Below are 72,089 nucleotides of genomic sequence, written 5' to 3' on the forward strand. Positions count from 1 at the left end.
GGGGAAGCTCCACCCACCTTCATCACTTGAGTGCTGAGGAATAAAGGACAGATCACAGACTGACCTTCTCTCAAGCATGGGCCTCGTGTGCATTTATACTATATAGTAAGGACGTATCAATGGCGACGAGAAACTGGGATTTAAACCACGCGAGCATGGCCACCAGCAGAACAGGCGAGAGGTACTGTGTTAAGGAATGGTTGGGACAGAGATTCAACATTGTTAAAGCAGCACACAGTTCTCCAGGCAGACAAGGGCAGTCGGGCATGCTCCAACATGTAGTCGAACCCAGAGGGGGAGTTCGACAGAGACAATGGCAAGTTGAACGGCGATTCACGCCATTGCAAGGGACAATTCGGCCAGTAATGGGGCCATCAACACCTGTTAATGGCGCACTCAAGGACAGTCACAGGGGCAGTCAGGGACGATCGACTGGCAAGGGACCTTTTGTTTCCAACAGCAGCTCATTGTGGAGGCACACACTCAGCCGGAGTTTGCAGAGATGAGAAAAATACCTGCAGAATTTGCAGAAATGAACGACAGGGGAAATCACTGGAAGCTGAAGTTCAGCGAGTTCATGTGGAGCACGTATACAGTTCATACACCAGAATGCCACCGATAATTATGAAAGTGCTCCTTAATGGCATCCCAGTATCAAGGGAGCTAGATACGGGGGCCAGCCAGTCCCTGATGGGTAGCAAACCGTTCGAAATGTTGTGGGCGTCCAAGGCAAGGAGGCCAAAATTATCGCCGATTGACGCACAACTACGGACTTACACAAAGCAGATCATTCCGGTGCTAGGCAGCGCCACAGTAGTCGTGACCCACAAAGATTCGGAGAACAGACTGCCACTCTGGATTGTCCCAGGGAACGGTCCCACACTACTGGGGAGGAGTTGGCTTGCTGTCATGAACTGGAAATGGGGCGATGTCAATGCAATTTCCTCTGTGGAGCGAGTATCATGCTCACAGATCCTGGACAAATTTGACTCATTATTTCAACCCGGCATCAGCACTTTCATGGGGGCCAAGGTAGTGATTCACATAAACCCGGACGCCAGGCCAGTACACCACAAGGCCAGAGCAGTGCCGTACTTGATGCGGGAAAAGATAGAAGGTGAATTGGACTGTCTACTGAGGGAAGGCATCATCTCGCCAGTCGAATTCAGTGACTGGGCGAGCCCGATTGTGCCGGTGCTCAAGGCGGATGGGTCGGTCAGGATATGTGGTGATTACAAGGCCACCATCAATTGGGTGTCACTCCAAGACCAGTACCCGCTACCGAGAGCGGAGGATCTCTTTGCGACGCTATCCAGTGGCAAACTTTTTTCAAAGTTGGACCTGAACTCAGCTTACATGACCCAGGAGCTGGCAAGTGAGTCGAAGAAGCTGACCACCATCACGACACACAAGGGGTTGTTTGAGTACAACAGATGTCTGTTCGGGATTCGCTCGGCCGCCGAAATATGGAAAGCCTCCAAGTCGATTCCAGGGACGGTGGCTTTTCAGGACGACATCCTCATCACGGGTTATGATACTGAAGAACACCTCCACAACCTGGAGGAGATGCTACGCAGACTGGACCGGGTAGGGCTGCGACTGAAAAAGGCGAAGTGCATCTTCCTAGCTCCAGAGGTAGAATTCCTGGGGATGAGGGTAGCAGCAGACGGGATCAGCCCTACTGCGTCCAAGACGGAAGCGATCCAGAGAGCACCCAGACCCCGTAACACGAAGGAGTTGCGTTCGTTCCTGGGGCTCCTGAACTATTTTGGTAACTTTCTTCCCAAATTGAGCATGCTGTTAGAGCCGCTACACGTGCTCCTACGCAAAGGTCGCGAATGGGTCTGGGGGGACAGCCAAGAAAGGGCTTTTAATAGAGCACGCAATTTGTTATGTTCCAACACTCTGTTAACACTATACGACCCATGTAAGAAACTTGTGTTAACGTGCGATGCATAGTCCTATGGTGTCGGGTGTGTGTTGCAGCATGTCAATGTCAAGGGTCAGTTACAGCCGATAGCTTATGCCTCCAGGAGTCTGTCCCAGGCAGAAAGGGGTTTCGGGATGGTAGAAAAGGAGGCGGTTGCATGTGTATATGCGATAAAGAAAATGCACCAGTACCTGTTTGGCAGGAAATTTGAGCTGGAGACAGATCACAAACCCCTATCGTCCCTTTTGGCCGACAACAAGGCCATAAATGCAAAAGCATCGGCCCGCATACAGAGGTGGGCACTCACGTTAGCCGCCTATGACTATACAATTCGGTACAGACCGGGCACTGAAAACTGCGCCGATGCACTCAGCAGGCTCCCACTAGCCACCACTGAGGGGGCTACCGAGCATGCTGCTGAGATGGTCATGGCTGTTGAAGCTTTCGGAAGCGAAGGCTCACCTGTGACAGCCCGTCAGATTAAAGTCTGGACAAATAGAGACCCGCTATTGTCTCTAGTCAAGAAATGTGTCCTGAATGGGGACTGGGCAGCCACGTACAGGGCATGCCCTGAGGAATTTAAACCATTTCACAGGCGCAGGGATGAACTCTCGATTCAGGCCGATTGCCTACTGTGGGGAAACCGTGTAGTTATGCCCCAGATGGGCAGAGAGGTGTTCATCAGAGAACTCCACAATGAGCACCCGGGCATTGTCACGATGAAGGCAATTGCCAGGTCACACGTTTGGTGGCCAGGGATAGACGCAGATCTGGAACTTTGTGTTCGCAGGTGCAACACGTGTGCCCAGCTTGGCAATGCGCCCAGGGAAACCCCCCTTAGCCCCTGGCCATGGCCCGCCAAGCCTTGGTCACGCATCCATGTGGACTACGCAGGTCCTTTCATGGGAAAAATATTTTTGGTTGTAGTAGACGCTTACTCCAAATGGATCGAGTGTGACATTTTAAATTCAAGCACATCCTCTGTCACGGTAGAAAGTCTACGGACAATGTTCGCCGCCCACGGTCTACCGGACGTCTTGGTCAGCGACAATGGCCCGTGCTTCACAAGCACTGAATTCCAGGACTTCATGGCAGGCAATGGAATTAACCATGTCAGAACGGCACCGTTCAAGCCGGCCTCAAACGGCCAGGCAGAACGAGCAGTGCAGATAATCAAACAGGGGATGCTCAGAATCCAAGGGGGTTCCCTACAAAGGCGCTTATCACGCCACCTGTTGGCCTATAGATCCCAACCACACTCGCTCACAGGGGTTCCACCTGCAGAGCTGCTAATGAAAAGGATGCTCAAAACCCGGCTATCCCTTATACACCCCACCATGAAAGAAATTGTCGAGAGCAGGCGCCAGCCACAATATGACTACTATGACAGGAATGCGAGGGCGCGATGTATTGATGTAAATGATCCTGTTTTTGTCCTCAACTACGCTGCAGGGCCCAAATGGCTCGCAGGCACTGTGATTGCCAAAGAGGGAAATAGGATTCTGGTAGTTAAACTTACCAATGGACAAATCTGCCGCAAACACGTGGATCAAACAAAAAGGAGGTTCAGCAACCCCATAGAAGAAGCAGAGGAAGAACACTATGTAGAGTTCACTCCACCACAGGTGACCGCACACCGGAACCAAAGGGAGGAGAGCCCAATCACTGTGGGCAGTCTGGATAGGCCTGAGGCACCGCAAACAGCAGACACTCAGGCCAGCGCCCAACAACCGGAGCCCCAACTCAGGCGCTCTACAAGAGAACGTAAACCACCAGAGAGACTCAACCTGTGATCCCAATAAGACTTTGGGGGGGAGGTGATGTCATGTATTCAACCAGCATTGTAACCCATGTATAATCTGACCTAAGTTGTACACTGTGAGAACAATGACCACTAGGTGGGAGACACTCCTAACCTGGACCTTCAGGTATAAAAGGGGAAGCTCCACCCACCTTCATCACTTGAGTGCTAAGGAATAAAGGACAGGTCACAGATTGTCCTTCTCTCAAGCATGGGCCTCGTGTGCATTTATACTGTGTAGTAAGAACGTATCAGCCGTGATGGGTCCAGAATTATTTTTCTGGCAGATCACACAGCGGGTCTGCTACCAGCTGGGCATGTTTTTTAAATCCCCGACCCCATCAGCTTTTCTGGAACCGTGCCGTCATCTGTTGTGAGGCCAAGTGTCCCCACGAGTGGATCTGTTGGGCTGAAAAAGGCATAAGCGCTTGTGGTGCGACTGGCTTGTCGGTAACTCTTTGTCTCCAGACACCATTTTCGCATAGCTTAATTCCTGCCTCAATCCATGCCCATTTTTCCTCTCGGGAGCACTCGCCTTGCATTGTTTGAAGGTCCTGTGATAGAGTCCTGAGTGCTTTCAATCTGCACATCTGTGTTGGTTCTCCTGGGCGAACACCCTGTGAGGCGGCATCCTTCTCTAGAGGCACGTTTCCCCTTTAAAATATCATTCAATGGCTGAGCAAGCTGTGAAGGAGTCAATCCAATTTCTGTTAAAGTTACACAATCCCAAAAAAGACCTTAGTTCCTGAATAGTGGTGGGTTTTTTAGCAGCCCGAATGGCTGCAGTTCTATCCTGGGTAAGTTCTCTCTTTCCTTGTGAAATCTTTTGTCCCAGGTATACAACCTCTTCTTGGGATATTTGTGCTTTGTCGATGCTGGCTTTATGTCCTTTCAGGCGAAGGTGGTCCAGCAAAGCTCGTAAATCTTGTTCATGCTGTTCATCTGTGTTTGAAGCTAGAAGGATATCGTCTACATATTGGATGACTGTGGATGACAGGGGAGGTAATTCTCGCAAATGGCTTTGTAAAGCCATGTGGAATACCGTAGGGCTGTTGTGGAAACCCTGCGGTAACCGGGTCCAGGTATACGGTTGTCCTTGGACCGTGAAAGCAAACCACTGTCGAACCTCTGGTGCCAGAGGCACCGACCAAAATCCGTTGGCCATATCTATAACCGAGAAATATTTATGTTCCGGTTTGAGGGCATTAAAAATGGTGGAGGGATCTGCGACCAAAGGAGCTTTTTGATCAATACACTGGTTAGCTTTCCTATAATCGACAGTCAAACGCCAAGTCTCATTAGATTTCTGTACCGGCCACACGGGGCTATTGGAGGAGCTATGCGTTTTAATAAGCACCCCTTGTTTCTCCAATTGCTGAATAACCGGTAAGATTCCCGCGATGGCAGTTGGACTGATGGGATACTGTTTAGTGCATGGAGGCTTGGTCCCGGTAAATGACGCAGGCTCCATCTGGAGTAGGCCACAATCGTTCTTATCTTTAGCCCATATCGGGTGTTCCTTCAATTCTTCTTTCTTCAAAGTTCTAATTGACCATGTCACCCGACCATTCTCGAAATGCAACGATGAATCTATTTGGATTAGAACGTCCATTCCCAAAAGGGGTTGATCTACTGGGCCTATCCAGACCGGCGTGGTTAGTTCATGTGGACCCAGCCCTATAAGTACAGGTGTTGTCCTTTTAATTTCCATTTTATGGCCCCCAACTCCATAGGCTGTACGTGCCCTACCATCCAATGGCAAAAAGTCTCCATATTGTAGGGGTAAGCATGTTAATTCCGCCCCTGTGTCTAAAAGACAGTCCACATCCTTATCGCCCACCCTCACAGTTATATATAGCCCATCTCCCCTCTGTTGTATTAGTGCGAGGAATGGGACCAGGGTGGGCTCTAACCGTTTTTTGCTATCCCAAGTAACTCCTTCTGTTGTTGTATTGTCAGTCGTTTAAATGCTTCTATGAGGTCGTTATCTTGTGACAAGCCTGGTTTGTTGGCTGAATTGTATCCCTGGCTGCGTCCTCTTCCCCAGCCACGACCTTGCTGTTTTGCCCTGCACGTCTTGGCCCAGTGACCTTTCCCACAATAATGAAATTTTCCGGGTAATTTTCCTAATAACTGTTTTTCGGTATCCTGGGATTTCCATCCCATAGCCTGTACAGCTCGGACTTTTGCTCCCATATCCCGATCTAATTGGTTACGTCGATCCACCAATGCTGCAAAGGTAGTTCCTCTACCTTCCCAGTCCGGTAACACTACCTTAAGCTATTTGGACAGTTCTGGCTTTAGATCTGCCATGAAAGCTGCTTTCAGGGGTCCAAACACTTATTCATCCATTTCCTCATCCGTATTATTTATACCCGAATGTTCTAGCCATGTGCATCTAAACCGCTCGTCATACTCTAGGACCTCCTCTGTTCCTTTCTGTTGACAGGCTGCAATTTTTCCCCAGTTTGTCTTAGCTGGACTGAAGGCTTGCAGCCAGTGTTTAATCGCTTCCCATCCTGTGTTTAATTCTTGCTCATCCTGCCCCAAAGCTGTTTCTTCCTTGTGTTTTTGGCACCATTATGGTAAAAATTTGCACTCCGTCCCAGGGATGAAGTTGATATATATTTCTTAAGCGGTCTAATTGGTCCCACGTTTTCACTCCCCCTTTCTTTGGATTGGGCAATTCCTTGGACCATTTATCAATTTTCTCTGGGTCTGCCAGATCATAAACCAAGTATACACCCTTTTCCTCGTTTTTTTGGTTCCGCCCTCATCCGCAGTCTCTTCTGATTTGACTACAACTTGTCTTTTTTTTTAAAACGGGGCAAAGCGCACCTCTCATTCTTCATCCTCCGACACTGTATCGTCAGAGGATTCAGAATCCGTATCTATTCCTTGGTTGTGTCTTCGGGTTTGCGCTTTTAATTTATCCAAACATGGGTACCCTGGGAATTGACCGATACATTTTCCTTTTCCTATTACTGTTTCTTGACCTAATGATTTTTTCCATTCTTTAATTTCACCTTTAAGATCTTTAACTTCTGCTTCCGACTTTTCAAGTTCAGGTCTTTTCTATCGCAGCTGTGCACAAACAGCTTGCAATTGGTCCTTTGTACTGGTCAGTTCTCGATCATGTTGGGAACGCATTATAATTTCAATCTGCTTTCGGATCTGTCCCATAACGGCTAGGGACCATCTAGCTCGCTCTTTATTTTTCATATGGGTCGTTTTTCCCCAGACCCTTTTAATCTCGTCCAAGGACCATTGTCCTTTGGAGGTTCCGTACTTTTGTTCGATCTTAATACAGGTTTTAGATAAGTTGAATTGTTGCTCTATGTATTCTTTCAACTGTTCGAGGATTTCATCTATCGAAACCTCAGGTGGTGCCCACCCGCCTTTAACAGTTGTAGGCAATTCTTTGCTCTTATCTCCTGCAGCCATAATACTGATTTCTTTACTGGGGTCTCGAGTCATAGCCTTTCCAGCCGATCAGTGAGTCGGTGATTAATTAACTAACACACCGCCGAAGTTAGACATCTATGAGACCTCGAGCCGACTACCAACCGGAGGGTTCGCAAACCAGAGGCTTTTGGAATCACGTAGAAGGAGAGGTGAATTTAGACTTTTGACCGAGGACTTTTATAAAGAGGAGTCCTTACCTCAGTATGTAGGTCCGATGTCCAAAATTCAGTTTCTTCCCTCAGCGATCGTGTTCGTGATGCCAAAATTGTTAGATCTCTTAATTCCCAATGAAATACGAACTCCGGTTGTAGTTTTAATGTAACTTTATTCTGGCAGCAGCAACAAGCTTCTGGCTTTAAGCCAGGCCTGTGTCCTTCTGAGACCACATGGCCAAAATGGCTGTACTTATACCTGGCTCAGTTTACAGAAAAGAACACACCTTCTTTGACCTTATTGGCTCAATTGATAGTCTGTTAACCTTTTAATTGGCTCACTACCAAAGGTCCTAAAATGTCAAGCTGATTGATGACTTAATGCAATGTGGTCTGTATTTTCTCAAAACTGCAGCCAGGCTGCAGAGCTTGAATTCTCTATCAGAGGGAGATAAAGAGAAGGGGAAAAAAGCATGCTTTTTAGATTCCTACCAATAGCAAATAGAACAATGATACTCCTACATTTCCATGAGTGCCAACAGCCCTCTGGCACTTAGCCCAAATAGCCACTCTTCACATGTGATCTTCGCGTTGAATATGTTCAGCTGTTTTATGATGAGCGGGCAACATGGCTAAACTTGTTCCTGTTCTTGCCTGATGTTCATACACATAAAAGAAAGAAAGACTTGCATTTATATAGTGCCTTTCATGACCACTGGACGTCCCAAAGCACTTTACAGCCAATGAAGTAACTTTGGAGTGTAGTCACTGTTGTAATGTTCGACACGCGGCAGCCAATTTACGCACAGCAAGCTCCCACAAACAGCAATGTGATAATGACCAGACAATCTGTTTTTGTTATGCTGATTGAGGGATAAATATTGGCCAGGACACTGGGGATAACTCCCCTACTCTTTTTCAAAATAGTGCCATGGGATCTTTTGTGCCCACCAGAGAGGGCAGACGGGGTCTCGGTTTAGCGTCTCATTCGAAAGACGGCATCTCCAACAGTGCAGCACTCCCTCAGCACTGCACTGGAATGTCAGCCTAGATTTATATGCTCAAGTTCATTTAGCAGAGGTGCCTGCAAAGGAGTGGGTACTCTGGTTGATTTACCTCCTGCTGTGCTTAGGAACTCTGAGGCCAATTGTAACCCCTCTCTCCCTCTCCCATTATCACACTGGCTTAGATCACAAACAGAGTATTTTACGTCACTCAGCAACATGAATGATCATAACATGTGCAATCCAATCACCTACATTTTTCCATGGTGTGTGCAGTATTGCATCAGTCAGAGATAGCATCTCTTGGACAAAGAGCAAATATGCATAATTATGTGAAGTAACAATATAAAGGGTGGGGAGGTTACTATGGAAGCTGCCAAGTGTTAGGGAAAATGCCACACGATAGATTTTAAGATTGTTGAAACAGGGTTCTAAACATTAAAGCCAACACATTTTGAGGTAAGAAAGTTTGGGCAGATGTGCTTTTAAAGTCCTGTGAATGTCTGTAAAGGTTTGACCTTAATGTAGTTCATTGCATAAAAAGCCCAGGTATAGAAGGCCGAGGTATTGTAATCTGTTTGTGCTAGTGTGAAATGGTTAAATAGAGGTTGTGGACATGATTCTACATATAGTAAGTGTTATAAATGAATAAAGAGTCTGACTGGATAATGTGAGCGCAAAGTAAAGTGTGACCGGTCTTTTATTTCAGGTCTCCAGAGTGCCTCTCCACCCTGGACCAAGGTTTGGAGGGCCAAGACCATAAACTTAGTGGCGCCTCCCTGGGTGCATTGCTTAACTGCGAGCATGTGTTACATCTGTGCACGCAGGACTCTAAGTCTGCATCAATACCGGGCCACCACACTTGAGATCTGGCTATCGCTTTCATCATTACGCTGTCTGAATGGGTACTGTGGAGGTCACTGATGAAAGTGTCTCTACCCTTCTTGGGAACCACTACCCGATTGCCCCACAGAAGGCAGTCTGCCTGTATAGACATTTCATCTTTGCGCCGCTGGTACAGCTTTATCTCTTCCTGCATTTTCACTGGAACACTGGACCAGCTCCCGTGAAACACACAATTTTTTACTAGGGACAGTAAGGAGTCCTGGCTCGTCCAGGTTCTAATCTGTCGGGCTGTGATGGGTGATTGTTCACTCTCAAATACTTCCAAAACCATGACTAAATCTGCAGGCTGCACCATTTCCACAGTTTTCTAATGCCTGGCCTGTGGCGGATGGCATAGTTGTATGCGGACAACGTGAGCGCCCATCTCTGGATGCGGGCCGATGCATTCATATTTATCCCCTTACTCTTGGAAAACAGGGATATTAGTGGCTTATGGTCCCTTTCCAATTCAAATTTTAGCCTAAACAGATATTGATGCCTTTTCTTTATCCCATAGACACACGCTAACGCTTGTTTTTCAATCATGCTGTCAGCTCTCTCAGCCTTAGACAGACTTCTGGATGCATAAGCAACCAGTTGAAATTTCCCAGATTCATTAGTTTGTTGCAATACACACCCAACACCGTATGACGACGCATCACATGCTAGTACCAAATGCTTACATGGATCATACAGCACAAGCAATTTGTTTGAACATAACAATTTTCTAGCTTTTACAAAGGCATTTTCTTGCCTTTTGCCCCATACGCATTCATCTCCTTTACGCAGTAAGGTGTGCAGCGGTTCTAGCAGTGTGCTGAGACCCGGTAAGAAGTTACCAAAGTAGTTCAGGAGTCCTAGAAACGACCGCAGCTCCGTCACGTTCTATGGCCTTGGTGCATTCTCGATTGCCTCCGTCTTCGAATCGGTGGGCCTGATGCCGTACGCCGTGATTCTTCTCACCAGGAACTCCACTTCAGGCGCCAGGAAAACGCACTTCGAGCGTTTCAACCTGAGCCCCGCACGATTGAGTCGACTAAGAACCTCCTCCAGGTTCTGCAGATGCTCGACTATATCCCGACCTGTAACCAAGATGTCGTCCTGGAAGACCACCGTGCGCAGGACCGACTTCAGTAAGCTTTCCATGTTTCTCTGGAATATCGCTGCGGATGATCGAAATCCAAATGGGCATCTGTTATAAATGAAGAGATCTTTGTGCATGTTGATGCAGGTGAGGCCCTTCGATGATTCCTCCAGCTCCTGCATCATGTAGGCCGAGGTCAAGTCCAGCTTCGTGAACGTCTTTCCTCCCACCAGCGTAGCGAAAAGGTCGTCAGTCTTTGGTAGTGGCTATTGATCCTGCAGAGAGAAATGATTGATAGTTACTTTGTAATCACCACAGATTCCGTCAGTGCCATCTCCCTTGAGGACTGGAACAATCGGACTGGCCCACTTGTTGAATTCGATCGGTGAAATGATGCCCTGTTGTTGCAGCCGGTCCAGTTCGATCTCTACCCTTTCTCTCATCATGTACGGTACTGCTCTCACCTTGTGATGGATGGGTCACGCCCCTGGAACTTTTGCTCCTTGAAATTGCCGATGCATGGTTCAAACAGTGAAGGGAACTTGTTTAAGACCTGGGCACATGAAATGTCGTCATCGGATGAGAGCGCTTGGACGTCGTCCCAGCCAGCTCCTGCCGAGCAGCATGGGACCATCGCCCGGTGCCACCCAGAGTGGTAGCTTGTGCACTGCTCCATCGTAGGAGACCTTTACAGTAGCACTGTCAATTACGGGAATCAGTTCCTTTGTGTATGTTCTCAGTTTCGTGCGAATGGGAGTCAGGACTGGCCTTGAGGCCTTGCTGCACCACAATTTATCGAAAGTCTTTTTGCTCATAATGGACTGGCTCGCGCCCGCGTCCAGCTCCATTGACACCGAGAGTCCATTTAATTCAATCTTTAGCATTATCGGGGACACTTTGTGGTAAATATGCGCACCCCATATACCTCTGCCTCCTCGGTCTGAGGCTCTGGTTCGTTGTGATCTGCCGTGGATCTGTCCTCCTCTGCAACATGGTGCTTTGCAGGGTTAACAGGATTTGCAGCTCGACTGCACATACATTGGAGATGTCCCATTGTTCCACAGCCCTTGCAAATGTACCCCTTGAAGTGGCATGAATGGAAGCGATGATCACCCCCGCAGCGCCAACAAGATGTTAACGGCCTTGCATTCATCACCCTTGATGGTGGACTCTGATATCTGCGGACGTGCAGCTACAGGCAAGTGGGGCCTGCCCTGTACGTTGTGATTTGAAAACAACATCACTTTGTTCACAGTACTTGTACCAGCACTCGTGTGCTGAGAGATTTGCTTACATAGAAACATAGAAAATAGGTGCAGGAGTAGGCCATTCGGCCCTTCTAGCCTGCACCGCCATTCAATGAGTTCATGGCTGAACATGCAACTTCAGTACCCCATTCCTGCTTTCTCACCATACCCCTTGATTCCCCTAATAGTAAGGACTTCATCTAACTCCTTTTTGAATATATTTAGTGAATTGGCCTCAACAACTTTCTGTGGTAGAGAATTCCACAGGTTCACCACTCTCTGGGTGAAGAAATTCCTCCTCATCTCGGTCCTAAATGGCTTCCCCCTTATCCTTAGACTGTGTCCCCTGGTTCTGGACTTCCCCAACATTGGGAACATTCTTCCTGCATCTAACCTGTCTAACCCCGTCAGAATTTTAAACGTTTCTATGAGGTCCCCTCTCATTCTTCTGAACTCCAGTGAATACAAGCCCAGTTGATCCAGTCTTTCTTGATAGGTCAGTCCCGCCATCCCGGGAATCAGTCTGGTGAACCTTCGCTGCACTCCCTCAATAGCAAGAATGTCCTTCCTCAGGTTAGGAGACCAAAACTGTACACAATACTCCAGGTGTGGCCTCACCAAGGCCCTGTACAATTGTAGCAACACCTCCCTGCCCTTGTACTCAAATCCCCTCGCTATGAAGGCCAACATGCCATTTGCTTTCTTAACCGCCTGCTGTACCTGCATGCCAACCTTCAATAACTGATGTACCATAACACCCAGGTCTCTTTGCACCTCCCCTTTTCCTAATCTGTCACCATTCAGATAATAGTCTGTCTCTCTGTTTTTACCACCAAAGTGGATAACCTCACATTTATCCACATTATACTTCATCTGCCATGCATTTTCCCACTCACCTAACCTATCCAAGTCGCTCTGCAGCCTCATAGAATCCTCCTTGCAGCTCACACTGCCACCCAACTTAGTGTCATCCGCAAATTTGGAGATACTACATTTAATCCCCTCGTCTAAATCATTAATGTACAGTGTAAACAGCTGGGGCCCCAGCACAGAACCTTGCGGTACCCCACTAGTCACTGCCTGCCATTCTGAAAAGTTCCCATTTACTCCTACTCTTTGCTTCCTGTCTGACAACCAGTTCTCAATCCATGTCAGCACACTACCCCCAATCCCATGTGCTTTAACTTTGCACATTAATCTCTAGTGTGGGACCTTGTCGAAAGCCTTCTGAAAGTCCAAATATACCACATCAACTGGTTCTCCCTTGTCCACTCTACTGGAAACATCCTCAAAAAATTCCAGAAGATTTGTCAAGCATGATTTCCCTTTCACAAATCCATGCTGACTTGGACCTATCATATTACCTCTTTCCAAATGCACTGCTATGACATCCTTAATAATTGATTCCATCATTTTACCCACTACCGATGTCAGGCTGACCGGTCTGTAATTCCCTGTTTTCTCTCTCCCTCCTTTTTTAAAAAGTGGGGTTACATTGGCTACCCTCCACTCCATAGGAACTGATCTAGAGTCAATGGAATGTTGGAAAATGACTGTCAATGCATCCACTATTTCCAAGGCCACCTCCTTAAGTACTCTGGGATGCAGTCCATCAGGCCCTGGGGATTTATCGGCCTTCAATCCCATCAATTTCCCCAACACAATTTCCCGACTAATAAGGATTTCCCTCAGTTCCTCCTCCTTACTAGACCCTCCGACCCCTTTTATATCCGGAAGGTTGTTTGTGTCCTCCTTAGTGAATACCGAACCAAAGTACTTGTTCAATTGATCCGCCATTTCTTTGTTCCCCGTTATGACTTCCTCTGATTCTGACTGCAGGGGACCTACGTTTGTCTTTACTAACCTTTTTCTCTTTACATATCTATAGAAACTTTTGCTATCCGTCTTAATGTTCCCTGCAAGTTTCTTCTCGTACTCCATTTTCCCTGCCCTAATCAAACCCTTTGTCCTCCTCTGCTGAGTTCTAAATTTCTCCCAGTCCCCGGGTTCGCTGCTATTTCTGGCCAATTTGTATGCCACTTCCTTGGCTTTAATGCTATCCCTGATTTCCCTTGATAGCCACGGTTGAGCCACCTTCCCTTTTTTATTTTTATGCCAGACAGGAATGTACAATTGTTGTAGTTCATCCATGCGGTCTCTAAATGTCTGCCATTGCCCATCCACAGTCAACCCCTTCAGTATCATTCGCCAATCTATCCTAGCCAATTCACGCCTCATACCTTCAAAGTTATCCTTCTTTAAGTTCTGGACCATGGTCTCTGAATTAACTATTTCATTCTCCATCCTAATGCAGAATTCCACCATATTATGGTCACTCTTCCCCAAGGGGCCTCGCACAATGAGATTGCTAATTAATCCTCTCTCATTACACAACACCCAGTCTAAGATGGCCTCCTCCCTAGTTGGTTCCTCAACATATTGGTCTAAAAAACCATCCCTTATGCACTCCAGGAAATCCTCCTCTACCGTATTGTCACTGGTGGCAATGAACACCTGGGCTATCGCTATGGTCTTACTCAAGGTTGGGGTCTCTCGTCAAAAGTTTGTGAACTATCACTTCGGCCAATGCCAAGTACGAAAAAGTCCCTGAGCAGGCGCTCCAAATGTCCTTCAAATTTTCAATGTCCTGTAAGGCGTCTTAGCTCGGTGACATAACTCGCCACTTCCTGGCCTTCAGACATTTTGTCGGTATAGAACTGGTACCTCACCATCAGAACACTTTCCTTCGGGTTCAGATGCTCTCGGACCAGTGTGCACAAATCATCGTCCGATTTCTCTCTGGGTTTCGCTGGAGTGAGCAGATTTTTCATGAGGCCATATGTTGGTGCCCCACAGACGGTGAGGAGAATCGCCCTTCGTTTGGCAGCATTCGCTTCTCCTTCCAGCTCATTGGCCACGAAGTATTGGTCGAGTCGCTCCATGAAGGTTTCCCAATCATCTCCCTCCGAGAATTTGTCCAGGATGCCCATTGTTCTCTGCATCGTTGGGTTCATCATCTGTATCTCGTCGCCAGTTGTTATATATGAATAAAGAGTCTGACTGGATACTGTGAGCTAAAAGTAAAATGTGACCGTAGTCTTTTATTGCAGGTCTCCAGAGTGCCTCTCCAGCTTGTGAGGCCTCCTTAAGTATCTGTGCTCACAAGGGATTGTGGGATCCCTTGGGACTCCAGGGGATGAGCCCTCTGGTGGCTGTACAAGGTATATACAAGGTTACATACGTAACAGTAAGATCCTGCCCCTTCCTGAGCTGTTAAAATGAGATACAGGTGGATATGTGATATTTCCCCTGAGGGAGGGAGAAGCAGACTGTGAGTCAACCATGGCTGGTTATAGAGCATCGTTGGTAATGGAATAGTGTAGTGATGGGAAAATCTAAAATAGTGGGATGAGTGTGTGTGGGGGAGAGGTATGGATCAGCATATTGAAAGTGAACTTTCCATGCTTTGTGAATGGACTAGATATTGGTCGTCTTATTAAGATAAAGGCACGAGATCCACAAATAATGGAAACATAACCTTATTTTACAAGATTCAGCCCATCTTGATTCTTCTACCCAGAGAGATTTGAGCATCATCCCATGGTAAACATAGAAATATAGAAACATAAAAAATAGGTGCAGGAGTAGGCCATTTGGCCCTTCGAGCCTGCACCACCATTCAATAAGATCATGGCTGATCAGTCACCTCAGTACCCCTTTCCTGCTTTCTCTCCATACCCCTTGATCCCTTTAGCCGTCAGGGCCATATCTAACTCCCTCTTGAATATATCTAACGAACTGGCATCAACAACTCTGTGGTAGAGAATTCCAGAGGTTAACAACTCTGAGTGAAGAAGTTTCTCCTCATCTCGGTCCTAAATGGCTTACCCCTTATCCTTAGACTGTGACCCCTGGTTCTGGACTTCCCCCAACATCGGGAACATTCTTCCTGCATCTAACCTGTCCAATCCTGTCAGAATTTTATATGTTTCTATGAGATCCCCTCTCAGTCTTCTAAACTCCAGTGAATACAGGCCCAGTTAATCCAGTCTCTCCTCATATGTCAGTCCTGCCATCCCGGGAATCAGTCTGGTGAACCTTCGCCGCACTCCCTCAAGAGCAAGAACGTCCTTCCTCAGATTAGGAGACCAAAACTGACCACAATATTCCAGGTGAGGCCTCACTAAGGCCCTGTACAACTGCAGCAAGACCTGCTCCGATACTCAAATCCTCTAGCTATGAAGGCCAACATACCAATTGCCTTCTTCACCGCCTGCTATACCTGCATGCCAACTTTCAATGACTGATGTACAATGACACCCAGGTCTCGTTGCACCTCCCCTTTTCCTAATCTGCCGCCATTCAGATAATATTCTGCCTTCATGTTTTTGACACCAAAGTGGATAACCTCACATTTATCCACATTATACTGCATCTGCCATGCATTTGCCCACTCATCTAACCTGTCCAAGTCACCCTGCAGCTTTTTAGCGTCCTCCTCACAGCTCACACCGCCATTCAGCTTAGTGTCGTCTGCAAACTTGGAGATATTACACTCAATTCCTTCATCTAAATCATTGATGTATATTGTAAGACTGGGAATTAAACATACAGTGGTATCTGACAATTCGGAAAGATAGACAAGAAGGGAAAGGAGGTGGGGTAGCTCTGTTAATAAAGGATGATATCAGGGCATTCGTGACAGACGATATTGGCTCCAATGAACAAAATGTTGAATCATTGTGGGTGGAGATTAGAGATAGTAAGGGGAAAAAGTCACTGGTGGGCGTAGTTTATAGGCCCCCAAATAATAACTTCACGGTGGGGCGGGCAATAATCAAGGGAATAATGGAGGCATGTGAAAAAGGAACGGCAGTAACCATGGGGGATTTTAACCTACATATCGATTGGTCAAATCAAATCGCACGGGGTAGCCTGGAGGAGGAATTCATAGAATGCATACAGGATTGTTTCTTAGAACAGTACGTTACAGAACCTACAAGGGAGCAAGCTATGTTAGATCTGGTCCTGTGTAATGAGTCAGGAATAATAAACGATCTCCAAGTAAAAGATCCTCTCGGAATGAGTGATCACAGTCTGGTTGAATTTGTAATACAGATTGAGGGTGAGGAAGTAGTGTCTCAAACGAGCGTACTATGCTTAAACAAGGGGGGCTACAGTGTGATGAGGGCAGAGTTGGCTAAAGTAGACTGGAAACACAGACTAAACGGTGGCACAATTGAGGAACAGTGGAGGACTTTTAAGGAGCTCTTTCATAGTGGTCAACAAAAATATATTCCAGTGAAAAAGAAGGGTGGTAAGAGAAGGGATAACCAGCCGTGGATAACCAAGGAAATAAAGGAGAGTATCAAATTAAAAACCAATGCGTATAAGGTGGCCAAGGTTAGTGGGAAAATAGAGTGGGAAAATTTTAAACAACAGCAAAGAATGACTAAGAAAGCAATAAAGAAAGGAAAGATAGATTACGAAAATAAACTTGCGCAAAACATAAAAACAGATAGTAAAATCTTTTACCGATATATAAAACGGAAAAGAGTGACTAAAGTAAATGTTGGTCCCTTAGAAGATGAGAAGGGGGATTTAATAATGGGAAATGTGGAAATGGCTGAGACCTTAAACAATTATTTTGCTTCGGTCTTCACAGTGGAAGACACAAAAACCATGCCAAAAATTTCTGGTCACGGGAATGTGGGAAGGGAGGACCTTGAGACAATCACTATCACTAGGGAGGTAGTGCTGGACAGGCTAATGGGACTCAAGGTAGACAAGTCCCCTGTGTCAAGTCATGTCCCCTCAGTACAGATTCACACGAGGCATGTAGTGAAGTGAAGATCACTCTGAACCTGCACCTTTTATTTCACAGCTCTGGAATGCTGCACTTGCCTGAGACCTGTGCTTATATACCTGTCTCTTGCAAGTGCACCCCTGGTGGTAAGGTATGCTGGTGGTTACAGGTCATATCTTATTACAGTCATGTATAGCATGTTGGGATACAGTTATATATAATAATGTAAGATACATGACATCACCCTCCCCCAAGGTCTTATTGTCTTTATAAGTTCAGTCTCTCAGGTGGTCTACGCTCTCGCGTGGAGCGTCTGAGTTGTGATTCAGTTGTTTGCCTTGGTGTCTGATTTTCTTTGGGTGTGATTGCTGGTATCTCGCTTGGGCTGTCTGTTTCGATTGGTGTGATTGTTGTTGACTCACCTGGGCTGTCTGTTGGGATTGTCCTTTCCTCAGGTTGTTCCCTCTGTCTGTCCACCAGGTGTGGTGCGAGTTCCACATTGTAGTCTGCCTCTGGTTCCGCAGTGCTGTTGGTAAATCTGCTTTTGACTTGGTCTAAATGCCTCCGGCAGGTTTTGCCATTGTCCATTTGTACTACCAGTAGCCTGTTTCCTTCCTTGCCCGTTACTGTCCCTGCAAACCATTTGTGACCCCTGCCATTAGTTTAGTACAAACACTTTGTCCCCTATCTCATTCCATCTCCCCCTCGAATTTCTGTCATGGTACTCAGTCAGCTTACGGCGCTTTGCCTCAACGATTTCGTGCATGTCTGGGAGGATTAATGAGAGCCTTGTTTTTAAAGTCCTTTTCATCAACAATTGCGCGGGGGAATCCCAGTCAGTGAGTATGGATGAGATCTGTATGCCAACAGCAGTCGCGACAGGCGACCCTGCAGTGTGGGACCTTGGATTTTAAGCATGCCTTGTTTAATGATTTGCACTGCTCTCTCCACCTGGCCGTTGGAGGCCGGCTTGAACGGTGCCGTCTTGATGTGATTTATGCCGTGGTCAATTATAAAGTCTTGGAATTCTGCGCTGGTGAAGCACGGACCATTGTCACTGACTAATATGTCAGGGATTCCGTGCGTTGCAAACATGGTTGCGAGGCTCTCCACAGTGGTGGAGGTTGTGCTCGAGTTTAAAATGGTGCATTCGATCCACTTTGAAAATGCATCTACAACTACGAGGAATATTTTGCCCATGAATGGGCCCGCATAGTCTTCGTGCACCCGCGACCATGATTTGGTAGGCCAGGGGCTCAGTGGAGCCTCCCTGGGGGCATTGCTGAGTTGGGCACAAAAGGTGCATCTTCGGACGCAGAGCTCCAAGTCCGCGTCAATACCAGGCCACCAGACGTGGGATCTGGCTGTGGCCTTCATGAGAACGATCCCCGGGTGCTCGTGGTGGAGATCCCGGACAAATGCCTCTCTGCCTCGCAGAGGCATGACTACTCGGTTGCCCCACATCAGGCAGTCTGCTTGTAGTGATAGCTCATGCATGCGCCTGTGAAAGGGTTTTAATTCCTCGGGGCAGGCATCGCGAGCCTCTGCCCAGTCACCGGTGAGGACACATCTTTTTACTAAGGATAATGTGGGGTCGCTGGCCGTCCTGGCTCTGATTTGGCGAGCCGTCATGGGCGAACCTGTGGACTCAAAGGCATTGATTGCCATGACTATCTCACAGTCCTGTTCGTCAGACCCTTCCGTGGTCGCCAGGGGTAGCCTGCTGAGTGCGTCGGCACAGTTGTCTGTGCCTGGTCTGTGCCTTATGGTATAGTCGTAGGACGCTAGCATGAGTGCCCACCGTTGAATTCGCGCCGAGGCTTTGGCGTTTATTGCCTTGCTCTCAGATAGGAGGGACGTGAGGGGCTTGTGGTCGATTTCTAACGCGAACTTGGCCCCGAAAAGGTATTGGTGCATCTTTTTGACACCGAACACGCACGCGAGCGCCTCCTTCTCTACCATTCCGTACCCGCGCTCCGCCCATGAAAGTGACCTGGAGGCATAAGCTAGGGGTTGTAATTTGCCCGCACTATTGACATGTTGCAAAACGCACCCGACCCCATTCGCTGACTCATCGCATGTGAGAACTAGCTTTTTACCTGGGTCAAAGAGAGTCAAAACACTGTTGGAACACAGAAGGTTGCGTGCCTTATTGAAGGCGCGTTCCTGGGCGTCCCCCCAAAACCAATCGCACCCCTTCCTGAGTAGCACATGGAGAGGCTCCAGCAGCGTGCTTAAGTTCTGCATAAAGTTCCCAAAGTAATTGAGTAGCCCGAGAAAGGCGCGCAGTTCTGAGACATTCTGGGGCCTGGGTGCCAGGCAAATTGCTTCTATTTTGGACTCTGTTGGGCGGATTCCATCAGCGGCAATCCTTTTGCCCAAAAATTTTACCTCGGGTGTGAGAAACAGGCACTTGGATTTCTTGACTCGTAGGCCTACCCGATCCAACGGCTTTAGTACTTCCTCCAAATTACGGAGATGGGAGTTGGTGCCCCTGCCCGTGATAAGTATGTCGTCTTGAAATACAACCGTCCCCGGCATGGACTTGAGCAGACTCTCCATGTTGCGCTGGAATATGGCAGCTGCCGACCTGATGCCGAATGGGCATCTATTGTACATGAAAAAGCCTCGATGTGTGTTGATGGTGGTGAGTAGCTTGGATTCCTCGGTCAATTCTTGCGTCATATAAGCAGATGTGAGGTCTAATTTTGAGAAGTTTACCTCCAGCCAATGTGGCAAATAAGTCCTCCGCTCTGGATAGTAGGTACTGGTCCTGTAGGGAGACTCTGTTTATGGTAGATTTGTAGTCCCCACAGATTCGTACGGATCCATCAGCCTTCATGACTAGGATGATGGGACTTGCCCAGTCGCTAAATTCCACAGATGATATAATGCCTTCCCACAGAAGCTTGTCTAGTTCATGTTCAATCTTTTCCCTCATCACATAGGGTACAGCTCTGGCCTTGTGATGGACCGGTCTAGCATCCTGTGTGATGTCGATTTTGACTTTGGTCCCTTTGAAAGTGCCCACACCTGGCTGAAAGAGATGTTCAAATCGCTTTATAACTGTTGAGCAGGAGGTCCGTTCCTCTAATGACATGGCATGGACATCATCCCATTTCCAGTTTAGTTTTGCCAGCCAGCTTCTCCCCAGCAGTGCTGGAGGGTCTCCGGGGACAATCCACAGGGGAAGTCGGTTCACTGTCCCTTTGTGTGTGACAGAGAGCATGGCGCTGCCGAGGACTGGTACGATTTCTTTGGTATAGGTCCTTAGTTTGATGTCGACCCTTGTGAGTTTTGGTCTGTCTCTTTTATGCGGCCACAGTTGTTCAAATTGTTGAGCGCTCATGAGAGATTGACTCGCTCCTGTATCCAGCTCCAGGTTGACAGATATCCCATTGAGTATGACCCTCATCATTATAGGAGGCATCCTGTCGTAGGAGCAGCGGCCATTGATCGTGTTGACCCGCTGTACATCGGTGTCCTGGGTACTGTCCCCACCATCTTCTGGTCCGCTTTCCGACCCATCCGATTCGTATACCAGCCGAGATGCACATGCGGGCCAAATGCCCTGTATATTCACAGTTCCTGCAAACAGCCTGCTGAAATTGACATTCCTTTGACGAGTGCCCACCCCACAGAAGCTTGTCTAGTTCATGTTCAATCTTTTCCCTCATCACATAGGGTACAGCTCTGGCCTTGTGATGGACCGGTCTAGCATCCTGTGTGATGTAGATTTTGACTTTGGTCCCTTTGAAAGTGCCCACACCTGGCTGAAAGAGATGTTCAAATCGCTTTATAACTGTTGAGCAGGAGGTCTCTGTCACCTCCAGCACAGACTGCTTGCAAAGAATGAGCTGCGTCTGGCTGATCTCTCTTGAGCTTCTCTCAGTTTGTAGTTGATTGCTCGCATTGTGGGTTGATGAGGTGTGAACGGCTGTTCCTGTGGCCCCTGATGGCTTCTGATGCCACTGCTTGCTGTCGAAAGCCTGTTCTGCCAGTTTTGTCTGTGTATGGGGGTAGCAGCTTTTCTAATGCTGTGAACTCCTTGTTTCATTATTTCGTTAGTTGTCATACCTGCATTGTAAATCAACCTCGTTTCTTCTTCCTCTACCAAGAATGTATGTGCAACCAGTGCTGCTGCCTCTAAGGTCAGATTCTTGGTCTCTGAGTTTTCGGAATATGCCTGCGTGGCCTATTCCTTCAATGAAAAAGTCTCTCAGCATTTCTCTCCTCAGTTCATCGGAGAACTCACATAAACTAGCCAACCTCCGAAGTTCCGCCACGAAGTCGGGTATGCTCTGGCCCACACAGCATCTGTAGTTGTAGAACCTGTGTCTGGCCATGTGTAGGCTGCTTGCTGGCTTCAGGTGGTCTCTTACCAATGTGCTCAATTCTTCAAACGACTTGCTTGCTGGTTTCTCAGGTGCCAACAAATCCTTATTAAAGCGTATGTTTTCGAGCCACAGCTGGTCAAGAGATGGGCTCTTCTCTTGTCTGCCGTATCATAGCCTAACCAGTCTTTGGTTACAAGGCTTTGCTGGAGCCTTTCTATAAAGTCCTCCCAATTGTTTCCCGCATTGTACTTTTCAACTGATCCGTTGTTCGCCATTATGTGGATTCTGTAATCCCATCCTCGTCGCCACTGTAAAGTCCTGTCCCCTCAGTACAGATTCACACAAGGCATGTAGTGAAGTCAAGGTCACTCTGGACCTGCACCTTTTATTTCACAGCTCTGGAATTCTGCACTTGCCTGAGACCTGCGCTTATATACCTGTCTCTTGCAAGTGCACCCCCGGTGGTAAGGTATGCTGGTGGTTACAGGTCATATCTTATTACAATCATGTATAGCATGTTGGGATACAGTTACATATAATAATGTAAGATACATGACACCCTGGTCCTGATGAAATGCATCTTAGGGTATTAAAAGAGATGGCAGAAGTTATAGCAGATGCATTTGTTGTAATCTACCAACATTCTCTGGACTCTGGGGAGGTACCAGTGGATTGGAAAGCAGCTAATGTAACGCCTCTGTTTAAAAAAAATGGGGCAGACAAAAGGCAGGTAACTATAGGCCGATTAGTTTAACATCTGTAGTGGGGAAAATGCTTGAAGCTATCATTAAGGAAGAAATAGCGGGACATCTAGATAGGAATAGTGCAATCAAGCAGACACAACATGGATTGATGAAGAGGAAATCATGTTTAACTAATTTACTGGAATTCTTTGAGGATATAACGAGCATGGTGGATAGAGGTGTACCGATGGATGTGGTGTATTTAGATTTCCAAAAGGCATTCGATAAGGTGCCACACAAAAGGTTACTGCAGAAGGTAAAGGTATGCGGAGTCAGAGGAAATGTATTAGCATGGATAGAGAATTGGCTGGCTAACAGAAAGCAGAGAGTCGGGATAAATGGGTCCTTTTCAGGTTGGAAATCGGTGGTTAGTGGTGTGCCACAGGGATCGGTGCTGGGACCACAACTGTTTACAATGTACATAGATGACCTGAAAGAGGGGACAGAGTGTAGTGTAACAAAATTTGCAGATGACACAAAGATTAGTGGGAAAGCGGGTTGTGTAGAGGACACAGAGATGCTGCAAAGAGATTTAGATAGGTTAAGCGAATGGGCTAAGGTTTGGCAGATGGAATACAATGTCGGAAAATATGAGGTCATCCACCTTGGAAAAAAACACAGTAAAAGGGAATATTATTTGAATGGGGAGAAATTACAACATGCTGTGGTGCAGAGGGACCTGGGGGTCCTTGTGCATGAATCCCAAAAAGTTAGTTTGCACGTGCAGCAGGTAATCAGGAAGATGAATGGAATGTTGGCCTTCATTGCGAGAGGGATGGAGTACAAAAGCAGGGAGGTCCTGCTGCAACTGTACAGGGTATTGGTGAGGCCGCACCTAGAGTACTGCGTGCAGTTTTGGTCACCTTTCTTAAGGAAGGATATACTAGCTTTGGAGGGGGTACAGAGACGATTCACTAGGCTGATTCCGGAGATGAGGGGGTTACCTTATGATAGATTGAGTAGACTGGGTCTTTACTCGTTGGAGTTCAGAAGGCTGAGGGGTGATCTTATAGAAACATTTAAAATAATGAAAGGGATAGACAAGATAGAGGCAGAGAGGTTGTTTCCACTGGTCGGGGAGACTAGAATTAGCGGGAACAGCCTCAAAATACGGGGGAGCCAATTTAAACCCGAGTTGAGAAGGAATTTCTTCTCCCAGAGGGTTGTGAATCTGTGGAATTCTCTGCCCAAGGAAGCAGTTGAGGCTAGCTCATTGAATGTATTCAAATCACAGATAGATAGATTTTTAACCAATAAGGGAATTAAGGGTTACGGGGAGTGGGCGGGTAAGTGAAGCTGAGTCCACGGCCAGATCAGCCATGATCTTGTTGAATGGTGGAGCAGGCTCGAGGGGCTAGATGGCCTACTCCTGTTCCTAATTCTTATCTTCTTATGTAAATAGCCTGGGTTCCAGCACTGAGCCCTGCGGCACCCCAATTGTAGCATCCAATTTCTCCTTAAAAAAATTCCAGTGTGTTTGCCTCCACTACTGATCACTTTGCGAGGAGAAGAATATCCTGTTATCTTCTTCTATTCCTGTAGTTTAATTTAAGGTACTATTCTGGGTTAACTTTTTCTGCACCTTAACAACCTTATATACCTCAATAGGATCACCTCTCAAATGCCTCCTTTCCAAGTTGAAAGAGCAAGTTATTATTTCAATGGAGGAAGATTGCAAAATGCTGCAGTACAGCGCGACCTGGGGATACTTGTGCATGAAACACAAATGGGTAGTATGCAGGTACAGCAAATGATCAGGAAGGCCAATGGTATCTTGGCCTTTATTGCAAAGGGGATGGAGTATAAAAGCAGGGAAGTCTTGCTCCAGTTGTACAGGGTATTGGTGAGGCCACACCTGGAATACTGCGTACAGTTTTGGTTTCCATATTTACGAAAGGATATACTTGATTTGGAGGCAGTTCAGAGAAGGTTCACAAGGTTGACCCCAGAGATGAGGGGGTTTGACTTATGAGAAAAGGTTGAGTAGGTTGGTCCTCTACTCATTGGAATTCAGAAGAATGAGAGGTGATCTAATCGAAATGTATAAGATTATGAGGGGGCGTGACAAGGTGGATGCAGAGAGAATGTTTCCACTGATGGGGGAGACTAGAACTAGAGGGCATGATCTTAGAATAAGGAGACGCCCATTTAAAACTGAGATGAGGAGAAATTTCTTCTCTCAGCGGGTTGTAAATCTGGAATTCGCTGCCTCAGAGCTGTGGAAGCTGGGACACTGAATAAATTTAAGACAGAAATAGACAGTTTCTTAAACAATAAGGGGATAAAGGGTTATGGAGAGCAGGCAGGGAAGTGGACCTGAGTCCATGATCGGATCAGCCATGATCGTATTAAATGGCGGAGCAGGCTCAAGGGGCTGTATGGCCTTCTCCTCCTATTTCTTATGTTCTTATGTTCTTATGTTCTAAAAGCCCAAGTTTATTCTCATAACTCACACTCCAGTCTTTTCTCATACCCCTGACACTGGGCTTTGGGCTTGTGGCTTTCCTCTGCATTGCCTCCAGTGCCTGAATGTCTCTCTCGTTTCTAAGCAACCAGAACTCGATGCAACATTCAAGGCACAGTCTGACCAGAGCACTGTAAAGATCGATCACTATCGCTTCTGATTTAGATTCTACTTAGATTTTGACCGTGCTGTTCAACATACTTTGTTGTTTTCTGCTCTGCGCTCATTGGACTTGTTGAGCATTGAATCTATGAAGACTCCTCGATCCCTTTCAGCTTCATCCTTAGCTATTTCACACCATTCACTGAGTACATGTTCAAAAATCCTTGAACAATTATTTTCGATAGGAAATGTACATACAATCCCAGTCAGCGCATTTACAAAAAACATGTACATTCAAAACAATTTCCAAGGCAACTTGCTTTGCCTTTGAATCGCCCTCAAGAATGGCAGTTGTTCTCCACAATGAGCAGAGAGGCATCTGAGAATCAGTCATAAGTTTGCCTCCCATCATGCTCTGGAAAAAGCATTCTTGTTATATTTATCCAATTTACTAATGAAAGAAAGACTTTCATTTATATAGTGCCTTTTACGACCACCAGACATCTCAAAGTGCTTTACAGCCAATGAAGTACTTTTTGAAGTGTAGCCACTGCTGTAATGTAGGAAATGCAGCAGCCAATTTGCACACAGCAAGCTCCCACAAAGAGCAATGTGATAATGACCAGATAATCTATTTTAGTGATGTTGGTTGAAGAATAAATCTTGGCCAGGACACTGAGGAGAACCCCACTGCTGTTCTTCGAAAAAGTGCCGAGAAATCTTTTACATCCACCTGAGAGAGCAGACAGGGACTTGGTTTAATATCTCAACTGAAAGATGGCATCTCCAACAGTGCAGCATTCCCTCAGCACTGTACTGGAGTGTCAGCCTAGATTTTTGTGCTCAAGTCTCTGGAGTGGGACTTGAGCCCACAACCTTCTGACTCAAAGGTGAGTGTGCTACCCACTGAGCCACAGCTGACACTGACACACAATGAAAAGATACATGGAGAAACTTCCCTGGAAAAACTTTATTCATAAAGAACTGTCACAAGAAAGTCAAAACCATTTTAGGTTTGACCCAATCATTACCAATTTAAAAAGGAAGCCTGATTTTAGTGGCCAGAAGTTACATGCCATAATTGCCGAAGATCAGCTCAATGGTTTCTGAGATATCAAAAGAAAAGGTGGAAAAGCTTATGGTCATTATGAAGATATGAAGGAGAAAAGGCCACTCCACTCACCTAGTTTAGTTCATCATTAAAGTTCATATTCAAGACTATATCAGGCCACTTATTGTCCATTCGCCTTGGCCATAAATCTGTATTTCTCTGGCCTCTGTTGAATCAGAAATCGTCCACATTTTTTCGTTGAATTCTCCTACCATAAGCATGTGCTACATAAGTCATATTTTGTTAAGTTGACGGCTCGAAATGTGAAGTATTTCATTTTTTGTCTTGCTGAAAAGTGTTTGACAGATCTTCTTGTGTTTAATGAAAGCAGAGCCAGATGAGTAGTGCATGATCTTCATTACGAAGGTATCGTCTCAAGATGTAATACAATACACATATTTACACATAAAGAAATTAGAAAGGTTTTGCCAACGCTTTAAATCAAACACTATTTTCCATGAGCTTTCAACTTATATTTAGAGATTTTGTTCACTTTTAATTGTGTTCAGTAACACGAGCTTCTTTACACCACTCCAATAATTCCCTTGACGATTTACACAAACGTGGATCGTGTTTCCCTGACTTTTGAATCATACCTCACTAATTTAAACTCAATACAACTGTTGTTGCATTTCTCTGAATCTTTCCTGACGCCTTTACCTTTTTGTAACATGGTGCCTAGGATAGGAAGCAATACTTCCAGTGTAATCTCATGAAAATTTTATGCATTTGATGAGAGCTTTTTGAATTCATGCCCCATGGGCCCAAAATTCTGGGATCCTGCTTTGTTGGTGCAAGTGCAGTGGAGCGGAAACACTGCCCACCCTTGCTTCAGAGTGGAGAACCTATTCCAAATCTCGAAGACAGTGTTATTCCCATGGGATGGGTGCATCATGCATACAAGGGGGCATCGGAAGCCCCTGTCCTGAACTGCGGCAGAATGTCAGCGTGGAGCTAGGCCCTTGAAGAAACATCTCCTCTTCTGTTCTGCTGTTTCCAATGCAATAAGTGGGCCACTTTCAGAATGTAATTGATCCACTCTGGTATTGATGACTTTCCCCTCGTCTTGGCTTGTGGCCCTTTTACAGGCCTCAGTGAGATTCATGACTAGGGAGGACATAAAGACCGAGCTCACCCCAGATACACCCTCTTAATCAGGGAGGAGGAGGGCAGGAGACACACACATTGCCTTCCCCACCCGGAAAATGGTGTGGTGGAAAACAGCTGGCAGAACCGTGCTCCACCCGTTTTCCCGCATCCACTTTGAAGAGATATGGGAGTCTGTCTTGGAATCAATCAGAAATTCTGAGCCAATAATTCCCATACTTAACCTCTGTGTGATTAAAATTGCATAGTGCAACATTAATAATGCATTTGTATAAACTTCCTCTATTATATTTTGACAAAGCTGTTAACTATTTATCTTATCCAGTTCAATACCTTTGTTAAGGTAGTGCTCAAAGTAATTTCCCTCAAAAACAAATGAAATCTTTAATTACTAATATTGTACAGTTCGATTTCATCCCTAATAAATCTGCTTATGCTCCCTGATTTCTGTAATTATTGCAATACAACATGACGAGACTTTCAATGTTTATTCAATTAGCACAACCAATATTTATTTGGTACAGGTTAAACTTCCCTTATCCGGAACCCTCGGGACCTGGCCTGTTCCGGATAAGGGATTTTTCCGGATGAGGAGGGTCACGTTAAATTGGATGGTACAGGTACTGAGCAAGGGGATATCGGGGCTGGCTGGCTTGGGGCTGGGAGTGCAGCAGAGAGAGTGGGGTGGGGGGGGCGCGGATGGATTGTGGGGTCAGCCCAGTGATTGCGGGAGTCGGCAGCGAGGAAGGACTTCAATTTGTTCATGTCGGAGTTCTGCGCATGCAGCACCCGGTGGCCGGGAATGGTTCTGGACGAGGGGTGGTTCCGGATAAGGGAGTTCCGGATAAGGGAGGTTCAACCTGTACTGACTTTTAATGGTCTTGTTTCTATCTGTTACTTTGACCACCAATAGCCATTCCCTTACAGTGCTCTATAAGGTGCTGTTTGTTATGCATCTGTCAGATGATAAATGACTCAAGATATCTTTGAACTATTTTAGTCTGCTTTCCCACAAACTGTTTCAGTGTTGTCGGATCTGGTACAGATTTGCAGTGAAGCAATATTTTGTTGGTAGGATTATCTAATTTACCAGTGAATTAGCTAGGGTTTCGCAGCTGATACTGCTGAACCTCTGGCGAGGACAGCGTGTTTCTGTGCCCAAATATTGACTGAAGACACAATGGGAATCCTTCATTAACTCCCATCAACATATTTATCATGTTTAACGCTCAGATCTGCGCTATCTCTGCTAGGCAGAAAGCAAAAGGCACAGACCTCTGATATGAAGGAAGGTGGTACGTTCACAGAAACTTTGGTCAGGCTCTTTGAATGAGAGACTGATGTTTAAGAAGTCCAAACTTGAACATCTGTCCCACCGAAAGTGCTTGATACTGACACCGTGTGGAACAACTGGTGAAGTAGTCACCTTTTCGACACTAAGGCCCTCATCTAGATGAGCACAAAAGAAGAAATTTGCAGGCAGCCTACAAGATATCCACGCTGTTACACCAGAAGCTTTGGCCTGGATATCCAATTTAGATATTAACATTTGATTTTTTTTTTTGCTACTACCATATGAAAGAAGAAGCACAAAAATGTACTAAAAAGGCGGGAGGGGGAGATCACAGGAAGTAATTGTAGTTGGTGTAGGCAATGATGAAATACCTGTGGCCATATGGAAATGTTTGGACAATTGGGACACCTCTGACAGAAATGCAAAGTACTAGTACACATCCTGATTGTAACTGATTTAAAATTGCAGCTTTTTAAAATGGGAAAGATTCATTGCAGTGAGACGTGCAGGAAAGTTAATACATGGAAAGTGGAGTCGCTCTGCTGGTTTGACAATTAAAACGGACGATGTTCCATTAATAGTCTCATGCCATTGGTGCAGGCAGAGTGTAAACAGTCTTCTCCAGTTATCACTTATCTGCTGCATTTATCAATACGTTCTTTGAACAATCAACCAGTCATAAGCCGCTTATACCTTTATGGGCTGAAGTCTTGATAACTTGTACAATAAATGGCAATGATGACTGCACCATTAGGTGTTCAGTGCATAAAATAGGCATTGCTACAGAACACTAACAGGAGCAGAGTAATCCTTCCTAACCTTTCTGTTCTGGATGTCACATTAGCCGACCAAAAATGATCTGACATGATCTTATCATTTGGATTTGCTAATCACGCGAAACACAGGAACATCCTGTTGTGTTATTTCCTGACACGAGATTAGTGTCATGAGAATCCAGCTTGACAGGACCGCTGTGAAGCCTTGCTTAGTACTTGTGTACTTTTTTTTAAACAGTTGGCGTGCATGTGTGTGAGTTATTTAGAAATCTGTAGCTGTACAATAAAATCAAAAAGTACCGATCTCCTTTATTCGAGGAGATGACCACATGTTAATCCCAAATCATAGAATCACAGAATCATAGAATGGTTACAGCACAGAAGGAGGCCATTCGGCCCATCGAGCCCGTGCCGACTCTGCTAGAGCAAATATAGTAATTGCAGACGTGCTTCTCTGAATATGGTTTCATTAATTCATAAAGTGTTAGCAATAATAAAAATAAGTTTTGATTTTTGTTTTGCAGAATGCTGTACATTGATTATGTCATGGTGCATTACGCATTACAGGCCTTTTATTGTTCATATGCTTTACGCATGGAATGGATTAGTATCATGCATGTAAGCTTGTAGATGGTCTTAGCAGCTGGTCCGATGAGGGAGGTGGCACGGAAAGGGGTGGAGGGCCCCGCCATGCAGTGGTACAAAGGAGCTCAACAGCCTTTAGGTTCATCCTTGCTAGAGCCTGTGGTAGGTAGTCTCTATAGATGGGATAACAATGCCCAGCAGTGATCATATTGTGCCTTATGGTCCCAGAATCCCATACTGAAGAAACAGAAGTGGTAGTAATAACAGCATACTGCATAGTAAAGAGTCAAGTACTAGATCACATGTTTATATTCTCATTTAATATTTAGCAAAATTAGTGAACAGAGGAAAAGACAGCCCACCAAAGTATATTATTATTTATAGTCATTATTACATCCCATTTGCTGACTATTGTTGGGTCCCATTAGTCAATTGTTGACCATTATTCAATTCATGGTGTGTGATTACTCGGTCATTAACTTTTCAGTGTGACTGGTATCACTGATCAACTACAAGCATCACGCTGGACATTCGAGACCACCACGCACAGTTTATAATGTGACCTGAACCCATCAACCACCTGAGGGAGCTGCTACTATTTATTCTCCCACTGAAAAAAATACTTTGCTTTATAACAATGCACTTGAGATTGAACAAAAGAATGAATGGTCCTGACAGCTTAATTGCAAAAAGAAATATTTTATTGCCTGTTCATGAGCACCAGCAATTGGAATTAATAAAATGCCTGGGTGTACCAGAAGTTGTGTGTCCAATTCATACAAAATGGTCTTTGGTAATGTTGCTGGAAAAGTGGTGATTATAATTTCCTTGCCAGACAAACTATCTGACCTAATAGGATATTTGAGCATCACTGATGAGGAACCTGTGTCAACAGGAATATTTGGCTTTCAAACCATAATCTGCCATTCACTCATCATTACGGTGTTGTGTTGATGACATCACCATATGGCCAATGCAATTGCCAGAGGGAGATCCTTCAATAGTATCAAAGACAGACATGGTGGTGTCAGTCCCTTTGACCAAGTGTTTGGTCACCTGTCCTTCTTTGACTTGGTGTCAATTTTTGTCTGATTACATTCCTCTGAATTGCCTTGGGACATTTTACTGCATTAAAGATGCAAACAAAGATATATTTTTAAAGAGTTTCACAAATGGAAACTCCATGTTTTGTACTTTTGAAATGGCTAAAATCTGGCTTTATTAAAGAAATTTTAACAACTTTTCACTCTCAGCAATCATATGAAACATTAATGATTGGGTCGAGATGGTCCCTGCAGGAGACACCTTTCAGGCACAATTACTGGGGTAACAGTTCAGGTATTCTAGCTGTTCCCATCATTGTATTGTATGGCCTTGGCCTTCCCTGTCTGACCATGCTGGTAAAAAAACTCCAGGCTATCAAGTCACCAAAGTGCTTGTAATGAACTGAGGACCAATACTGCCATTGTCTGCAGCAATATTTAGCGCAGGTAATGACCCACAATCATTCTCGTGCCATCGCTTTAACGCTAAGCTCAGAATGTTCACTTAAAATTAGAAAAAATAGCAATAATAAATAAATATGCTAAACTATTCATCACAGTTCCTTCTTTCTGTATCAGAATATTAGGTAACATTAGTCATGAAGCATTGTGCAAAGCAATCCAGGATATTCAGTATTGTGAGGCACACACAAACATCAGCTAAAACTCTTCCGCATAGCTTATGTAGCGACTGTCAAAGGAAATGTTTTTCAGTTTATCTTTAAGATCCAGTCAGCATTAATAGGAGAGTTCAGTTCATATTCGGTTGCCGGGATCAAAGTGACCAGGCTACCCGTGGCCAAATTTTGCATATTGTAAGAAAATATTCTGCCTCTCTACGAAATCAAATTTATCACAAGTTCTCTGTAATTCGTCTCGTGAAGGAAAAAAAATTGTCTTGATAACGGTGAGAAGCCTTGCAGTTAAATACATATGTCACGGCATTGGGAAACTTAATTGTCCAGTACTCCTTGCCCTTCTTCTGTGATATCTTAACTGTGTCATGTTCTGTGACATTGTTCGTCTGATAATTGAGTTTTTCTGCTTCCTGGAAGATCCATTTCACTAGCTCTACGCAGTACTGTGGTGCACTCAGGAATGAGCAATACAGAATTGGTGTTCCATATTTTGATTGCCTTGTTGTTGGGGCAAATCTCTTTGTTTAACTATTGCTGCTCTGTGTCTTGTTTATCAGGTTTAAGTAGGCATCTGATTTTAAGAACCTGGAGTAAGAGTCTTTCTCCATCAGACTGAAGATAATTCTCTGGGCCCCTTCAAAACAAGTGGGGGTTGGCAGTAGAATACTTCTGCTGACCAAATCTCTTGTATTACCATCAATGTTGACCTAGAAATCGAAAAGGGCATCAGTTGAATACATTGCTCTCTATTTTCCCTCTTGACAACATTGTATTTTACATTCATTATTTTTCTAATCTGAAAATAGTCCACTTCTACACCCTGATCATTAGATATCACTTGAGAATAAATCCACCTCCCCAATGTACTTCTGTTCAGAATAACTGTTGAATTTCCCCATACATTACCAATCCCTTTGTTTAACTATTGCTGCCCTGTGAATGGCCTTGAACCATGAAGATTCATTAAAGGTCTGACAATCAATAATTCCAATTCTGCAAAATTGAGTTCTTGAAATATGGATAAAAGCCTTGTTATACTGGTGTTGTGATGTTTTTCTGTTGGACGTTAAGAGTTTATGCTGTCAGAGCAGCTCAGCCCAGCGTTCTTGGTACCACATACATAGTACAAGCCAAGTCCGTCCTTCAGCTTATGCCACATTCAAACTGCTGAGCCCAGGTTGATGTCAGATCTACTCCACTTATGTTGGCTTAGTTAACTGTACTCATAGCGGAACGCAGTGATATTCTGCAGAGTATTGTGCTGAATTGCTGTATGATCCCAAGTGTTATAATTGGGAGATACCTGCATACGTTTTCTCAGTCACTCTTAATTATGGCAATTTTATCCCATGCGGGCGAAATTTACACAAAAAGGTGTCTTTTCCTCTATTGGAAATCTGATTGAAAAGGTCAGTGTGAGTATAAAATGGAACCATTTGGCTTGTACTCATGCCAACTTTTTGTTCCTATTAGGCACTTGAAGAATTGTACTTGAAAATGTCTGTCTACTCCTAGATTGCCTCGAACCAGAGTTTTAATGCATAAAACATAGTGACTAGGGTGACTAAGAGACACCGGTAGGAGTGCAGATGTTTCTTTTGATGCGATAGTTGAATACAATACTCTAACCTTCAAGGACAGGAGGGGACATGACTCACATTTGCTTCACCCGTGTCAGTAATTGTTGTAATTAAGTGAATTAAAGATTCTAGGAGCGTTTCACTGGAGATGACCAGACCATAGTGATATTCTTTGATTTTACTACTAATGCTTGAAGGGACCCAGTCTGAATGCACCATTAATGAACACCCACAAAGCATTTGTGTAACATCTACTAGAAATGCTTTTTTCATTATTCACAGATGAATTATTTAAAAAAAATGTTTTGGTACTTCCATTATTATTTATCCATTTCAGATATTAAGTCTGTTAATGAAAAAAAAAACACTCACTTGCTTTGGGGCATCACTCCGTATGAATTCTGTGTAAATATGTTGAGCCTTGGAGTCCAATTTTGCAGAAGACTTGGTTTTCCTGTAGTCCTCACAGACCAGCCAGAAGTCAATGTTCTCCTCACTGAACTCTGACTTGAGGAAGCCTCTGAATGCAGCACGACCACCTAGAGGAAGAGAAAATATCAATTCAAATCATTATTTACAGTGCTATTAAAGAAAAATAACATGAAAGAGATCATCGGCAGCAACAATCAAACATCGGAGTAGGAAATATCACTTACATGGATCAGCCAGGAGTACGTCCAAAGACTTGGACCATTGCATTGCTTCCTCACGAGTGAGTCTGTGGAAAAAAAATTGAATGATTTAAAATCTTTTGTTCCTAAATTCAAATCAACTTTTCACTTGTTTAAATATGTATTTTTTTCTGATTTTTATAGTAGCAAGATCATATATAGTTTGGACAAAATTACTTCAAGACGAAGTGAATTTGATTCTTTAATGTTTGTTTTTCTGGTAGTACAATTTTTGCTCTCCCAATAATGAAACGCACATTCTACATTTGCTTAAATTTCTCAGATGCAATTTTATAATGCTTAACTTTACAGCGAATATCTGTCAGAGAATTCAGTGCTCAAAGGAATGAAAGAGAAAACACTTACCCAATGGACAAGTCCAGTTTCCCTGTCATGTTGGATAGAAAATTTATAGATGGATGTTGAGAATCGGAGTTCAGTAGTACGGAAAACAGGCGAGTCTTCAGGTCCTTGGCGCTAAGCAACATTTAAAAAAACGAGTGTCAGTATTGTCAAAGGCAGATCCTAGAATTAAATAACTACAATCGCTGGAGTAAGAACAATCTGCTTAAGAAATGTAATTGGAATTTGCTTCTTTTAGATTTACTTTACTCAGACATAAAATTCATATCTTTTGGAAAAGAAATGGAATACAGTTAAATAGCAGTAAGTTACCTTGAGAGAACCAACAGTTAGAAGTAAAACTCATTAAAGAAATACAGTTTTAAGCAAAATGGAACGTGGTGACTTCTGCAGATGTGTTGTTGAAATGGCCTGATATATTAATCGACTAATGCCAGGAGACTACGCTTTATAGATAAAGCCTCTTTGTTGAAGTAGTTTTGAGCTCTGCTGACGTCCAGTTTTTGTCTTCAGATAATTTGCATTAATTTTCCATTATTGATCTCAGATGAGAGAGTAATATTTACATATTCTGACTAGCACAATGAACAGCAAAGTATTTATAGGAAAGTGCAACTTTAATTTGCATTATAATATGCATGTATCTTTCTGCAGCTTATAATTTTGTCAATTAGCAAAGCAGTTCCCAATGTATGAGAAATATTTATTCGAAAACATTACACCTGTTTTTTTTTTAAAAGGTATCTGGATCCAACCATTACTCGGTTTGCTTTGGAATATAGAAACATAGAAAATAGGTGCAGGAGTAGGCCATTCGGCCCTTCTAGCCTGCACCGCCATTCAATGAGTTCATGGCTGAATATATTTAAGATAAAAGAGCAAACGATATGTCATTCATTTGAAAATGTGCAAGTCTGAGAGGGGGATGTCAGGTATGTTGCACAATGTAACCAGTGGAAGTTACTTAGAAATGCCATAATTTAGAGGCCCCTACGAGTAATAGTAAGATGATAATGCTTACAGATTCTTTGCTTTCCTTTTCTCTGTCACTTGAGTTTCAATAGCAGTGCAGTTGTTGTTGTTGACTTCTTTCAACTTGGTTGATGTGTTCTGGGAGAACATGAGTTCAGGCATGTCTGGCTGGTTGACTAGTCGTGGACGATACTGTAAGCTCTGCTTCACTCGCTGTTCTGTACACGTTTCTTCTGATGTTTCTTGTTCCTCTCACATCGCACTGATATATAGGCAGGAGCTGGTGGGTGGGGGGGGCGGCGGAGGAGGGGGGAAGTAGTGTTTGTGCGAATAGAACTGGCTGATGTGAATTCACGACACCACAAAAAAGGAAGTTCACTTTTTTTGGGCCATTGTTGACGTGGTTGCTTAAACCAAATGGCAGTCTCATGCGTACGTAGAGCAGCACTCTTATTTTTAATTCAAATAGGTGCAAAGTCTCAAGACCATGCAAATGTTATCCTTTTGCATAGATTTCGTCAAAGAGGTGACGAGAGAACCGTGTTATCTTTGGGACGTTTTGCTACAGTTTCACAATACGTGCTGGCTGGGCTTCATGTTAGGGGCTGTGTTTTCAATGCGATCACAATGTACGAGCAGGATGCAAGCAGCTGGTTAATGAGGTTGATAATATGGCCAGTTGTTTAGTTAGTATTTGCGACTTTTAATGTAACATTTAGTAGAATCCTAAAGCCGGGTTTTGAAACTGAGCTCAAAATTGTCTGTTCTCGATCAGGTGATACAACAAGAGCAGCTTGCATTTATATTGTGCCTTTAATGTAGTAAAACGTCCCAAGTGGATAAACCTATCGCCAATTACCTCTTCCAGCGGAGGACTGACCATCCAGATTAAACACGCCTGCTGAGTTTCCCCGCCACCCACATCACCTTATCTATCCAATAACCCACTCACACCGCGGTTGGTGTGAATCCAGTGTGCACATATATCTCGGTTATAGCTGTCCATGAAGATTGATTATTGCCCAATCCATACTTGCCATGCATGAATGACATTGCAACAAAACAGACTGATTGAAAGCTTTTGCATCCATCTAGTTGCGGGGCAAATAGTAAGAAAATATATTCTACTGCACAGAGCAAAAGTAAGTAAATAATTCATGCAACTCTGATACACATTGGTACCAATCTAAAAACATTCACAGGTATGTAAAAGAGATTAACCCTGAATATGTGGTGTAGTTTCTTTAATCTTTGTAACATGTCTTTGTTACCTCTAGACTTGACTATTAAAATGCACTCCTGGTTGGCCTCCCGCATTCTACTCTACGTAAACGAGAGGTGATCCAAAACCCGGCTGCCCATGTCCTAACTCACACCAAGTCCCATTCACCCATCACCCCTGTGCTCGCTGACCTACATTGGCTTCCGGTTAAGCAACGCCTCAATTTCAAAATTCTCATTCTTGTTTTCAAATCCCTCCATGGCTTCGCCCCACCCTATCTCACTAATCTCCTCCAGCCTCACAACCCCCCGAGATGTCTGCACTCCTCTAATTCTGCCCTCTTGAGCATCCCTGATTATAACTGCTCAACCATTGGTGGCCGTGCCTTCTGTTGCCTAGGCCCCAAGCTCTGGAACTCCCTGCCTAAACCTCTCCGCCTCTCTACCTCTCTTTTCTCCTTCAAGACACTCTTAAATCATACCTTTTTGACCAAGCTTTTGGTCACCTGCGTTAATTTCTACTTATGCAGCTCGGTGTCAGATTTTTTTTATCTCATAATACTCCTGTGAAGCGCCTTGGGACGTATCACTACGTTAACAGCGCTATATAAATGCAAGTTGTTGTTGTTGTTTGTAAAATGTGGTAGGTAAGGACTATATAAACATACTGAGAAGATTACCAAGACATTTATCTCATGCTTCTTGACCAAAATCTTTGATCTATTTCATGTATTATTTTTATTCATTCATGCGATTATGGACATCGCCGGTAAAGCCAGTATTTATTGCCCATCCCTTGAGACGATGGTGATGAGCCACCTTCTTGAATACAACTGAGTGGCTTGCTAGGCCATTTCAGAGGGCAGTTTAGGGTCAACCATATTTTCTGTGAGTCTGGAGTCACATATAGGCCAGACTGGATAAGGATGGCAGATTCCCTTCCCTAATAGGACATCAGTGAACCAGATGGGTTTTTACGACAATCCGGTAGTTTTACTAGCTTTTAAAAATTATTCCAGATATATTGTATTGAATTTTTTAATTCCCCAGCTGCTGTGGTGGGATTTGAATTCATAGTTCCTGATCATTAGTCCAGTAACATAACCACTATGCTACCATTCCTAGTACAGTTCATAAACAATACCCACTCGAACTCTTCCAACATGCCACTATGATTCCTCAATCCCTGAGAGCTCATTCCAGTTTATTAATATTTTATAGAAACATAGGAATAGGAGTAGGCCATTCAGCCTCTCTGACCTATTCTGCCATTCAATAAGATCATATTGGATCTGTTCCTTAACTCCATTTTCCCGCCTTGGTTCTGTAAACCATTGCCTAACAAAAATCTACCAATCTCAGTTTTGAAATTTTTCAATTGTCCCTGAGCCTCAACAGTTTTTTGGAGGAGAGAGTTCCAGATTTCCACTACCCTTTGTGTGAAGAAGTGCTTCCTGACATCAGCCTCGAGCTGCCTAGCTCTAATTTTAATTTGAAGGTTATGTCCTTAAATATTTACAGGGTCCTTTGAATAGATTTATTTATTTTGATTGAAAGTAGCACTTGATGATGGTACAATATTTACCAATGGGAACCTGTTCAACCTTCGTCGCCTCCAGGCTAAATCCAAGGTTGTTCCATCCTCTGTCATCGAACTACACTGCGGACGACGCTTGCATTTGCGTACATTCAGAGGCTGAACTCCAAGCCATCCTCAACATCTTCACTGCGGCATACGAAAGCATGGATCTTACACTAAACATCCATAAGACAAAAGTCCTCCACCAACCTAATCCCGCCACACAGCACTACCCCCCGATCAGCAAAATCCACGGCACGGCCTTGAACAACGTGGACCATTTTCCATACCTTGGGAGCCTACTATCAGCAAGGGCAGACATCGACGAAGGGGTCCAACACTGCCTCCAGTGCACCAGTGCAGCCTTCGGTCACCTGAGGAAAAGAGTGTTTGAAGACCAGACTTCAAATCTGGCACCAAGCTTATGGTCTGCAGGGCTGTAGTGATACCTGCCCTCCTATATGGCTTAGAGACATGGACCATATACAGTAGACACCTCAAAGTGCTGGAGAAATAACACAAACACTGCCTCCTCAAGATCCTGCAAATCCACTGGGAGGATAGACGCACCTCGATCAAGCCAACATCCCCAGCATCGAAGCACTGACCACACTTGACCAGCTCCGTTGGGTGGACCACATTGTTCACATGTCCAACATGAGACTCAAAGCAAGCATGCTACTCTGAACTGCTACACGGCAAGCGAGCCCCAGGTGGGCAGAGGAATCGTTTCAAGGACACCCTCAAAGCCTCCATGATAAAGTGCAACATCCTCACCGGCACCTGGGAATCCCTGGCCAAAGACCGCACTAAGAGGAGGAAGAGCTTCCAGGAGGGCGCTGAGCACCTTGAGCCTCATCGCCGAGAGCATGCAGAAAACAAGTGCAGGCAGCGGAAGGAGCGTGCGGCAAACCAGACTCCCACCCACCCTTTCCTTCTGACTGTTGTCCCACCTGTGACAGAGGCTGTAATTCCCGTATTGGACTGTACAGTCACCTGAGAACTCACTTTTAGAGTGGAAGCAAGTCTTCCTCGATTTCGAGGGACTACCTATGATGATGAGGATGAGGATGATTTACCAGTTGCCAGTGACCAACCCTGGCTCCAATCCTCTGCCACACACACACCCACACACACCCTTCTGGTCCAGCCTTAGAAGAGCTTTGTATTCACACACTACTTAGTGTAACATACAGCGAGTCTTGGCCACTGTGTGTAACTTGGTTCCTTTGCATCTTCCAAATACAAAGGCGCTGGATTGCAGGAAGGACAAGTCAAGTCACATAAACGGGCAAATAATGAAAGTGCTGGTGAACCAAAGTATATCGTGTATTGATTTACCAGAATGCTACCAGGGGTGAGGGGTGTCAGTTATGTGGAGACTCTAGAGAAGCTGAGATTGTTCTCCTTCGAGCAGGGAAGGTTAATGGAAGGTTTGAAGTTAGATGGGGTTTTGATAGAGTAGATAGGGAGAAACTGTTTCTAACAGGCAGGAAGGTCAGTAACCAAAGGACACAGATTTAAGATAATTGAAAAGAGCCAGGGGGAGATGAGAAGATTTTTTTTTACTTTGCAAGTTATTATAATCTGGAATGCAAAGTCTGAAAGGGAGGTGGATGCAGATTCAATAATAACGTTCAGAAGGGAATTGAATCTCTACTTGAAAAGGGAACAATTTGTAGGGCTATGGGGAAAGAGTGGGGCACAAATTAGATAGCTCTTTCAGAGTCAGCACAGGCACGATGGGCCGAATGGCCTCCTTCTGTGCTGTATGATTTTATTAGCTACATGGTAGTGCGGTTTGCTAACTGCACTGTAAAACATGTACTGAAGTTATTTCATCCACGTCAACTTTTCATAGTACAAGGAAGGAAGTCTGTTGATATAGAGATATGCCACTAAACACAAAATTTAAAGATGACTGCATAGTTCTTATCTGTGTTTTCCTCAGAATGCTTGCAACATTTTTTAATCTGAATGTTATAAGACAGTACTGTCCTGTTCAAGTACTTTTGGCAATACATATTTTCTCTCCTATTGGAAAATGGTAGATTAATTTAGTGGCAATTGTGTCTGTCTCTCCATGCCTAATGAATTATGTTGCTGCTCCTTGCATCCTCATTGTGTTGATATCAAGAGTTATTGCACCATTTCCAGCTCTAACTCAGTCCTTTCTAGCATCTCAAAATGGTGGAACTCCTAATCGCCCTGCATTTTCTTCCCGACGTCATCTGATCTTTTTATTCTCTCCTACACGAGAGCCCTTCGTTTTTCATTCAGATCTCACAAAACCCATTAAAGAATGACCCCACAGATCAAATTGTGCAAGATGGTTGCCGAGGGTTTCTGTCCTTTGGAAGGTCGAGTCACTCTGTTAAAAAAAAATACAATCATGATAATGACAGGGCCATTCAAAATTCCAAGAGGCAGTAATATGGGAGAGGGATTCTTGAGTATTGAAAACCATCTTGTTGTTGTTTGTTTTGTTCACTTCTGTCAGGAAAAAAATAAATTGAGTGCTTTGAGCAGATACAGGCGACCAGTACCAGGAGGTGGGAACCGAGCCTTATTGCTTTGTTACTGAGTTAGAAAATGTCATCAGGATTTGCCAAACAACCCTTCAATTTGGCGAAACTATAAGATTCGGCCTTAAAAGTATGTGTTTGTGGTCGGGGTAGCTGGCTTTTAGCGTTAGAAAACCAGTCTGTGCATGTTTTTCAAAATGGCTTTGAAGAATGATATGGCTGGTGAAAGGGTGCAAAATTCACAGGAACCCCCCCACCCCCTGTGTTTGGGCTCATTCGAAAGGAAATTTAATTTGGGACTATCTATCAAAGTTTGGAACCCTAAAGTGCTTATGGAAGAAACTACGAACTTTAATAGAATTTTGAACTTTTACAAGACAAATTCAAGGCTGTGGGCGGGCCTAAGAGGACTGACAGGAGACAACCTGATTAGTGAGACTACCTTGGGTGTGAGGACTAAAGTAACCTGTCTGGAGAAATGGATATTCGAGAATCCTTCTCCACAAGAGACATTAACATTACAAATGACCCAGAGATAGCTAACCATCAACTTGAAACTGGAAAACCACTTCAGCATATACATCACAAAGAGGCCCAAGCCAGTCTATATGCGAAAAACTAAGCACAAAAGGACATTGCAATTACCAAGCTAATATTTCCATCAGGAAACAGTTTTCGAACATCAACCCACCCAAAACATATCAACTTTTAACGAGCCCGCCAAAATATTACAAAAGAGTCAAGCCCGCCAAATTTAAACAAAGAATTCTGAACTGATTTGGCACCAAGATTAGAACCACTCAAACCGTATAACTGGCCCCTGTTTTCAACAGAGGTTAGGTTGCTAGGTAGCTACAAGGTTGCTACCACCTCAGATGACACACTTTGCCATACAACTGAGACCAAGCTGATGTCATCAAGACAAGGAGAGAAACCAACGCGACAGTTGTAAACTAACTTCTCCAGCCTCGAAGTCCTGAAGTCCTGAAGTCCTGAAGGAAGGAAGAACATCACTATCGTGGCAGCAACCGACCACAACAAACGTGGTATCAACGGAAAACCACCACGATCGACCAAACTCCAATGGGGAAAAACCGAAGAATCAAAGTTTTCACTCTACAATCTAATCCTGACCTACCAACAGGTAAAACATTACCTAAAAGACTTTAGAAACCTATTTCTAACCAAAGAAAACAGGTACTTACCCCACAGATCCAAAAAGCGCCTTACTGCATCAGCGGACTCAACCCAACTGAAGATTGCGCAGCAAGAAGTCTTCTCCAACGTTCGGATACGGCAAGCCGACCCTACCGCATCCAGCGAACCCCGAAACCGCGATCTACCATTAACTGTCAAAAGGATTGGTAAGCATAGTCCCTGCCTGCCCTGGAGCCCAAACTAGCTAGGATTAGGTATTGGGAGGTGGGAGGTGTAATTCTACTGTAACCCCCTTTGAATATGTGATGTATTGTTCTCTATTAGAGTCATTATAAGCTATTGTAACCCCCTCTGAGTGTGTAAGGTACGGTTCTTTAATAAGTTTGAATAAGTTTTGACATTGTACTTTCTTCTTAGAGTAATTCTAAGTTTGCATGTTCTTGACTGTAATAAAATCAAAGTTCTTTTACATCAAACCAGTGTCCTTTGCACTTTGTCACATCCCCCAAATAAATCCAGAGTCTAGAACCCAAGGGAGTGGGAGCGATTCAAACCGCTCAAGTTGGTCAAAAGGGAATCTGACCCCCTCATAGAGACCACTCCCTTACACAGGTGAGGTGGGGAGAAAGGGCTTACACAAACTGTGGGCTAAATTTGGGATTCCCGTTCTAGTTCAGAGTATGCGTGTGTTAATGTGTTGAGAATTCTTAATTCCTTGTAAAGGTTTAATGCAACAGTCATAAAAACTGTGATATAAACATAAGAACATAAGAAATAGGAGCAGGAGTAGGCCATTTGGCCCCTCGAGCCTGCTCCGCCTTAACTATATTCAATGACCCAGTCTCCACAGCACTCTGGGGCAGAGAATTCCACAGCACTCTGGGGCAGAGAGAAGAAATTCCTCCTCATCTCAGTTTTAAATGGGTGGACCCTTATTCTGAGACTATGTCCTCTAGTTTTAGTTTCCTCTATGAGTGGAAATATTCTCTCTGCATCCACCTTGTTGAGCCCCCTCATTACCTTATATGTTTTGATAAGGTCACCTCTCATTCTTCTGAACTCCAGTGAGTATCGGCCCTATCTACTCAACCTATCTTCATAAGTCAATCCCCTCATCTCTGGAATCAACCTAGTGAACCTTGTCTGAACTGCCTCCAATGCAAGTACATCCTTGCTTAAATACAGAGACCAAAATGGCACGCAGTACCCCAGGTGTGGCCTCAACAATACCCTGTACAGTTGTAGCAGGACTTCTCTGCATTTATACTCCATCCCCCTTGCAATAAAGGCCAACATTCCATTTGCCTAAAGGTCAAGATCTGCTTTGATGCCCCCCAGCCCCCCCTCCCGCTACCTGCTAGGCCTGTCTCCGGTGGTGCAAATTTCCACTTGAGGTGCAGACTAGCACAAATGTCACAGCTTGTGGTAAGTTGTACACCCAGTGTGGCAGAGCACTGCTTCTCCCACCACAAAGGTACATGCTAGTCAAAGGGCTTGATGTATGGGTTATGCCTCGAGCTCAACCCCTTCCTGGTTTAGGACAAAACACATTCCCTCTCCCAAATCACACAGCACATCCCTACAGAGAGAGCAATGGATTAATGCCACTGGGACCCAGCTGTACAAAGTCACCCAATCCAAAAACAAGGTGGGATGACCCCTGTCAATCCCTCTCCAGCTGTGCTACCCCCACCCTATGTTTTCCTCACACTTGAAGTGTGTGAGGAATATACACCAGTAGTATATCAGTGTGAGAATATACAGTAATATTGTATCGGTGTATGTGAATATACAGTAATATTGTACCGGTGTGTGTGAATATACAATATTACTGTATATTCTCACACAGATACAATATTACTGTATCAGTGTGAGAATATACACTAATACTGTATCGGTGTGAGAATATACACTAATATTGTATCGGTGTGAGAATATACACTAATATTGTATGAAAACGATTGTACAGTTTTTTTTCCTGGATCAATATTTGACAAATGTTTGATAATTTACCTATTTCAGCTTGTAATCTGTTTGTTTGCAATGTTTAGTTTTTTTTGGTATTAGAATGTGCAAGAAGCACATTTCTTTCTAAGAAGCACTGGGACCTCTGGTCATCTGGTACGTTATAATGTAATTAATGTTTCTCTCATGATAACCCAGTCCCTAGACTGTTGCTCGATGAGTAATGGGGTGTGATTAGTTTGCTAAATTTACCGTTTAATTAAAAATAGTCAGTGACCTTCTTGGATCAACGGCATGCAAATATGTCAGTGTTGATCATACAGGAATCACACTGCCGTTGATTAATCAACCTTTATTTCATACAAATTCAAGGTATTTTTATGTTAGAGCACTAAAAAACGAAGGGAGCTGCCTCGTGACAACTTGGGTAAAAATAATTTCAAATGAGTCATTTACTTGTTTTTTGGGAGGAATTCAAAACAGATGGGACTGGATTCTGTGTGTCAAGGACACTGGGTGCTAAGCTATTTGCAATTTTAGATATGAACAGATCTGGGACTCAATTTTCCCCAATTATCTGCGCCGTTTTTTTGGCGGCTCCGTTTTTTTGGAGTAAATTCAAATCTCCAAGTTTCCCCAAAGTTTCTGCGTGAGCGTAATTCATTTAGGTCGGATTTTTTTTAGGCTACGATTTTTTTTTACCTCATTGGGGGTGTAACCTGCCACCCGGGCCAATTCTGGCCATTTAAGCAGGTTTGGCCAGCTCCGATTTACTCCAGTTTTTCTTAGGACGGCGTATGTGACCACTCTGGAAAAATCTTCTGGGCAGTTAAAAACAACAGCGCAGTAAGGGACCCAGCGCAGCAGATGCAGTTTCACGGCCCGGGCAACAGCAGCAGAGAGGGGGAGAGAGAGTGGGGGAGAAGAGAGAGAGGGTTGGGGAGAGGAGAGAGGGGAGGGCGTGTGGGGGAAAGAGGAGAGAGGGGCGGGGGTGGCCTTTCGGCCAGGGTTAGGCACAGCACCCAGCACCGGGAGGAGGGAGGCCTTTCGGCCCAGGCTAGCAGCGGCACACGGCGCCGACACCGGGAGGAGGGAGGCCTTTTGGCCAGGGTTAGGAGTGGCAGTGGGCACCGGGAGGTATGGGGTGGGGGATAGACGTTTGGCATAAACTCTTCAATAATTTAATGCTGGTAAGCTGCTGCAATGTACAAGGTGCTTGTGCAGGTTTCCTTTTGACCTGGCCAGAATGTCTTGTATGTTTCATTATCCAGCCTCAGCCCGCAGTGTGTCCCTCGTTACCCTGGAAACCCGATCTTTTTGGTGCAGATCTTAGGCTCCACCCCCAAAGCTAAAGGACAGGCTATGCGGCACCAAAATCAACAATTCAAACGGGGAATGTTGGATGATTTTTTTTGGCGTAGTTGGGCCCCCAGAAAATGGGCGTAACTCTTCAAGTACACCAAAAAATGGCTTTGGGGAAAATTGAGCCCCTGAATTCTACCCCCTCCCCTGTCCTCACAGATAACAAAGGCAAATAGTAGTCATATTCTAAGTGTCTGGGTTCATTGATATCATGCTGACACCCACAAGGAAGTAATGGTCAGAGCAAGCACCCACAAGAAACCCACACTTTATCAAAGTTTCTCAAGTTTCAGTAGGCATGATACCATAAAAAACAAAATTGCCCGTAATTTGGCACAGTTTGTCTCTTTAAAAAAAGCAAATTAGCAATCCCATTCAAAGGCTCTAGTTGGTACATGAACTGGAACGATTCACACTCATGCAAATAGTGATTGCTAGTCTGTGTTCAGGGTTAAGGCTCAATGGATAACCTGAAATGAGTATTGAATTATTGAACACATGAGTGCTCAATGATAACACTATCTGACAGAAGTGCAGAAAAAAAATGTTCTGCTCGCCAGCAATGGCTTCCCTCATCTTGCCGAGCATGAAAAAAAGTAAGTTTAAACAAAAACACCATGTGGGTGTTTGAGCATGAAACTTTGACCACACTCTGCTACATCCGTTGAGAGTGGCCATACTGCCCCTCGAGCCTGCTCCATCATTCAGTAAGATCATGGCTGATCCGATCATGGACTCAGCTCCTCTTCCCTGCCTGCTCCCCATAACCCCTTATCCCCTTATCGCTTAAGAAACGGTTTATTTCCGTCTTAAATTTATTCAATGTCCCAGTTTCCACAGCTCTCTGAGGCAGCGAATTCCACAGATTTACAACCCTCTGAGAGAAGAAATTCCTCCTCATCTCAGTTTTAAATGGGCGTCTCCTTATTCTAAGATCATGTCTCCCCCATCAGTGGAAACATCCTCTCTGCATCCACCTTGTCAAGACCCCTCATAATCTTATACGTTTCGATAAGATCACCTCTCATTCTTCTGAATCCCAATGAGTAGAGGCCCAACCTACTCAACCTTTCCACATAAGTCAACCCCTTCATCCCCAGAATCAACCTAGTGAACCTTCTCTGAGCTGCCTCCAAAGCAAGTATATTCTTTCGTAAATATGGAAACCAAAACTGCACAGTATTCCAGGTGTGGCCTCACCAATACCTCGTATAGCTGTAGCAAGACTCGCCTGCTTTTTTACTCCATCACCTTTGCAATAAAGACCAAGATACCATTGGCCTTCCTGATCACTTGCTGTACCTGCATACTATCCTTTTGTGTCTCATGCACAAATACCCCCAGGTCCCGCTGTACTGCAACACTTTGCAATCTTTCTCCGTTTAAATAGTAACTTGCTCTTTGATTTTTTTTCTGCCAAAGTGCACGATCTCACACTTTTCAACATCATACTCCATCTACCAAATTTTTGCCCACTCACTTCGCCTGTCCATGTCCTTTTGCAGATTTTTTGTGTCCTCCTCACACATTGCTTTTCCTCCCATCATTGTATCGTCAGCAAACTTGGCTACGTTACACTCAGTCCCTTCTTCCAAGTCGTTAATGTAGATTGTAAATAGTTGGGGTCCCAGCACTGATCCCTGCGGCACCCCACTAGTTACTGATTGCCAAGCAGAGAAAGAACCATTTATCCCGACTCTCTGTTTTCTGTTAGTTAGTCAATTCTCTATCCATGCTAATATATTACCCCCAACCCCGTGAACTTTTAACTTGTGCAGTAACCTTTTATGTGACACCTTGTCAAATACCTTCTGGAAATCCAAATACTCCACATCCACTGGTTCCCCTTTATCCATCCTGTCCTCCTTCAGATACAAATAACAGCTTTCTTGTACCACTGTGCGAAGGAGGGTGGAGACTAAGTAAAGGTCACAAAGCTATTTTTGTACTTTGCCCTGGGTATGAGGTTAAGGGAACAGCACAGAGTTGTTTTTGTTGTCTGTAGTGGCTGCAAAGACTATGAAAAGGGCATCGAGCTCATGTTGGAGTTTGTCATGGTTACCAAGGCCATGTGTCAACAGGGAAGTAACACCGATACCCAAATACGCCCAGTTTACAATTCAGCCTCTACGGTGAAACACTGAACAATAATTCACCTCTACTTTATTAATAGTTGCCTGTTTGTCTTAGTTCTATCCATTCAAACTAGTAGCTGAAATCTGAACCTGCTTGAATGTCATTCACAACCTGGTGATAGTCTGACTTCCCACAGGATGATGTATTGAAAATGGCACAGCAGGAAATCTGGCCAGCTCAGTTGTGCCATTGCAATTTATTGTAAGAAATTATCTAGAAATATGTAAGTATCTTTAAAAATACTGCTTTGTAGTACCTTATCGCGTCTCTCAGAAATATCCCACAACACTTCACATGTGACTTTCAAGTGCAGTTACTTGTTGCTATTTGCAGAGACTTGAGCACAAAAATCTAAGCTGACACCCCAGTGCAGTGCTGAGGGAGTGCTGCACTGTCGGAGGTGCCGTCTTTCGGATGAAGCGTTAAACCGAGACCCTGCCTGCCCTCTCAGGGAGATGTAAATGACCCCATGGCACTATTTCGAAGAAGAACAGGGGAGTTCTCCCCAGTGCCTTGGCCAATATTTATCCCTCAATCAACATAACAAAAACAGATGATCTGGTCATTATCACGTTGTGGTTTGTGGGAGCTTGCTGTGCGCAATTTGGCTGCCTTGTTTCCCACATTATAACAGTAACTACACTCTAAAAGTACTTCATTGGCTGTAAAGTTCTTTGGGACGTCCGATGGTCATGAAGTCGCTATATAAATGCAAGTCTTTCTTTTATTTGGATAAACAGCAATGAAATGAATGACCAATTAATCTGTTCTTGGTGATATTCGATGAGGGACGGATGTCAAGTGGTGCTTTACTAGTTGGTTGTCTTGGTGGCAGGAAACCATTCCGTTTTGTCCACTATAATGCAAGTGAAGCTCAGCGACACTTGGGTGGTCTCACTTCGGGCCTAGTAAAAAAAAAGGATCAGATTTCAGGCCTTCACATTGTCTCAGTTGGTAGCACTCTTGCCTTTGGAGTCAGACAGTCATGGGTTCAAGCCCTACTCCATGACAGAAACTAGGCCGATACTTAAGTGAAGCACTGAGGGCGGCAACGTGATGCTGCTATTCAAAGAAGACCAGAAAGTTGTCCTGGTGCCCATGCCAATATTCCTCCCTCAGCTAACAGTGTAAGTGGTTATTCACCACATTGCTGTTTGTCCACATAACGGTAACTGCGCTTCAAAGTCACGTACATGTGGAGTGCTTTTGGATATTTCTGCGGGAAGTGAAAAGGTGCTATTTACTTTTCTTTTCTTGGTGGTTAAACAGCTACGTTAAGGGAAACCCTTCTGCAGATCTTCGTAATAAAGCATCCCGGTGACTCCATCAGTTCACCCTGCATTTCTTTTTTTCAATTACCATCAATGTCTCGCTTTCCACATAATCGTTCAGCTAGACTGGAACTCTCTTGTCCATCGCACTCCATACGTCAGGAGTTCCACACTATCAGAAGCTAGCTGATTAAGTGTTACTGACTTGAGTGTTTTATGAAATGGAAAAGGCAGCAAAGTTGAAGTTTAGTTACAGTAAAAGGGGCTGCTGGATTTGAAATGACTGCATTTGCAGTTTAGGGTCAAAGGCCGTGGGTCTCTAATCTAAAGAGTTCTATTTTTTCAGCTTGCAATCCTGAGACTAATTATTTGCACACAACCTGAAACCCTGACACTGACTCCATGAAAGCGCCATACACAAATCTTACAATCCCAACACTGATTATACGATAGCATCGAACACAACCCTTGTAACCCGGAGACCAGAATTTGAATCTGGTACATTCTCTAGGGGCTGAATTCGATAGCCCCCGATAACGGGTGCGGGGATCACGATGCGCGATTAACCTGCGCCCATTGCTTCTGATGCAGACTGCACGCAAACTTCGTGCTGACTGCTAATTTAAATGAATGCAACATTGAGGAAGTACCAAATGCGCTGTTCAATGGATGAGCGCCTCAACGGGGGCCTAAGGTTGTGCGAGGCTAGCACCACTTAAAGCTAGCCTGCACTACTAAAAGTCAGCCTGCACCTCTAAAATGGTCGGTGCATTCTGGCTGGAGCAGGTGCTGGAAGAGGCTGGGGAAGCGAGTCTGACCGGCAAGAACACTGACTAATGGTGCAACAGGGGAAAGAGCACTGCACTGGAGGCCTCGCTGGAGGAGGTGGAAAGGAGGGGAGAGGTCCTCTATCCACCAGGCTCCATAAGGTCCTCCAGACAAACTCTGCTAAGGCAGTGGGAGCAGGTAGCTGTGACGATCAATGCCGGAAGTCAACCCCTGAAGACCTGGATGCAAACAGTTCAATGACCTCACACAAATGGTCAAGGTCAGTGAATTCATCTTCAAATGTCCTACCCCAACAATTGCACCACTAGCCCTCACACACCGCTCAATGCACCACACCCCATCACTCACCTACCAACACTTTCTATCAAACAGGACTCATACCTCACATATATAACTTTACCTGACCCTCGCACACTTAACACTGCTGCAAGCCTTACAGCCACATTTCAGAGCTTGAACACACTCTCAGCTGTTCAACCATGACAAGCACATCACCAAAACACATTGCACCACACTCACTGACACACTTGCCTCTCTCTTACAGGACAAGTTGGCATATGACCGACGGCTGCAGGAGTTAACCAGCGGGGCACAGGCACTGCTGCATGCTCGCCATTGGAGCAGGCATCGTTGACCCTGTGGCTAATAGTGAGGCTGAAACCATCGAAGATGCCGGTATCCTCATATCTAATCCTCCTTCTTACATTCCACTTCCCCCTCATCCCACAATCTCTTCTGATTTAGAAATTGCAGATGGTGTAAGCCATGCAACTCTTGCTTTTCCCTCCTCCCCTCATGATAACCCTTGTGCCTTTCTCCTTTTCAGATACCCAAGAACTGCAACCTGGCCAGGCAGTGCTGGAGGAGCAAGAACTCGAAGAGGAAGAAAGTAGTGAAGAAGACACAATGCCGTCAATCAATTTCACACTTGCAGCCACCATCCCAGATACTGACACTCCGCGTACTTTAGAGGATAGCATAGAGGTGGGATCTGCATGTGGTGAGACACTGAGAACAAGTGGCCTGCAGCCAGGGCAGGGGGCAAGGGTAGCACAGGTGCCAGCTCCCCGGAGGGTGAGGTTGCACATGAGCTCTGCTGCAGAGGTCTTAGATGAGGACTTTAACGGGATAGGCTACAGAAGAAAGCCGATGGGTATGCACAATGAAGTGCTTGGTGCATTGGCAGGCCTGCCAGAAAGCCTGCGTGCAATGTCAAGGAGCATGAGAGAGTCTAACACCAATTTGCAAAGGGCTTTGCACAGAGCTTGAAGCCCATCCTTTCCAGCATGGAAGTGATGGCCATCTCCATTACTGCACTTGTGGACCCAACCAGGCTGCGGCGTCTGATGGCCGATGTCTCAGCTTCCATTGAAGCACAAGCAGAAACCACCCAACGTCTGAGTGCTGCAGTGGAAGCTCAGCTTGTTGCCACACAACCTCAAACTGTTGCCTGGGTGGTTCCTCCCTTCCTCTTCCTCCTTCTCCTACTCCTCAGATGGTGGCAAGAGTTGCGCCCTCATGATGGTGAGGTTGTGCAGCGTTGCAGCAAACCACCACGAATCTCAACACCTGATCTGCCGAGTACTGCATGGCTCCTCCAGAGCGGTCCAGGCAGTGGATGTGTTAGTTCAGCGCGCCAATGGTCTGCTTGATGCTATTTCGTGTGGCAGCATGGCTTTCGTTGTATGAATGCTGCCCACGTATACCTGGGTTGCACACCGGAGTCATGAGCCATGTTATTAACCGATAGCCCTTGTCGCCCAGTAGCCACCCTCTAGTTTGTTTTGCTGGCTCAAATGCACATGGGACAGTAGATTGCCACAGAATATGGACATTGAGGGAATGGAATCCCTTACGGTTGCGGTACATCTCAGAGTTCACATGCGGCGCCTGCAAAGCGATGTGCATGCAGTCAATGGCACCCTGAACCATGGGGACGCCTGCAATTCTCGCAAAGCCGCATGCTCGCTCAGCCTGCTGGTCTCTGGCCAGAGAGAAGCAAATGTATTCAGTGCTCTTGGAATACAGAGCCTCAGTTAACTTTCTTATGGAACAGCTCACGGCAAACTGGGAAATGTTGATCATATCTCCAGCTCCAGCCTGGAAGGAGCCTGATGCATCAAGGTTCAAGGTCACTGTGACCTTCACAGCCTCTGCAAAGCGTCCTCGCCCTGCTCGGTGGTTGCAGTTGTGGCTGCAGCAGGTGTCAGGTTTCAGTGAGGATGTCCTTGGTGAAGTGCAGACACCACACACACTGTTCCTCACTGAGGCTCAGGTCGGAGAATTGCTCCCTGAACGGCCTGGGTGGATATGGCCTCCTGCTGAGAGCCCTTCTCCCCCTCCTCCCTCTTCCCACTGCTTATCCTGCTCTGTGTCGCCTCTGCCCATTCTCCCTGTTATGCTGTAGGCCAAGTGGAAGGCCTGCTAGTACACCCATGTCTGGGAGCAAGAGGTCTGTGCAGAATCCTTGAAATCGGGACAAAGTCCTTCAGCACCTGCCGCACCACCTGCTGTAGACCTTTGCAACTTGAAATAACTGCACTAACCAGCAGACACTTCTACAAACTCAACAACAGCCAGAAGAAATCAATCAATAACTAACCTGCAGTGATCATCCCTTTAAATAACATGTGGGGGCTTCCTGCTGCTGAATACGCATTCAGCTGTACGTGTTTAAGAGAAGGCGTTAGCTGGAGCGTTGAACTCCAAAATGGCAGCACTGGTGTCAAATGAGCACTGCACACTGATTGACGTCACAATCTTCTTACTCTGCATATTCTGGCACACGCTCCCTGCGTCTGCACTAATGTGCTACCCAAGTTGGCGTCTGGCACGGCTCACACCAGAAGTGTGTGCGCATGTCGCGGATGCCATTTTGGAATCAAAATGGCACCTGTAGTGCCCAAACAATACGGAGACGAATTTTGTGGCCTCTGTTTCTTCAGAGTATGGGCCTGACGAAAAGTTAACTGATGCCCGCAATGATTTCTGCTGGAGGTGAGGCATTTCTATAGAGGGAAGGTGAGAAAATGGGCTAGTTCTTAGGCATTGCTTAGCATCTGAGCACATAGTGGCCTTGGCACAGGCCTAGGTACAAGGTGCCTATGGGCTATTGCAATCAGGAAACAGCACATGACAGAATATGACGCAATGTTGCACAGTGTGTGAATAGACTAAAGTGATTCTCCCTCTGAGCTTTCTTCCTTCCTTGTAGAGAAGTGTGGACCTCCACTCCATGCTCCCCATGGTGGCCTGGTTGCGATCAGGGATCATGAACCAGCACAATATTTTAGAGCTGCATTGTGCTGCACTATTCCTCCACCGCTGTCACACCCACTAATCAACGTTACTTAGTGTAAACTTTCTTTACGCAATATTGGATAATAAGAGGTATCTTTCAATTTAGATGATCAATAATGTGCTTTCCTCATCTTCCATAATGCATGTCATTTTGTTTATCGCAACGAACCCAAGTTTCTCATATTTCAAATAGTTTGGTCCAATTCATAATTTTAACTCGGAGGTTCATGACCGAGGTCACATCAGCTGCCAGCAACAAAGGCGATTTCCAGTGCCATGTTTGAGCATCTGTGTGCCATCTCCCTCAGTCCTTGAGCCTTCATGCAATGTGCCACTGTGTGCCAGCCGGAGCACTCCACACCTTCAATGGAAGTGGGTGCGAGGAGCCCATGTATACTGCTCCACATAAATTGCCTCTAATCAGCGTTTCAGTGCTAAACCTGCCATAATTTGAACATATCTCCAGGCGTGTTCAAATTATGGCAGTCAGCAAAACTGTATGCTAAATCCAGACTTTCCAACAGATGTGCCCTATTAGCACTGCATCCATTTAGTGCCTGTTTTCACCCTTTGGCCAGAGTACTTGCCTTGGCATGCTGTGTGTCATGGTGGGGAGCTTAAAAAGAGGGTAAAAAGTTCATTCATTACTTTTCCTCTTTTTGACACATCCTATTCACCTTCCCCTTCTCCTATCGCATATATGGTTGGAAAGTTTGGTTGACTGACTGTCTTTCCGGGAAAAGCATCTAACTGCTACTCATTGCTTCACTATAGTGGTGCAAGACCTGGCTGTGTGGGGGAATTTCAGGCAGGAACCTACGACTTACCATTTTGCGGTGCAGCATATTGGGGGTTCTAACATAGTGAGCCACTCTTGAGTGCATAGAATATTTTAAAATCGGGGGATAATATAAATGGCAGATCTTCCACAAGGCCTCTGTTTGTAGGAGCTCTATTTTCAATTATTTTGAGGAGAACAGTTGCAGTTAGAATGTCTCTTGATACAACCTATGTAAAAATGTCTGCACACCAATTTGCACCAACCTGTCACTGCATATAATAGCCCTGAATTCGTGGTCCCCACAGGCGTTTTTGAGGTGCACACTCGTAAGACTTTCAAAGGACAGAAAAAGTAATTTTTTTCAATAATTTAAACATTTACAATCCTAATAAATAACGTAAGTTTATTTTTAGACCCTTTAAAGTATGTACATATATTTTTCCAAAAATGTAACTTTTGTTTTGAATAATTAATTACATTCCATTTTAATTAATGTTAAATATGCTTGTGTGTTTTGGGGGTATTCCCATTCATACTTATGGTGAGTTCCATATATGAATGGGGATCTCATACTTTGATTAGCTGGGCCAGCCCACGTGATCACAGGGACACGTACAAAGTGTTTACGTGCCTGGGGTACGTGGACCTCTACGAAGGCCTTCGCGTGGAGGCCCAGGACCACACGTCTCCAAAGTTCCGGGACCACCAGGTAATTATGTAGAAATTTTTCAGGTTGGAGGCATCTGCTCATGAGAAGCCTCTGACCCCAATTTCTGGTTCATGTCATCACATCGTTCTTTATCGCACTATCTGGTGAACAATGTATGCGTGCTGTTGATATCAAGATTTGGAACAGTAAGGAGCAAGTTTGAAGGTGTTTTGAAATCAGTGAAACACTTCAGGATAGAGCTGGAAGAATGTAAACTGGGCGTGTGACGGACACACTTGCGTCTTTGTTGAGTTGCTATGAATACCTCAGCATCTCAATGTCAATGTGAGAACCTTTGGGAAATTCACCCTCCAACCCGAATTTAAAAGTCATGCTGACCAGTGCTACATGTAGTAAAAGCAGTGAAATAATCCAATGCCTGCAGCTAACTCGTAGAAACATGATTCGTTTGCCAAGCTTTTTCTTCTCACATCACAAGCATGTCCCAGCTGAATTGCAGAAGAGTCGAGTCAAAATTCCCACGTCTGTTGGTGGATCACAAACTTTGATGTTACAAGTATTGGCTGCCTCAGTAATTGAGAAACCATATGAAGTCCCTTGTGTCTTTCTCATCATGCACCATTTGTTGCGATGTGCTTTGTGTGTAATTCCAAAATTTGTTGCTTCTTATTGAGAAATCTAGAGGCAGGACTATAGGACAGGCAAAGGTGGAATAGCAGAGGTGAACAGATGAGAAAGAAAGAAAGAAAGACTTGGATTTATATAGCGCCTTTCACGACCACCGGACATCTCAAAGCGCTTTACAGCCAATAAAGTACTTTTTTGAGTATAGTCACTGTTGTAATGTAGGAAATCCTGCAGCCAAATTGCACACAAGCAAGCTCCCTTGGTGGAACACATGGATTACATGGAGGAAAGGCTGAGATAAGTAAGGGGGCAATTTTAACCGAAGCCACCTCTCTAGAAACTGACGGGATCGAGTGCAACACTGGTTTTACACCTCCATTGAAGTCAGTGGAAGGTAATATTGGGCAGGGTGTAATACCAACATTCCACCCAATCCTAGGGTTTCCCGACTGGTGAGTTCGGCTCAAATTATACCCAAGGAATTCCACAGTGGCACTGTTGTTGTTTGCGAACCGACCCCTACCTTGCTAAACGCCAACTCTCTGACACCTTCTTCTACCTCCCCCTAGACCTTGACCCCACCACCAAACATCAAGCCATCATTTCCAAGACTGTCACTGACCTCATCTCCACTGGAGACCTTCCCTCCACGGCCTCCAACCTAATAGTTCCCCAACCCTGCACAGTCTGCTTCTACCTCCCTCCCAAGATCCACAAACAGAACTGCCCTAGTAAACCCATCATTTCCATCTGTTTTTGCCCTATGGGATTGACTTCTTCCTGTCTCTAATCTATTTTTTTTCTCCCCTTGTCCAGTCTCTTCTACCTACATCCGCGATTCTTCCGACGCCGTCCAGTTTCCTGGCCCTAACCATCTCCTTTTCACCATGAATGTCCAATCCCTCCATACTTCCATCCTCCACCAGGATGGCCTGAGGGTGCTCTGCTTCTTCTTTGAACAGAGGCCCAACCAGTCCCCATTCACCTCCGCCTGGCTGAACTTGTTCTCACATTGAACAGCTTCTCGCTTAACTCCACTCACTTCCTCCAAATAAAAGATGTTGCTATGGGAACTCACCTGGGTCCTAGCTATGCCTGCCTTTTCGTGGGATATGAGGAAAATTCTTTATTCCAGTCCTACTCAGATCCCCCTCCCTCCCCTATTTTTCAGGAACATTGATGACTGTATTGGTGCGGTTTTCTGCTCTCGCCCCGAACTGGAAAATTTCATCAACTTTGCTTCCAATTTCCACCCCTCCCTCACCTTCACATGGTCCATCTTCGACTCTTCGCTTTCCTTCCTCGACTTCTCTCTTTCCATTTCTGGGGATGGGCTGTCACCCAATATCGACTATAAGCTCACTGACTCCCACAGCTACCTGATCTACACTTCTTCCCACCCCGCTCACTGTAAGGACTCCATTCCATTCTCCCAGCTTCTCCATCTCTGCCGCATCTTTTCCGATGATGCCATCTTCCAAACCAACGCTTCCGGTATGTCTTCCTTTTTCCTCAACCGAGGATTCCCCTCTACCGTGGTTGACATGGCCCTCGACCGTGTCTATTCCATTTCTCGCACTTCTGCTCTCACCCCTTCCCCTCCCTCCCAGAACCATGAAAGGGTGCCCCTTGTCCACACCACACAAGCCTCCACATTCAACAGATGATCCTCTGCCATTTCCGCCACCTCCAGCGTGATCACAGCACTAAACACATCTTCCCCCTCCTCTCTTTTCAGCATTCCGAATAGAGCATTCCCTCCACGATACCCTGGTCCACTCCTCTATCACCCCCAACACCCCCCTCCCCTTCCAATAGCACCGACCCGTACAAGCGCAGGAGATGCAACACCTGCACCTTTACCTCCTCCCTTCCCACTGTCCAGGGCCCCAAACATTCCTTCCAGGTGAAACAGTGATTTACTTGTACTTCTTTCAATTTACTATACAGTATTCGCTGCTCACGATATAGTCTCCTCTGCATTGGGAGGCCCAAACTCAGATTAGGTGACCACTTTGCGGAACACCTCTGTTCAGTCTATAAACGTGACCCTGAGCCTCCGGTCGCCTGTCACTTTAATTCTCTGCTCCACTGCCACTCTGACCTCTTTGTGCTCGGCCTCTTACACTGTTCCAGTGAAGCTCAACGTAAGCTCGGGGAACAGCGCTGGATCTTTCTATTGGGTAATTAACAGCCTTCCGGACTCAACATCGAGTTCAACAATTTCAAATCATAACCTCTGCCCCCATTTTTCGGAAGGCAGCTGTTGCTGATGATTCGGATATTCCCATTTACACCTCCTCGAGACCCATCGTTTGTTTCTCTACTTGTTCCATTACCCCCCACCCCATCTTTTGCTTTGCACCATTATCCCTTTTGTCATTTAATCTCTCCTGCCTTCCACCCGATCACAGAGTTTCCCTTTTGTTCTTTCCTCCCCTCCCCTCCCCCATTCCCCTGCCTCTGCACTTGCTTATAATCTGTTACATGTGTAACATTTTCCAGTTGTGAAGAAAGGTCATCGACCTGAAACGTTGGGCTGGATTTTTGGGTCGTTTGCGACCGGGTTTTCGCCGCGTTTTGCCCCACCGTGGCGAAAAATGGAGCGGTCAGCTGTTTTGTGTCCGGGTGTGATCCTCGGGTTGTTTTTTTGCAACGGCGCTTAGCAGCACCGCCGGGGAGAGCTGCGCTGGGTATGTAACGGCTCGCATTGTGACACCGCTGCGAGTTTCAAGTCTCACCCGACCCGTACGCCGCGAAACGCGCCCCGCGATGACCGCCAGGGAAAACTCAGCCGTCCGGCCCTGCTGGAGGTGGTGAGCTGGATAACTGCAAAAAAAGTAAGTTAAAGTTTTTATTTTTTTATATTTTTTCATCGATTTGTGAGGTAAGGGTGTTGGCAATGTTTTTTTGAATGTTTTTTGTGGGTTTTTTTTCCCCCTCCAAGGCCTCTCGGAGCGCTCCCGGCCCTGCACTGATGTTGGCAAGGATCCCGTGATTGGGCCGCGAAAATAGTTCAACGTCTCCCTTTGTGCTGTGCCCCGGTGCAGACCCCAAATGACGAAAGCGAAGCAATTAATTGCTAATTGGCCGATAATTTACCCGCCCCGCCTCTGTTTTCGCCGCGAAAACGCAGAAGCCGAAAATCCAGCCCGTTAACTCTGTTTCTCTCTCCACAGATGCTGCCTGACCTGCTGAGTATTTCCAGCACTTTCTGTTTTTATTCAACAGTTTTTGAGGTCCTTGGGAAAGAATGAATCAGAGTATGAGATGATGTAACAAGTCATGATTTCAGCATTGTCGCAAAAATAAAAGGATTATTTTCCTTGTGGCAAGAATTAGGCAAGAACATCATCCTGTTGTGCAATCAAACAGACTGGTTTGTGTGATGTTCCTTCTGACAGTTTAAAGAACCTAATTCAATCTGTAGGAGGGTCAGAAAACTGGCCAGTCATTACACATCAGTAAGAATGGTGTTTCCACACTCCTCAAAGAACTAATGAGACATTTAGTAAGAACTAAGCATTACAAATGCAATTAATGCAGATGTGGAATGCCCAAAACGAAGCATTGAAAAACAGGACAAAATGCAACATGATTGGTTGCAAGGGCCCGGTTTAATGGAGATTGCTGTACTCCATGACTCTATGCTATGAAGTTTGAAATGGTGATTTGCTCCAGCGACTTTCCCTCCCTCGGTGTAGAGGGAATCTCTGGCTGTGCTGTGATCAAGGGCAATGGGCAATGGGCCGCAAGGATGTCCCAATTTGAATTTGCTGCAATTGGCTGTATTTTAGCTCCTCGAGCCTGTTGTATCGAACATGTGTCGTTCACATCATTTACAGCCCATCTCGCCATTACAGGGAAGAAGTCTGTGGAAATTGGACAATTACAAAACATCCCAAAAGTCACGCCACAGTGAATATGAAAGAGCTGGGTTTTATTGGTGAATTCTTAGGAAAGAATGTCAATCCTGTGACAATACACTGACTTACTTCCACTTTTAAATAAAGGTACGCTTTCGCTACAAACCCTCAAACACTGAACTCTTCTGTACAAATTGCTGCTCTGGTAAAGAAAGATAACTGGTTAAGATTCCAAGAGCGGGATCACTGGTGTGAGGACCTTGTGTACAGAGCACATGATGCTCAGCACATATTACATTATAAGCATGCAGCTATCAGCATCCAGATAAGCACTCTCGTATGGCTGGGGTAAGCTGCTTCATGTGATCACAGGCAGAAAGGGAAGCGAAACCAGTGCTTAGGCAGCAGTGGAAAATAAGACTCGGTTAAAAAGAAAACTCGATAACGTTGTACAGCCCATTGACAAAGCGGCTATTATTGACACCTGAAAGGGAAATTTTATTTAGGGGTTTTACACAATATGAATAATTTATCGATGAAGCATTTGGAGATGTCTCAGATTTTGTGCCGTGTCTGACTGGCTGGGGTTGACGATCCAGCCAGCTCGCGGAGATCACCACGGGGAACGTTGAGGGGAAAGTCCGTGGATGGAATGTCCTTGTACTTTCCTTGGTCTGCAACCAGAAAACATAAGATGCAATAATATTGTGGGCGTTTCCCTCCTAGTGCTGCATCACATACAGCACCTAACAAAGTTAGGAACATTCAGTTCCTCACCCCTGTTCCGCCATTCAATTAAAAGAAAGACTTAAGGATATAAGAGATAGGAGCAGGATTAGGCCATTCGGCTCATCGAACCTGCTCCGCCATTCAATAAGAACATGGCTGATCTGATCATGGACTCAGCTCCCCTTCCCTGCCTGCTCCCCATAATCCTTTATTCCCTTATCGCTCAAAAATCTGTCTATCTCCGCCTTAAATATATTCAATGACCCAGCCTCCACAGCTTTCTGGGGCAGAGAATCCCATAGATTTACAACCTTCTGAGAGAAGAAATTCCTCCTCATCTCAGTTTTAAATGAGCGGTCCCTTATTCTATGTCCACTAGTTTTAGTTTCCCCTATGAGTGGCAATATCCTTTCTGCATTTGTATAGCGCCTTTCACGACCACCGGACATCTCAAAGCGCTTTACAGCCAATGAAGTACTTTTGGATACAGTCACTCCAAACTGTTGTAATGTGGGAAATGCAGCAGCCAATTTGCACACAGCAAGCTTCCACAAACAGCAATGTGATAATGTCCAGATAATCTGTTTTCGTGATGTTGTTTAAGCCATAAATATTGGCCAGGCCACCTGTTCTTCTTCTAAATAGTGCCATGGAATCTTTTATTTTCACCTGAGAGGGCAAACAGGGCCTCGGTTTAATGTCTCATCCAAAAGATGGCACCTCCAATAATGCAGCACCCTCTCAGTCAGCCTACATTTTTGTGCTCAAGTATCTGGAGCAGGACTTGAACCCACAACCTTCTGCTTTAGAGGCAAGCATGCTACCCACTGAGCACCAGCTGACACTTAAACAATTAAGGGGAGAAATTGGGTGCATTTGCTGCTGGGGGCATTAATGGGGCACAAATGACTTGTGCTGCTGACGACTCCCGCTAAATTCAGCAGGAGTTTAGCGCCGGCGCTATCGTGTTGCTCCCCGATCTCCTGCGCCCTTGAGATTGTGACCCTGTTAGCACCCTGGCCCATAAATTGGGTTTTGCCCGCTGAAGCTGCGCCAGGTGATGACAGCGACAGCTTCAGGGGACAGGTACAGAGTGGCCGGCCGCTACCGAGGCAAAACTTAAAGGGGAGCATCTGGCTACTGCCAAAAAAATTCAGCCTTTTAGCTTGCCGCACTGTTTGCACTTTGGTCGCTCGCCCCCCCGGTGGTCCAGGTAGGTGGGTTCTACTTATGCTGAGTATGCAGCTTGGGCCCTTGCCTTTAATTGAGGGAAGAGCATCTCGTACACGGCCAAGTGCGTAATGCTGCTGAGCTGTGTGACCTGTTACTGGTACCCAGGAAGGAATTGGGGCGGTAATCCCAATTTAGCTAGAGGGGTGGGACCCGCATCCGGTGCAAAATGTCCCCCCTCCTGGATGTTACCGCCCCCAAATGGGGCGATATCCAATTTCTAGGTCTTACTGTGTTGATTGCCGCAAAGGCTGACTCCCAGAAACTCAACACTATGTAGAAGTTAGATATGTCAGTGCTATAGTTTGGCGCAGTGATCTTTTTCTCAACGTTATTTTAAGCCTGCCTTCCCGATTGGATTAGTGGATAAGGGTATTGTGGAATTGATCTCTGCAGTCCAGGATGGTTCCAGGTTTGATTCCTGGATTGTACTGAGTTAGCTAATCGCTGTCAACATGACAGTAAAGGCACTACAGGTGACCTTGGTAGCCCTAAATGGGGCTGAGCGAGAGGTTCCTTTCCTGTCCAGTAAACCATGCTGGAATGTCTCAGTGATTATACGTCAGGTGAGGCTAAGATCAGGCTGTAATGACCCCTAAATAGCCTACTGACATTCGCTGTCAATGCTTACACACTCTGGCCACTTGGGCAAGGTACGAGAGAGTGGCTGGCACTCAAGGGACTCAAGAATCAGCACCTTCGAAAAGGACGGGAGAAAAATGGGGGAAGAAGGCATTTCAGGGGTGATGTCAGGGAGTACTTCTTCACATAAAAGGTACTGGATAATCTGAAATTCACTCCCCCAAAAAGCTGCTGATACTCGGTTAACTGAAAATTTCAAACGGAGATTGATAGATCTTTGTGAGGCAAAGGCATTAAGGGTTATGGATCCAAGGTGGGTAGACGGAGTTAAAATACAGATCAGCCATGATCTAATAGTCCACTGTGGCTCAGTGAATAGCACACGTGCCTCTGAGTCAGAAGGTTGTAGGTTTAAGTCCCACTCCAGGGACCTGAACACATAAATCTAGGCTGACACTCCAGTGCAGTGCTGGGGGACGCCTGCATTGTTGGAGGTGCCGTCTTTCAAGAATACCAAAGATTCACTGCCCTTTGAGTGAAGAAATTTCACCATCACGGACTAAAATGACTTACCTCTTATCCTGAGACTGTGCCCCCTAGTTCTAGACACTCCATCCAAGGGAAACAACACCTACCCTGTCAATCCCGTTCAGAATCTTGTATGTTTCAATGAGATCACCTCTCATTCTTCTAAATTCCAGAGAGTACAGGCCCATTCTACACATCTCTCATCATAAGACAGCCCTCTCATCCCAGGAATCAATCCAGTGAACCTTTGTTACACTGCCTCCAAGGCAAGTGTATCCTTCTTTAGATAAGGAGACCAAAACTCTGCATAGTACTCCAGGTGTGGTCTCACCAAGGCCCCGTACAATTGTAGCAAGACTTCCTTACTCTTATACTCCAAACCCACTTGCAATAAAGGACAACATGCCATTTACCTCCTTTATTGCTTGCGGCACCTGAATGCTAGCTTTCTGTGTTCCTTGGACGAGGATACCGAAATCTCTGAACACCAAAAGTTTCTCACCATTTAAAAAAGATTCTGTTTTTCTATTTTTCCTATCAAAGTGAATAACCTCACATTTCCCTACATTATACCCCATCTGCCACCTTACTGCCCACTCACTTAGTCTATCTATATCCCTTTGTAGACTCAGGGGCTGAATTCCTCCTGTTCTGCACCTCCCATTAGCTCCTTCATGGTGCAAGTGCCTGCGCCTGGGGGTGGGGGTGCTACCAACTCCCGCAAAATTTTGCGGGAGTTAGCGGATTAGCGGAGACGCGAACATGGTAGCACCCTGGGCTGCTGCGCCTCCGGCGATGACGTAATTGCTGTGCACGCTGACTCCAATTGGCGAGCACACTGCGGGTCATGAACCGAGCCAATGACCCATTGCGGGCCGAACCTTAAAGGGGAGGTGTGCTGCGCCTCGTGCCGCCATCTTGGTTTTTGCCCGACTCACTGGTCGGGCTGATCGCCGCTCCTTTCTCAGGGTCCGGGCCGCTATCGTGCAGCTAGGGACTCCATCTCGCTGCCGGGCCATGGCCACGGCACCAATCCCCTTTAACAGAAGAGGAGGAGCGTTGAAATGCACCAGCTCTAGGCGGAGAGACCGTGTAGCGCTGCCGAACCCACCCCAAAGGGAAGTGGAGCACGCGATATTGCACTCCACTTCCTGTGAGGGGCAGGAACTGGAATTTCGCGGCATGGACGGGATTTCTGTGCCGGGTACAGGAAGTCCCATTCCCCCCTCGGTTACCGCCCCAAATGGGGTACAACCGAATTTCGCCCCCTTTGTGTTCTCTTCACACAGCAGGTGTTACAAATTTGGGAATCGCCTTAGATATTCTCTAAGGTACAGCAGTGCTGGTTATCCCATAAACGGTCCTAGCAGCTTGCATTCAGATGTGTAGCCTTACTGCCGATAGTTAATTAACTGAAAGCCTAACACAGGGGATTAACAAGCGGGTTCCCTTTTTGATGTGAACAGGATAAATTGTTTTTCTCACCTGCCCAAGCGCACCTTTCTATTTTCGGAGATAAACTAAACCACTATGATGACACAAGGCCAAATACAAATTGTTCAGCTGCTTTATTTCACAGACAGTAAGAGAATGTATGTATAGAGGAGCAAACAAAGCAAATTCCATTTATTAAATCAATCTCAGTTCTCTCCTTGAAAAATGGGGGGAAATTATAAACCATATGTCCTGTTACTTCCGTACGCTGACTTACTTGTTTTTGACAATACCTTTCTTTCTAGACTGTTCCTGGCTGCATTTTAGTTTACAGCTAGGGTTGCCAACTCTGGTGGGACATATTCCTGGAGGTTTCATCACATGACCTCTCACTTCCAACCACCGCCCAGTCAAACAGCCTTTCTCCCCGTTTCTAATATTTTTAAAACTCATAAATGAAAATGTTTAATAAACTTTGTAATAAAGCACACTTTTCTTTAATGCTCCGATGATTCTTCTCCTGGGTTGTTTGCACCAGTGTCCAGGAGATTGATCTTGAGACTCCAGGATACTCCTGGAGGGTCGGGGACCCTACTTTCAGCTTTGGGCCCCAGATCTACAGCGTGCAGTCACCTCTTTGGGAATTTGACTGTGACTGCTTCCTTTTCTCTCTGGGCATTCACTTAATGTCATAGGACTGTCCCTCTGACTACTGTGTCTCCAGTTATATCATTGTGGCTCAGTGGGAAGCATACTTGTATCTGAGTCAGAAGGTTGTGGGTTTCAGGTCCCACTCTAGGGACTTGAGCACAAAAAAAAAATCTAGGCTGACAGTTCAGTGCAGTGTTGAGGGAGCAATGCACTGTCGGAGGTGCTGTCTTTTGGATAAGACATTAAACCGAGATTTGGAAGAAGAGCAGGGCAGTTATCCCTGGTGTCCTGGCCAATATTTATCTCTCAATCAACATAACAAAAAAATAGATTATCTGGTCATTATCACATTGCTGTCTGTGGGCATTTACTTGTGTGCAAATTGGCTGCCGCGTTTCCTACATTACAACAGTGACTACACTCCAAAAAGTACTTCATTAGCTGTAAAGTGATTTGAGACGTCCGGTGGTCATGAAAGGCGCTATATAAATCCAAGTCTTTCTTTCTTTTCATTTTTTAGACTAAAGTTATATTCAGTGAGAGACATTGCTATTACTATTTGTAATGGTGTTCTGTTTTCGTGTAATTAACAGCTGGTTGTTTGTGCAATATATATTTAAGATTATATATGCATTTTCTAGCTTTCAGATATGGGAAACCAATAGTTTTGTAATGGGCTACCTCTCTGTCTTTTTTGGTGTGCGGGTCTCAAGCAACCATTCGCAGCTACTTTCAAAATGAATAGGGGGCATCCTGTCTTAATGAGCCTGGGATAAAACTCTCATTGTTCCTGCTTGAAATTGACTGTGAGCTGCAACATTCCACAGATAATGGATAACTGATGAAAGGGTTTAAGAAGACTATCATCATCATAGACAGTCCCTCGAAATTGAGGAAGACTTGCTTCCACTCTAAAAGTGAGTTCTCAGGTGACTGTACAGTCCAATACGGGAATTACAGTCTCTGTCACAGGTGGGACAGACAGTGGTTGAAGGAAAGGGTGGGCGGGGAGTCTGGTTTGCCGCACGTTCCTTCCGCTGCCTGCGCTTGTTTTCTGCATGCTCTTGACGATGAGACTCGAGGTGCTTAGCGCCCTCCTGGATGCTCTTCCTCCACTTAGGGTGGTCTTTGGTCAGTGATTATACAGACTATACAGAAATGGGGAGTTCAATCAAGATTTTTTTGATGTAATTAGTTAACACAAAATATACTCGGACATCCTTCAACATATGGTCCTTCTTAAGTGATCTTGCAGGTGAAAATTCTCTAAGAAAACACAATGGGGAGGCTTGAGAGAACCATACAAAGGCCTGCATCTGCGCTGCATCAAAGGCTGAACTCCAGGACATAGTGGACGTATTTACTGAGGCGTCCAAAAGCATGGGCCTTACACTAAACATCCGTAAGACAAAGGTCCTCCACCAACCTGTGCACAGCACTGCCCCCCAGTCATCAAGATCCATGGCGTGGCCTTGACAACGTGGACCATTTCCCGTACCTCGGGAGCCTCTTATCAACAAGAGCAGACATTGACGACGAGTTCCAACACCGCCTCCAGTGCGCCAGTGCAGCCTTTGGCTGCCTGAGGAAAAGAGTGTTCGAAGACCAGGCCCTCAAATCTGCCACCAAGCTCATGGTCTACAGGACTGTAGTAATACCTGCCCTCCTGTATGGCTCAGAGACATGGACCATGTACAGTAGACACCTCAAGTCGCTGGAGAAATACCACCAACGATGTTTCCACAAGATCCTGCAAATCCCCTGGGAGGACAGACGCCACAACATTAGCGTCCTTGACCAGGCCAACATCCTGAGCATTGAAGCGCTGACCACACTTGATCAGCTCTGATGGGCAGGCCACATCATCCGCATGCCAGACACGGACTCCCAAAGCAAGCGCTTGACTCGGAACTCCTTCGCGGCAAACAAGCCAAAGGTGGGCAGAGAAAACGCTACACCCTGAAAAAGTGCAACATCCCCACTGACACCTGGGAGTCCCTGGCCAAACACCGCCCTAAGTGGAGGAAGTGCATCCGGGAGGGCACTGAGCACCTCGAGTCTCATTACCGAGAGCATGCAGAAAGCAAGTGCAGGCAGCGGAAAGAGAGTGCGGCAAATCTGTCTCATCCTCCCGTACCCTCACTGACTATCTGTCCCACCTGTGACAGGGACTGTGGTTCTCGTATTGGACTGTTCAGCCACCTAAGGACTTATTTTAAGAGTGGAAGCAAGTCTTCCTCAATTCCGAGGGACTGCCTATGATGATGACAGAGACAGGTGGTGTCCTAATCTCTAAGCTCCCTTCCACAATGCCTGATTACATTGTTAACACGGTTTAATTTATTGTTTTTAATAATGTATGTTAGGATTCTGTACACTGCTTTCAAAGAGGATTATTTTCTTTAAAGATTAAATTTATGCATAATGTGAGCACTATTCTTCGTAAATATGAAATATATTTCAAATCAGTGACAAAATATCTTATCTGCGGTGGCATGAACGTGTTTTCCCTCACATAAGAACATAAGAATTAGGAACAGGAGTAGGCCATCTAGCCCCTTGAGCCTGCTCCGCCATTCAACAAGATCATGGCTCCCCCGTATTTTGAGGCTGTGCCCCTAGTTCTAGTCTCCCCGACCAGTGAAAACAACCTCTCTGCCTCTATCTTGTCTATCCCTTTCATTATTTTAAATGTTTCTATAAGATCACCCCTCATCCTTCTGAACTCCACGAGTAAAGACTCAGTCTACTCAATCTATCATCATAAGGTAACCCTCTCATCTCTGGAATCAGCCTAGTGAATTGTCTCTGTACCCCCTCCAAAGCTAGTATATCCTTCCTTAAGTAAGGTGACCAAAACTGCACACAGTACTCCAGGTGCGGCCTCACCAAGACCCTGTACAGGACCTCACTGGCATTGCATTTCTTCAGATACTGTGCAGTCTTGGCATTGTGGCATCTCTCTTCGTGGACATATTCATAAACAAGTTTGTGCTAACAATAAAGTTACCCACTTTCTGCCAGGTCGAAGCATTGCACAGGATCTGCAGTAATGTCCTAGTACCCACTGACAGGTGCCCACCACCCCTTTCCAGTACAGTACACCGAACGAGAGTCTGTGAACAGTATGACAAATAGTCCTTAAAGGAATGACCTATGATAGCAGTAGGGACATCAAGGGCAGATGCAAATAACCTGTTCCTAAACATCCACTGAACTGTCTGCCTCCTCAAATATTTACATTCGCTGTTTTTAACAGCTGGGAATTGATAGCCCCATTGTGTTGCTAGATTGTGCAGGAAATCAAGTATTCACAAAGGTAGTTATGGCTGTATTACATAAGAATTAGGACCAGGTGTAGGCCATTCGGCCCATTGAGCCCGCTCCACCATTCAATAAGATCATGGCTGATCTTCTACCTCAACTGCACTTTCCTGCATTATTCCCCCATATCCCTTGATTCCCTTAATGTTCACAAATCTATCGATCTCTGTCTTGAATATGCTCAAAGACTGAGCCTCCACAGCCCTCTGGGGTCGAGAATTCCAGAGATTCACCACCCTCTGAGTGAAGAAGTTTCTCCTCATCTCAGTCCTAAATAGCCGACCCCTTATTCTGAGACCTTGAACCCTGGTTCCAGACTCCTCAGCCAGAAGAAACATCCTCCCTGCATCTACCCTGTCTAGTCCTGTAATAATTTTGTATGTTTCAGTGAGATTCCCTTTCATTCTTCTATTGTGATCGACTTCTATAAAACTGTAACCAGGAAATGCGTTTTGCAGATACTAAATGTACGCTGTATTATTTTCTCAGTTATTAGTTTTATGCATCAGGTACCGTAACAACAGGATGCAGTCAGCAGCAATTGTAAAAGGGCTTAATGTCTTAGTGGTTGCTGCAACAAGGAAGGTCTTGCAGAATTTGTAGCATTATTTGTATTCAAAGGAAATACCATAGCTTATCTACAAAAGCAAAATGCCATGGATACTGAAAATCGGAAGTAAAAACAGAAAATGCTGGAAATACTCAGCAGATCAGGCAGCCTCTGTGGCGAGAGAAACAGAGTTAATGTTTCAGGTTGGTGACCCTTTGAAAATGTTAGAGGATTAACAGCTTTCATCATAGTAGAGATCTAAAAAATGGGAGCACTGGTTAAAATCTGAAGTTATTGAAATCAATTTTTAGTCCGGAAGGCAGTAAAGAGCCTAACCAAAAATCAAGGTGCTGTTCCTCGAGTTTCTGTTGAACTTCATTAGAACAGTGTAGGAGGCCGCGGACAGAGAGGTCAGAGTGGGTGTGGGGTGGAGAACCATTCGGTTCAGTCTGCAAGCGTGACCCTAATGTTTCCGATTCATTGCCAATTTAATTCATCACCCCACTCCCAATCTGACCTCTCTGTCCTCGGTTTCCTACACTGAGCTGATAATGATTCTGCTGTTGCCATTTACACCTTCTCTAGACCCATCTTTTGTTTTTTTACGTATCCCATTATCGCTCCCTTTCGCCTTGCACCATCATTCTATTTGTCATTTAATCTCTCCTGCCTTCCACCCTATCACTGACCTTCCCTTTTGCACTTTCCTCCCCCTCGCCCCCCTTTCCCTGCTTCTGTACTTGCTTATAATCTATTCCATCTCTAACTTTTTCCAGTTGTGATGAAAGGTCATCGACCTGAAATGTTAACTCTGTTTCTCCCTCCACAGATGCTGGCTGACCTGCTGAGTATTCCCTGCATTTTCTGTTTTTATTCCATAGCCTATCTCCCTGCTTCACTCATGCTTTATCTTACTGGCTCCCAAATTGGTCTTGCAAATATCAAATTTCGTTAGGCAAGGTTATTAAGAGTTAGGAAACTAAAGCGGATAGATGGAGTTAAGATACAGATCAGTCATGATCTCATTGAACGGGCTTCAGAGGCTGAACGGCCTACTCCGGTTCCTATGTTCCTAACTTGGAAAAGACAAAGTTTGACCTGGCTGCCTTTTACCCAAAGGGGACTAAATATTACTTACATCACAGTTTTACTTAACTAAAAAAAAAGGTTTGTTGCGATCTGAATTGTTTGATTGGTTGTAGTTGCTCTTCCTTGACACAGTTGGCAAAATGGTCACGGGGTGTCATTATTCAGTATTTTCAGGTGGATTTATGCCTTCCTGTAAAACAAGAGAAGAGTGCTTTTATATAGGTGAAGGCTTGGCTTGACACTTGAACCTGAAGAAATGCATTAAGTTTAGAGCAAAGCCCCATCAGATCAGATGCATTATGAACGTAGAAAAGTCAGTTGATGATCGAAGAAGTTTTTTAAAGAGCAGAATAAAAATGCAAAGTGGGAAAATAGGCTCAAGTGTAACCCTAAGATCAAACTGAACATGTGCAGAACCATCTATAACTTTATACATTGATCTTAACTTGTAAAAAAATAATAGTGTCTATTGAGCTGGGTGCAGTTTTTTCCAGCTCTCCACTGCAGTAATTATGACCTGTAACAGGTGTGCAATTTTCTTATGCAAAACTGGGAGGACAGGTTGATTTGCATTTGTTGATTTTGCATTAATTGCCTTTGGAATTATCTCAAAAATTGGTCGTCCGATGTGAAATGTGTAAATTTGTTGTAATGGTGGTGGGTGAATGCGATGTCATTTTCCTTGGGTTTTGTTTATTAAAAGTGGGATTTCCTAATTTCCTTAAATGAGGATATCCCAAAACAGTTCCCCCAACCCAAAGATAAGTGTTTCAATACTTAAAAAAACACACCTTCCTTTAGAGAGAGGAGGAGTAGGAGTGTTCCCCCTGACTCCACAGGAGTCGTGGTCACCCTCTCCAAACCCTCTCCTTGAACACACCCGAGGACTGCTGGCAGAGGTGTTGGTAGCTCGCCCCCAATGATGTAGATGAGGCCCAAGCCCTCATTTTGGGACAGCCTTGGGGGTGGGCTGCTCGAAGATTGGCCCAGGCTAACTTCCGGCCCAGAGGGTCTAACATTTGAATTCTTCAAATCATTACGTGTTTGAAGAAAAATAATTTTATAAGATACCACGAATGGCAAAAGGATGATAGAGTGGAACCATACAAATATCAGATGTAGATAACTGAATTGAGTATCGGAAAAGATAAGAAGGCCAAAGGAAAGTGGATTGTAGATACCAGCTGGAGAAGGGCCGAGCAACTGTTTTTTAAAGATCTCTGTAAGATGTAGATAGTGTGTTACACAGCATTATAAATCCTTTAATGGCAACATTGGGTAAAGTGGAAGGAGGCTCATGGAATGTTAATTGTATCTGACTCTTCACATTACTTTTCACATCGAAACGTCCCAGATCCAGATAAGTTGGTTCAGGAATCTATAGGATGTGAAGTTAAGAAAGTACTTGCTGTGAGGAAACTCAAAATGAAGCGTCCACAGGCATCGGGTGCGGATGAGAGCGGCCCAGAACGCTGAAGGAAATGAGTGAGACACTGAGGCCCTGTCTGCCCTCTCAAGTGGATGTAGAAGATCCCACAGCACTATTTGTAGAAAAGCAGGAGTGTTCACCTGGTGTCCTGGCCAATATTTATCCCTCTACCATCACCTACAAACAGATAATCTGGACATTTATCTCATCGCTGCCTGTGGGAGCTTGCTGTGTACAGATTGGCTGCTGCGATTCCTACATTACAGCAGTGACTACATTTCAAAAAGTACTTCACTGGCTGTAAAGTGCTTTGGGACATTATGAGGCTGTGAAAGGCGCTATATAAATGTGCTATATAAATTTATTTCCTCCGTTTCAAATATTTACTGAGTTTCTCCTAAAAGATGCAGTAGTCTCCGTCTCAACTACTCCCTGTGGCAAAATATTCTGTGCTCCAGCAACCCTCTGCATAAATACATTTCTCCTAGCCTCTCTCCTCCTGCCCTTAGTGGCAATTTTAAATTGAAGATCTGACTTCCAACTAGAGAAAATAGTTTTTCCCCAATCACTCTATCAAAACACGTCTTATTTTTAAAAACCTGTATTACATCTCTTCTTAACCATCGTTGTGCCAGTGGAAAGAGACACTCTAAAAAGCCTAACTTACACAACAAAGGGAGTTTGCATGAATTCTTTGTGTAAGCTGTCAACTGTGGTTCAGTGGGCACATATAAATGCGCTATATAAATTTATTTCCTCCGTTTTAAATATTTACTGATTTTCCTCTAAAAGATGCAGTAGTCTCTATCTCAACTACTCCCTGTGGCAAAGGTTTGTGTGTTCAAGTCCCACTCCAGGAACTTGAGCACAAAAAACTCCATCTAGGCTGACACTCTAGTGCAGTGCTGAAGGAGTGCTGCACTGTTGGAAGTGCTGTCTTTCAGATGAGACATTAAACCAATGTCCCGTCTGCTCTCTTAGGTAGATGGAAAAGATCCCATGGCACTAATGCAAAGAAGAGCAGGGGAATAATCCCCAGTGTCCTGGCCAATATTTATCCCTCAATCAACATAACAAAAAACAGATGATCTGGTCATTATCACATTACTGTTTGTGGGAGTTTGCTTGTGTGCAAATTGGCTGCCGTGTTTCCTACATTACAACAGTGACTACACTCCAAAAGTACTTCATTGGCTGTAAAGTGCTTTGAGACGTCCAATGTTGTGAAAGTGCCATATAAATCCAAATCTTTCTTTTAAGCCCTCTCGAAGTGCTAGAGGTCTATCCGTGTCTTGAGCAAAGCACATGGAGAGAAAAACATTTTTCTTTTAAAGCTTGTGCTCTTAGTTCAACCACAGAATACTCGTGAGGTCAGGTTCTATTAAAGTAGCCTGTACAGCAAAGAAAAGCTGCCATTTCCTGGATCAAATTTGATCCTTATCCAGTTCAACGTCAGTCGAAGCAAGTACATCTTCTAGTTCTGACGAAGGGTCATCGACCTGAAACCTTAACTTTGTTTCTCGCTCTACAGATGCTGCCTGAACTGCTGAATGTTTTCCAGAATTTTCTGTTTTTATTTCAAGTTCAGATGAGTTTGACTTTCCAACCTCAGACTAGACTCAGGCCAATGCATTAATTCCTATTCACTGGCCTGCCTGAAAATTGCATCAGGTGGATCTTGGGCGTCCAAGGGCTGGCTAAGCTCCCCCTCCTCACCCACCCCCACTCTAATTTTCCTCTGCCAGGTGCCTATTTTTCAGGCAAAAAATGAGCAGTTGCAAATCACCACCTGGAAACATCTATTTTAACTTGTGATCTCAGTAATCAAATTATACCAATGCATATGCTATGCAAATCACAACTGGAGATTGCAGCTTATCCATATCTCCCAAAGTACATTCGGTTCCAAAGAAGTAATTCAATGATTACAAAAATGTCAGCCTCAGATTCAGTCAACAAGTATATTTGAGGATGGAAGTTCTGATCAGCGAATGTCATGTACAAACACTTGATGCTCCCGTACTCATTACTGCATGCGCTAGTTTCATACAGAGACTGACCCTGGGTGTGGTTGACTGTAGAGGGAATCCAGAAACAAGTGTGAGAATGAGTAGAAATTAATTTTCTTCATCG

The 72,089-nt window shown here is 45.0% G+C and overlaps 1 protein-coding gene across 1 annotated transcript; it reads right to left on the reverse strand.

The window, feature by feature from the left end:
* Positions 1–30,572: 30,572 nt before the first annotated feature.
* On the reverse strand, positions 30,573–35,590 carry LOC139269158 (regulator of G-protein signaling 1-like). Its single transcript, XM_070888258.1, is given in 6 exon segments — positions 30,573–32,281; positions 33,527–33,693; positions 33,811–33,872; positions 34,192–34,302; positions 35,210–35,400; positions 35,402–35,590. Coding segments are annotated over 6 exon segments (903 nt in total). The 3' UTR covers positions 30,573–32,098.
* Between the last annotated feature and the right edge of the window lie 36,499 nt (positions 35,591–72,089).

Source organism: Pristiophorus japonicus, chromosome 8, assembly GCF_044704955.1.
Source record: "Pristiophorus japonicus isolate sPriJap1 chromosome 8, sPriJap1.hap1, whole genome shotgun sequence".
Classification (NCBI taxonomy): domain Eukaryota; kingdom Metazoa; phylum Chordata; class Chondrichthyes; family Pristiophoridae; genus Pristiophorus; species Pristiophorus japonicus.